The 72,089-nt window shown below is 37.0% G+C and overlaps 1 protein-coding gene and 1 pseudogene across 1 annotated transcript; one reads left to right on the top strand and one right to left on the bottom strand.

Annotated features, from left to right (window-relative positions):
• Positions 1–1,493: 1,493 nt before the first annotated feature.
• Positions 1,494–1,979, top strand: LOC102949674 (annotated as a pseudogene).
• Positions 1,980–27,457: 25,478 nt separating this feature from the next.
• On the bottom strand, positions 27,458–50,027 carry LOC102972914 (complement factor H-related protein 2-like). Its single transcript, XM_015543866.2, has 5 exons — positions 49,970–50,027; positions 47,079–47,273; positions 45,405–45,581; positions 28,272–28,454; positions 27,458–27,814 (listed from the first exon to the last, which is right to left on the bottom strand). The coding sequence occupies exons 1-5, from the start codon at positions 50,025–50,027 to the stop codon at positions 27,606–27,608; spliced, it is 822 nt and encodes a 273-aa protein (XP_015399352.1). The 3' UTR covers positions 27,458–27,605.
• Between the last annotated feature and the right edge of the window lie 22,062 nt (positions 50,028–72,089).

Genomic DNA, 72,089 nt, shown 5'->3' with positions numbered 1-72,089 from the left:
GGCCCCTACCACACACCAGCCCCAGGTCCCCTGGGTACTGACAGAAAGCTGTGGTTTCAAGAGCAGCTAGAATATAGAAGATCCAGCCCTAGAACTCTGCCAGATGGAAAGAGAGTGGTTGGAACTCTGGGTCAGAGGGGCTGGCGAGTACCACCATTTATGTTCCTTCTCCACCTTGGTAGAAAGGATGGAAGCAGCGTCCAGGTGTCTCGGCTGGCCTACCACCTCTTGGGCCTGGAGCCCCCAGCCCACACCTGTCCCAGTCATCTCAGTAAAGTGTCCCTAGTGCAGTGCACACCAGCCTAGCCCTGGGCAGTGTTTACTACAGCTCCAGCCATGTCACCAAGGTGACAGAGAGGTAAAGCATGACAGAACACTCCAGAACCATACCACTTTGGCTCCAGATGACTTGTAGGGCACCTCTGGTGCAGAGCACTCTGGGACCTCCCAGCTTAGGCCTGCCTCTGCTTCCGCTGCCCCACCAGGGCCCCCCTTTTGCTGAGCACCCCAGGACACCCCAGCTTGCACCCATTTCAACTTTATCCATCCTTCCAGGGCACCCTCTGCACAGAGAACCCTAGGACCACCAATCTCATGCCCACATCAGCTGTGGCCATCCCACCAGGACAGGCCCAGGATGGTATACCCCAGGACCCCCATACCAGCCACAGTTCCAGCCAACCAGCCAAAGTCACCAGGCACACATAATCTACATAGGGGTTGACCATACACAAGACCACTTTCTCAAGTTTAAGAGAAGTAGCTGTTCCATCTAATTCAAAGAAGCAAACACAGAAAGTCCAGCAAAATGAAGGGATAGAAGAATGTGCTCCAAATGAAAGAACAAGACAAAGCCTCAGAAATAAAACTAAATGAAATGGAGATAAGCAACATGCCCGAGAAGACATTTAAAGTAATGGTTATAAAGATGCTCACTGGACTGGAGAAAAGAATGGAAGAACTGAGTAAGAGCTTCAACAAAAAGATGGAAAACATAAAGGAACTAATCAGAGTTGAAGACCACGATAATGGAAATAAAAGTACTCTAGAGGGAATCAACAGTACATTAGCAGATGCAGAATAATGGACCAGTGATCTGAAGTCAGAGTAATGAAAACTCCTAAGCTGAACAGTAAAAAGGAAAAAAAAATTTTTTTAATGAGGATAAAGGATCTCTTGGACAACATCAAGTAAACAAACATTTGCATTATAGGGGTCCCAGACAGAGAAAAAGAGGCAGAAAGTGTATTTGAAGAAATAATAGCTGAAAACTTCCCAAATTTGAGGAAGAAAACACATCCAGATTCAGGAAGAACAGAGTTCTAAACGAGATGAATTCAAGAGCCTCCACACCAACATACATAATAATTAAAATGTCAAAAGTTAGGCCATCTTGTGTCCCTGTGTGTACCTGATGCCAACTGGTCCACCCAAGACCCCTGAGTGCCAACCCCGGGTCCTATTTCCACTCCAGCAAGATGAAAGAAACTATCATGAACCAGGAGAAAGTCGCCAAACTGCAAGCAAAGTGTGCATTGGTGGAAAGGGAGCTGCTCACTGAAAGAAGAAGGTGGTTCATAGAATGGCTACAGCAGATGATACAAAAAAAAAAAACAAAAAAAAAAAACTTCAGTTTTCCTTAAAGAAGTTAGGGGTAAACAATATCTCTGGTATTGAAGAATTGAATGTGTTCACAAACCAAGGAGCAGTGATCTACTTTAACAACCCAAAGTTCAGGCAACCCTGGCACTTTCACAATTACAGGCCACGCTGAGACAGAGCAGCTGACAGAAATGCTACCCAGTATCTTAAACCAACTTGGCGTGGACAGTCTGACTAGTCTAAGAAGACTGGCTGAAGTGCTGTGCAAACAACGTGTAGCTAGAAAAGGGCCACTTGCTACAGGAGAGGATGATGATGATGAAGTTCCAGATCTTATGGAGAATTTTGATGAATCTTCCAAGAATGAAGCAAACTGAATTGAGTCAACTTCTAAAGAAGATAAAACTTGGAGTGACTGGGAGCTGCTATTTTGTATTGTGACTGCTTTTTAAAATTTTGTTTATGGCTCTGATAAAATTAATATAGATAGCTAATATTTTTAAACCCAAGCCCCTTGGACATTGCAGCTCTGTTCGGTTTTGACTTACACACAATTCATTCTTTGCAGCTAATTAAGCTGAAGAAGCCTGGAAATAAAGTTTGAAACAAGGTTAATAAAGTTCTTTGCCCAATTAAAAAAAAAGGTCAAAGGTTAAAGATAGAGAATTTTAAAAGCAGTGAGAAGCAAAAAGTTATGTTCAAGGGAAACCCTATAAGGCTGTCCAGCTGATTGTTTTCAGAAGAAACTTTGCAGGCCAGAAGGGGGTGGCATGATATATTCAAAGAGCTGGAAGAAACAAATCTACAACCAAGAACACCCACCGAAGTTACCATTCAGAAGTGAAGGAGAGGTAGAGTTTCCCAGACAAGCAAAAGCTAAAGGAGTTCTTTAAGGAAAAAAGAAAAGGCCATAATTAGAAGAAAATGAGTAAAATTATGTAAAATATGACAACAGACACATAAAACATGGAAGGGTAGTAAAAATGTTCTTTTAGAATGTGTTCAAACTTAAGTGACCATCAATTTAATATAGACTGCTATAAAGTTAGAATGTTATATATAAATCTCACAGTAACCACAAACTCCAAACTTCTAATGGATACACAAAAAAATGAGAAAGAAAACCAAACAGGACACTACAGAAATTAATCAATCACAAGGAAAGAGCAATAAAAGAAAGGAATACAGATCTACACACACACACACACACACACACACAAAAGAAGCCAGAAAACAACACGATAGCAGTAAGTACATATCTATCAATAATGACTTTAAATGTTAATAGTCTAAATGCTCAAATCAAAAGACATAGGGTGATGGAAGGGGGAGTAACAATCAAGTCTCACCTATCTGATGCCTACAAGAGACTCCATCAGACCTAAGACACCTACACAGTGAAACTAAAAGGATGGAAAAAGATATTTCATGCAAATGAAAGGGAAAAAAAACCAAAAAACCAAGGTAGCAATACTTATACCAGACAAAATACACTTTAAAACAAAGACTGAAACAAGAGACAAAGAAGGGCATTACATAATAAGTGATCAATCCAACAAGAAAATATAATAATTGTAAATATGCACTCAACATTGGAGTACCTAAATAGAGTAAATATTAAGAGACATAAAGGGAGAAATTGGTAGTAATACAAAATACTAGGGGATGTTATCATCCCAATTACATCAATGGATATACTGTCCAGGCAGAAATCAATGAGAAACAGTGTGTTTGAGTGACACATTAGACCAGATTGACTTTAAGAGATAGACAAAACATTTTATCCTAAAGCAGTAGAATACACATTCTTTTCCAGTACACATGGAACATCCTCCAGGAAAGATCACATATTAGACCACAAAACAAATCTCAATACATTTAAGAAGATTGAAATTATATCACACATCTTTTCTGACCACAAGAGTATGAAACTTGAAATCAATCACAAGGAAAAAAAATGGAAAAAACACAAATATGTGGAAACAATATGCTACTAAATGACCAAGGGGTCAATGAAAACATTAAAAGAGGAAATAAATACATGGAAATAAATGAAAATGAAAACAACAGTTCAAAATCTTTGGAACACTGCAAAAGCAATTTTAAGAGCAAAGTATACTTATAAAAGGATACAGTCCCACCTCAAGAAACAAGAAAAATCCCAAATAAACCATGTAACCTTATACCTAAAGGAACTAGAAAAAGAACAAATCCTAAGGTTAGTAGAAGGAAGGAGATAATACAGATCAGAGCAAAATAAATGAAATAGACTAGAAAAACAATTTTTAAAAGATCAATGAAAACAGCTGATTCTTTGAAAAGATAGAATTAATAAACCTTTAGCCAGACTCATCAAAAAAAAAGGTGAAAAAAATAAAATCAGAAATGAAGTAGTAATAACCAACACCACAGAAATACAAAGGATTATAAGAGATTGCTATAAAAATTACATGCCAACAAATTGGACAACATAGAAGAACTGAATATTCCTGGAAACATACAATCTACTAAAATTGAATCAGAAAGAAACAAAAAATCTGAATAGATCAATTACTAGTAATGAAATTGAATCAGTAATTGAAAAACTATCACCAAAGTCCATTACCAGGTGGCTTCAAGTGAATTCTACCAAACACTTAAAGAAGATTTAATAACTATTCTTCTCAAAGTATTCAAAAACACATAAAAGGAAAGAAAATCTTCCAAATTCATTCTATAAGACCAGCATTACCCTGATACCAAAACCAGACAAAGACACTACAAAAAAAGAAAACTACAGACCAATATCCCTGATGAACAGACACAAAAATACTCAACAAAATATTAACAAACCACATTCAACAATACATTAAAAGGATCATTAAATACAAACATTTTTTTCACAGAACTAGAATAATCCTAAAATTTGTATGAAGCCACAAAAAACCTTGAATAGCCAAAATAATATTGAAAAAGAAGAAAAAAATGGATATCACAATCCCAGATGTCAAGACCTACTACAAAGCTGTAGTAGTCAAAACAGTATGTTACTGGCACAAAAATAGACACATATATCAATGAAACAGAACAGAGAGCCAAGAAATAAACCCACATTTATATGGTCAATTTATGACAAAGGAGATAAGAATATAAAATGGGGAAAAAACAGTCTCTTCAATAAATGGTGCTGGAAAACAGGACAGCAACATGCAAAATAATTAAACTGGACTGCTTTCTTACACCATGCCTAAAAATAAACTGAAAATGAATTAAAGACCTAACTGTGAGACCTGAAACCATAAAATCCTAGAAATGAACACAGGCACTAATCTGTTTGACATCAGTCTTGGCAACATTTTTGTAGATATGTCTTCTCAGGTAAGGGAAACAAAAGCAAAACAAAAAAAAAAAAAAAGAAAGAAAAAAACAACAAATTATTGGGACTACACAAAAATGAAAAGCTTTTTCACAGTGAAAGAAACCATCAACAAATGAAAAGGCAATATACTAAATAGGAGAAGACATTTGCACGTTATATATCCAATAAAGGGTTAATATCAAAAATATATAAAGAATTCATACAACTCAACACTAAAAAAAAATCTGATTTAAAAATGGGCAGAGGACCTGAATAGACATTTTTGCCAAAAAAGACATACAGATGGCCAACAGATACATGAAAAATGCTAAACGTGTCTAATCATCAGTAAAATGCAAATCAAAACCACAATGAGATATCACCTTATACCTATCAGAATGGTAGAATCAAAAAGAAATGTTAGGATGTGGAGAAAAAGGAACTCTCCTGCACTGTTGGTGGGAACAAAATTGGTGCAGCCACTGTAGGAACCAGTATGGAGATTCCTTAAAATATTAAAGATAAAAAGACCATATGATCCAGTATTTACCCAAAGAGAATAAAAACACTAATTGGAAAAGATATATGCACTCCTATATTTAATGCAGCATTTTTTACACTAGTCAAGATACGGAAGAAACCCAAGTGTCTGTTGGTAGATGCATGAATAAAGAACATGTAGTATATTATTACTCAGCCATAAAAAAAGAATGAAATCTTGCTATTTGTGACAACATGGATGGACCCAGAAGATGTTATACTAAGTGAAATAAGTCAGAGAAATACAAATACCGTATGATTTCACTTATATGTGGAATGTAGAAAGAAAACACATGACTAAGTGAACAAAAAGCAGAAACAGAAGCATAAATGCAGCATACAAAATGATGGTTGCCAGAAAGGGCGGTGGGGAATGGGCAAAAAGAGGAAAGGGGAGTGGGAGACCCAGGCTTCCAGTTATGGAATAAATAAGTCATGGGGATAAAAGGCACAGCATAGGAAGTACAGTCAGTGGCATTGTAATAGCACTGTATGATGACAGATGGTGGCCACACGTGTGGGGAGCATAGCACGACATAGAGAGTTGTCAAAACACTCTTGTACACCTGAAACGAATGTAACACTATGTGTCAATTTAGAAAGTAAGCTGGTACAAAACTAAAATTTGTGGGTTTTGTTGTTGTCTTGCTGTTAAAAGACCAAAGTGTTCTTAGATTACTGGTCTGATTACAATAAGAAATTGTAAGCAGAGATTTTTCTTTAACAGTGTCATCTACCTAGAAAGCAAATGTTCTATGCTTTATCTTTATCAAATGTTTGGTTACTTTTAAAAATCTGAGTCTATTTAATATTAAAAGAGCTAAGAATTTTTATAACAATTTAACTTTCTGTATTTACTTGTGAAGTCTTCGGGTCATAGTGATCTGTGATCCTATCAAGTTTCCACACCTTTTGATGTTTTTTGACAAACTTCTCAAAACTAAGTTCAACAGTGAAGTCTTCTGGGTGGCTCGATCAGTTAAGCGTCCAGATTTGGCTCAGGTCATGATCTCCTGGTCTGTGGCTTCAAGCCCTGCGTCAGGCTCCGTGAGGACAGCTCAGAGCCTGGAGCCTGCTTCGGATCCTTTGTCTCCCTCTCTCTCCCTGCCCCTCCCCTGCTCACACTCTTGCTCTCGTTTGCTCGCTCTCAAAAATAAACATTAAGAAAAATTTTAGATGAAGTCTTTTGACCACAAGCTATCTTTGAAATTTTTCAGCAAGTCCCTGGAACGATTCAAAATACTTACTCTTCTCATAAAAGAGAGATTAAATAAATTAGGTATGTGAAATCACATGGGAAGCAATGTCAAATAAGAGTTGCTAAACCTTCTTAAATTGTTTTGTGTAAATATGGGTTACTAAAATAAGTATTCTATAAATTGAATGAAACTCCTGGAAATCTGATATTATCCATGTTATCACTTATAATTCTAGTTACTATCTTGAAATGCTGTATATTGCAGAAATAACCAAATTTCTTTATTGATTGCATTATAATGAACTTAAATCAGATCTTTGACCATTGCCATTTGTTGAGACTCTTTGTAATTTAGAGAATTCTTCTTTTATTTTGATAAAGAATTATTTTTACAAAAGTGCTTCATTTTGAAAGAGATTCAAAGGAAAGATTCTGAGAGGTACTATAGAATACAGGTCTGTAATAACTTTAAGAGCATACCATTGAATTATGTAAGGATTTATAGAACTCTAATGAAGAAACTGACGGCTTCACACAACTGCTAACAAAAAATCAAAATCAGTTACACAGTACTGAACAAACTGAGGAGGATAATTTTACTTTTTTATGATGTTTTGCTTGAAATATTACTGGATCTTTCATCTTTTCCAAATATACGAAAACCTCTCCTCTTAGGTAATTATAACTTATACTAATTTGGTAATTATACCTTTGTAAGCAGGATTGAAACATTTATCTTTTTCTCCCTACCTGATCCCTCTAGAATCAGAAACTCCCAGGGAGTATTTTTATATCTTCAGGGCAATATATTTATTTGCATGTGTTCAATAAGAATCTAGTCTCTGTGACAGGACACAATTGGTAAGATTGGTTATGTTATCAAGGCTTTGACTTGAATGTCCTATTTGAGAGAGACATGCGTAGACTGAGATATGACCAGACAGCTTTAAGTCAGATTGACTTTCTGAAGCCAATAAAACTCCTTGGAAATATTGGCCTGATATCTTGCTTACAGGGATCCCAGCGGCTTTACCAGATGAATGAAGGTCACTTCCTAGCAGGTGTAGGAAACTCAGGATATTTTGAGAGAACTCAAGAAGACAGGAATTAACCCAAACATCAAGTACTGCCGGTGGAGTATGATGGCAAGTAGTCGACTTGGCCTCTTCGTCTCAAGAGGCTTTTAGAACGTCAGTCTGGGATTCCTTATGAAAAGTCCCAGCCAGGCAGATTTTTAAAGTGCAGATATGATCGATTGCTATTCTTGTTGCACTTGTATAAATAAGCAAGCTAGATTTATTGAAACTGGAGTTAATTTGCAAACAAATTAGTCTTCCTATTGGTAGAAATGAGAGTAATTATAGAGAGAAAAATTACATTTCAATTGAAACTATAATACATACTTTTGGATATCAGATTCTAATTCTGCTCACTATTATTAAGGTTTTGATTTCTACCTGTAAGCTAGACTTGATCCTGAATTACTCTAGTTTCTTCTAAAGTCTGGATACAACTCTTCAAATTAATTTTTCCAATTTTCTCCTATCCTTTTGACTTGAAATCATTGAAAACTAAAACTTCCCTTTTTCTTGAAGCCTTCCAAACTGAATATGAATGACTTTATATAAACTTTAGAGAAATAACCACAACAGCTTCATGTATGAATACTCTTGGTGCTGGCAGCCATTTTGTGGCCACTAACAAAAATCACCAGACATTCAAACAAAAAAAAAAAAAAAAAAAAAAATCTACCAATATGCCATTGCCTGCCTTCACTCCCTATAAAAATACTTTGATCCTGACATCTGGAAATCATCTCAACTGGCTACCCTCATAATTTAGAAATTGACTTATAATGTGTTCCAGTCTTTAGCCAGTGTTTTATTTTGTTTCCATTGAAATGACTCTTATTTAATCAGATTACGTATTACTGATTACTTGAACCACAGGCCTAACTTTGAGAAAACATAAAGAATTTTGTTTATTCTGCCTCCTGAAATGAGTTTAACTGAACTGACCTATTGTCAGGACAAAGAGACGGGTTCAACGAGAGGAACAGTCTACCAATTTTAGTATGCAAAACCTTAGATTTTAGTTTGCAAAACTTCCAGGGAAGTTTCAGAGGAGGAAACCATAGCTAAAGGCCAGCTGCCCACCATCCCCCCAACAAATGTGCCCCTTTGACATACTGATTATTTTGATTTAAAGTTACTAAAAACTGGCTACTGTATGAAGAACACTCTGGCACTCCTTTATCTCCAAACAGCAGGAAATATATCTCCCATGTGAGAGGCACTCTCCCCATACCAGATAAAAGAGACACCCTAACCATCAGAGCTAGGGAATTCAGAACCAAGAAGGCTGTGTAATCAAAATACTTTACTTCTTCAGCCCAAATCCTGTTTAGAATTCTTCACTAAGCTCCAGAATATAAATTTTGTTTGTCCTGTCAATTACAGATTTATGTTTCTTTGAATAAAACATAAGCATGACGTGGTCACGTTTTGGGTCTCAATTTCATCATCAGGCCTCTGTATACACATAAAACTTCAGAGGTTTTTTTCTCCTATTAATCTTTCTTAGATCAGTTAGAAGACTATTGAAGGGTAAAGAAAAAAATTTCCTCCCAAAAACCAATAATCAATGCTCCCAAGTATCTCTTAATGAAAGGTACCCTGACCAGCCTGCCTGGCGGTGCCCTGGCGAGGCAGTTCAGATTCCTCCAGATCTGCCTTTAGGAGGAATATGTACTCCTGACACACTCTTCCAGCTCCCCAGCTATCATGGCCTGCACAGGCCATGCATGCATAGTATGCATCTGTCAGACAGCCTTGGGAATCCCAGGCCCCCCAGACCTGTGGAGAACCATCTGGTCCCCAACCACCTATATCCCCTCCTGGGCAGAGGAGGCATCGCCTTTAAACTGGTGACATTCAGTCTCTATTTGGACTGGCTTCCTGATGAATTCTGGAGTTCAGGAAGGAAAGCTCCCAGGTGTCCCTTATTAGAGGCTACACCTGCCAGTCTGCCTGTCAGGACCCTGGCAAGGCAGTCCAGTTTCCTCCAGCTCTTCCCCAGATGGACTACACACACATTAGGGCTTGAAGTTAGGCAGATGACTTGTACCCCCAAAAGCCTGCTCCTGTGACCAGGCTTCTGCCGAAACTTTCTACAGTCGGTGCCTGGCTACCCTGACCTACATTGCCCACACATACCCTGTTTGCACCCCAACAGCAGGTTTCTACAATAAAACCTATTTAAAACACAGGTGTGAGCAACAGGAGGCCAATAATTAATATGCCTCACTCACTAGCTTTACCGAAATCACCTAAGAGGTGGTTTAGGGGTCGAATTGTTTATATATTAATTTCTGAGGATCCCTGGAGAACTATTGAAGACAGTCCAGACAAAACTTAAAATTAAGGAAATTCCAGATATTGGCCTGATCACCCAACCCAGGGAGTTATATTCTATATTAAAAAGAGCAACTCAGGAAGACATCCCAGTACCCTTTTTAGGAACATTAAGTAACATAGATGCCAATAGGCAGAAAGAAAACGTGCCTGCACAAAAAGTGATCTCCAGAGTAGAAAGAAACCCAGATCCTTTTCCTCCTAAGGAAAAAGACACCTCCTAATCCTAAAGGCACCAATCTACCTGAGGATGAGGATTATTTTAACCCTTTTGACCCCAGTAACTTTAAATAACTAGAAGCCAGGCCCATAAAGGCAGACAAAACTACAACAAATGAGAAAATGGAACCAATCAGATGCACTGAAGAGCAAACTTATACCAGAGAAGAAATGACAAAAGTTAGAATTCCAACAAATTTAAATGGACACAGAAACCCACTGGCTATTAGATTTTTGACCTGAAGAAAAAACATGGTCCTTACAGGAGCAGAGATGTACAACTTGGAGCTGTCACCACTGATGCTAAACTGAATCGACACCTTAGAGCATTTGGACAAAATAATACTATTTTTAAAAGATCTTGGGTAGCAGAAATCTGGAAATTAAGATGGCCTATACCTAATATATTATCCCTTAAAACATTTTTCATGGAAAACAGCAGGGAAAACTACTAACACAACAATGAAATTAGGACTATTAAATATGATTTAAGATAGAGGACAGACATCCTCACTGCTATATGTGGAAACAACAGAAAAACTTTAAAGGTCAGTCTAAAATCTGTGTCCCCACACAATAGAACGGCATCATTTACAGTATTTGCAGGTGCCAGAGACACAAGAGAACTAATTGGCTTGATAAGATCAGCTGAGGAACTGAGTCAAGATACAGGTTATGGCTTTAACACTCGTGTATATAGACAAAAAGGCCAACACCTAACGTAAATAGACCAAATCAGAATAGAAAACATAGACCTAAATCTACAAGGCATTTTTGGCAACCTAAACCATTTAGACTACCACCATTTAATACAACTATAAAAATAGAAACCATTAGAAACCTCAAAACTATATACAGTGGCAAAGAAATGGAAACAAACCTTTTAGAGTAAAATTAACTTATAGAAAATAAACCCAAATATAGGCTTGCTAACTCATTTATTATACACACTAACTCCCATAGAAAACCTAATTCCATTAATAAGCAAACCACTGATAGCCAAAGAAGAGCAAACCCCATGAGTCTCCCAGAGAGACTCAGCAGTCTCTGTCTCTTGGCCCAAGCCAAGAGCCAATGTATGTTACATTGACCGTAACAATAAAAACCCTTTTTGTAAATAAAAGTTCTGTATATACTAGCATGTTGTTAGATACTGCATCTCAAGTAACAATGACACAAGGATATCCTACAAATTTAGAAAACTCTTTAACAATAAAAAGGGACTAGTTGAAGGATTAAGAGGAAAATTAACCCCCAGGACATGGGTACATAGATTCTTAAGAATTGATGACAGGCCACCCATTAAGGCTAAATACCTTATAGATCCCAATTAAGAAAATGTTCTTGGAATGGAGGTAATAGGACATACAAAAAAAAAAAAAAAAATCAAGGAAAACATCCAGTAACTCCTAAATAAACTATTGCACCTACTATTTCACCATATACTAATCCAATCTGGCCTGTTAAAAAGCCAGGTGGATCATATAGATTTACAGAAAATTTTAGGAATTTAAACCAACCCTCTCCCCAGATTGAGGGAACACTCCTGAATATAGGTGCTAACATAAATATTATCAACACTGGATCTGGAACTGATTACTTAATGATAGACTTATCTAACATGTTCTTTGCTATTCCAACTGATGAGGAGAGCCAATTCATGACTGCGTTCACATAGGAAGGCAGAAAATATTAGTTCACTAGGGTACCACAATAGCCCAGTAATGGTCCCCAACCATCTAACACAAGACATCCTGGCCTTTCATGAAAAACACCACATATATACAGATTAGCATTTCCTATATTGAGGACATATTTATGGTGATAACTTGCAAGAATAGACTAGTGTCACAATAGAGTTAAATAAACTCCTTACACTCAGAGGATGGACAATTGACCCAAGTAATGGCCAAGCACCCCACACTACTATAAAATTTCTAGGCTTAAGTTGGTCCTCTACAGGGAGAAAAATACCAAATCCAATCATAAATAAGACAGATTGCAAACCAACTCCTACCACAAAAGAAGCAGCTCAGAACCTGACAGAACTATTTGAATACAGGAAACAGCACGTACTGCCTATAGGGATTAGATTAAGACACATTTATGAAATAACGAGAGTAGGGAATTTAGATGGACAGGCTCAAGAGGCAGCCTTATTTGAAAAATGCTGTCAAAACTTCTTAACATACTGGCACAAATTAATGAGGACTCTAAATATAGAGTGCCTATACTCATAAGAGTTTACAGAATAGTCACTGTGGACTGAAACAATGCAGGACCTAAAATCTTACCAAACTTCATTTTGGAGTAAGAGGTTTCCATGGTCCAAGAACATATACCAACCAACTGAAATGCTCACTCTCTAAGGCCACAAAATACAGAGCCACTACTCAGTGGGTTAGCTGTCTGACTTCAGCTTAGGTCATGATTTCGTGGTCCATGGGTTTGAGCCCCACATCAGGTTTTGTGCTGACATCTCAGAGCCTGGAGCCTGCTTTGAATTCTGTGTGTCTCTCTCTCTCTGCCCCTCCCCACTCACATTCTGTCTCTCTCTGTATCTCAAAAATGAATAAATGTTAAAAATTTTTAATTTTTGTAATGTTTATTCACTTCGGAGAAAGAGAGAGATAGAGTGTAAGTGGGGAGGGGCAGACAGAGAGGGAGACACAGAATCCACAGCAGACTCCAGGCTCCAAGCTGTCAGCACAGAGCGTGACACAGAGCTTGAACTCACGAACTGTGAGATCATGACCTGAGCCAAAGTCAGATGCTTAACAAACTGAGCCACCCAGGTGCCCCCAAATTTTTTAAAAAATACGTAGCCAATAATAGATAACACACTAGTTAACTTAAATTTCAACAGCCTATTCTGGAATGGATAAAGCGGACCCCTGACAAAGAGGGTAAAATACTCCTGACCATCAACTGTTAATGTGGAAATGGTATATTTCTGAGCAGGAAATTTATGGATGAAGGGTCAACCCTTGGTGTGAACTGAGGAAATTTCAGCAAATCCAATAATGGTGCCATAATTTTCAAGGGGTGAGCCTATCCAAGATCAAGCAATTGGGCAATGGAGAGCACCCTGGTCTATGGAACTCAACAATGCATGATTTATAAATGGATCACCTTCATGACACCATCTGAATTATGTGGGCAGCCTGTGGCCTTCAGGACTAATGATGGTCTAACCTGACACAATCAGGCTCAGGAGAATCAACACAATATATTCAATAGTCATAAAATAGGTGATTGAATAATCTGATAATGAAAATCAGAATGAGGTATATCTTTCCTCAGACTCATGGGCAGTAGCTAATGGAACAGCTCTGTGGTCAGGAACATGTTGGGGAAATGACAGGAAAATGGGAAATAAGAACATATGGGGTAAGGACATATGGCAGAACATAGCACTGGCTGACATCTCCATATTTTCCACACATGTCTCTGCACATCACAAGGACAATGCTGAAGTACCCAAATTTAATAACCAAGCAGACAAACTCACTTGGACAGCTAAAGAGGCAAAGATTCCAAAAATCTAAAAGGAGAAGGATTCATTGCTAAGGAAGAAACCAACTCAAAGCATAACCACACACATACAAGAAGGGCAGTGCAACATATAACTGAACATTACCAGTTGATAGGATCATTGCATGGGCAGACCGCCAACCAGGTCATGCTGCACACACAGCTGTAGAACATGGTTAGAGAAAGACACATGTATATACCCACCAAAAAAACTCCAAATTCAAATTAAATGTGAGGATTGCAAAGTATAAAGCTTGTAGGTTATGAAGGATCCAGATAAAGTCAAAGCTGACAGACCCTCCCAAATTATACAAATTGATTATACAGGACACTTGCCTATATCCGAGTATAATTACATGCATGCCCCACTGTAGGGACATGGGCAAGAATAGGAGAACCCTATCCTTGCAGGAAAAAAATGATTTTAAAAGATCCACTCTTGGAGTATTAGAAACCTAGATGCTAGCTAGGTTAGCAACCATCGTAAAATCAGATCAGGGCATAGACTTCACAGGAAAGCAGAGACAAGAATGTGCTAAGGAACAAGGAAGAATATGGAACTTCTACTTACCCTATAACCCAACTGCCTCTGGAAATGTAAAATGGCTTGCTCAAGCTAAGGCTTAGGTAGCTTACTAACAATCTAAATATGAAAGCTTGGGCTAAAACTATCAGGAAGCTGTAAGATATCTAAACCATAACTATAGAAAGGATGGAAAACCTCCTATTGAACTGATGTTGCAGACACCCACAAAGACAAGCATTAGCACTGTCAACCTAGAATTTAAATTAAAAGGAAAATTGATTTTATATATATAATATATATATAAAATATTTAAATATATATTTATATTAAATATATTAAATATATATTAACAATTATTAAATTATTAAATAATATATATTTAATATATTTTATGTATATAAATAAAATCTATAAAATAAAATCTATGTATATAAATAAAATATGTATATATACATATATTTATGTATATAAATAAAATAAAATAGCACCTGACACTAATAAAACCTACTGGGTGACTGAAGGAAAATGCATATTACCTAAAATTAAAGAAAATACTATCATGCCTCTAGAAAAATTTCAGACGTGAAAAACACCATCTTTTATTGTATCAACACCAGATGCCAAATGTTTAGCCAAGCATGATGCAGGGTGATCATGCTTGGAGAAATATTAGCAATAATAGCCGTTATAACTATAGATTTCCTTGAATGGCAAGAACAATATGAAAGAATTAAAAATGTATAGGACACTATCTTTATTTTGCAGACATGAATCCAGGATGCGTCTTTAATCCTATCAAAATTATTAAGTGGGTTAGCGCAGCATGCTACTTCTGACCATAATGTTTTGCCCATTGCTTACTATTGGATACAACTCTCATTGCAGCTATGGATACCCCTTCAACAACTCCAGTAATAGCATTTGCACAAAGTTAGTTCCAGGTTAGATTGCTGCTTTCTGGTCCGATACAATGGCATTGTCTGTGACATCCTCTACTCCCTGCATGGATCACCATTCTGGTCACCTTCTTGCAACTGAGGACTCATAAGTATCACCAACATCACCAGCATCACTAACCCCAATCTCTCCACCCCACTCTCTCCTATCAGCATCATCTAATCCCTGGGAAATCTTCAATCAGTGGAGAAACCAAATACTTAGAGAAGCTGAAGAAGTAGAAACCTCCACTTCAATCTCCACAAGAGTCAAGGAGGATCCTGAACAATACCCTCGTTAGACACTGACTTAGAGGATAAAGATTGGGCTGAACTACTAACTGGCTGTTGGTATTGTAACATCGCATATCGTATCATCTCTTACTGAGTTGAATGAAACATTGGATATGTAGTAGAAACTGTTGAAATAACTCCAATTTAATTCCTGATTTTCTTTGTGATTTAGTATTTCATAAAAGAGGAGATACTGACTACACAGAATGGGCAATTATATCTTTGAATATAAATAGGGCAAAATAGATGATTTACTATAATCCCAATTTACACTATTTAATCAATATTGACCTATTGGAAAATGAATAGATCGATGGACTCTACGTTCAGACTTTAAAAGAACATGGACACATTGTAAGGTATATAGAGGACACATAGGAAACTTAGCATATAACACTTATTATCCTTCATGGTATATGCAAGGCTTCTATCTCACACCACAGATTTATACCCCAAGTATATGGAAACCTAGGTTCATAATAAAATCAAAAATAAACTATTGGGACTACACCAAAATAAAAAGCTTTTGTGAAGGACACCATCAACAAAATGAAAGCCATCAACTGAATGGGAGAAAGTATTTGCAAATTATATATCCAATAGCAGGTTAATATCAAAAATATATAAAGAACTTATATAAGTCAACACCAAGAGAAAAACCCAATGAGATTAAAAATGGGCAGAAGATATGAAGACAGTTCTCTGAAGAAGACATACAGGTGGTCAACAGACACATGAAAAGTTGCTCAACATCACTTATCATCAGGGAAATGCAAATCAAAACTACAATGAGATACCACCTCACACCTGTCAGAATGACTAAAATGAAAAACACAAGAAACGAGTGTTGACAAGGATGTGGAGAAAAAGGAACCCTCATGCACTATTGGTGGGAATGCACACTGGTGAAGCCACTGTGGAAAAGCATGGAGGTTCCTCAAAAAATTAAAAATAGAATTATCTTAGTAATTCCATTATGGGTATTTACCCAAAGAATATGAAAACACTAATTCTAAAAGATACATGCACGATGTTTACTGCAGCATCATATACATTAGCCAAATTATGGAAGCAACCCAAGTGTCCATCAATGGATGAATGGATAAAGAAGGTATGGACTTCTTTTCTTTTTTTTTTTTTTTTCCAACGTTTTTTATTTATTTTTGGGACAGAGAGAGACAGAGCATGAACGGGGGAGGGGCAGAGAGAGAGGGAGACACAGAATCGGAAACAGGCTCCAGGCTCCGAGCCATCAGCCCAGAGCCTGACGCGGGGCTCGAACTCACGGACCGCGAGGTCGTGACCTGGCTGAAGTCGGACGCTTAACCGACTGCGCCACCCAGGCGCCCCTGGACTTCTTTATGGACTATTACTCGATGGACTATTACTCAGCCATTAAGAAGAATGAACTCTTGCCATTTGCAACAATATGGATGGATCTAGAGAGTATAATGCTAAGTGAAATAAATCAGAGAAAGACAAATGTCATGTGATTTCACTCATCTGTGGAATTTAAGAAACAAAACAGAGAAGAAAGGAGACAAGCCAAAAACAGACCCTTAACTATGGAGACAGGAGGTGGGTGGGAGGATGGGTGAAACAGGTAAAGAATATTAAGAGGGCATTTATGATGAGCACTAAGTAATGTATAGAACTGTTGTACACCTGAAACACTAAATTGTACACCTGGAACACTGTTATGTGTCTGACGTAACACAATCCAACCAGAAATGGCTGGACTTCTGGGCAACTAATGGCAAATCCTAATGGCTGTGATTTCTGGGCAACTGTGAAATTAGACTCTTGGCACTTAAAGGAGGGAACATGACATTGGATTATGACACTTTTACAGATCCCCAATATCAAAAGGGAGATTGGAGCCTAGAGAACATAGAAAGCCCCCTTATGATAGAAGGAAAACACATTCCTAGGGATATTTGTTGGAATGAAACAAAAATACCTTTATTATTACTAGACTTTGGCTATACCTATGGTACAAGTACCTGTGGCTATGGCCTTGACACTTCCTCTACCAGTTATATATAATATGGGAAACTAGACCAGGATAATACACTCTAAGGCAAACCTCACCTTAACTTACTGGAGTCAAGGGGGAAATAAGGAACATGAAACATGCTGAGATGTGTAAAATGAAAACAGGTAATGAATGTAAAAACAGAAGGAAAAAGATGTAACTATAGTCAATAGAAGATAAGAGAACTAGGGGTGCCTGGGTGGCTCAGTTGGTTAAGTGTCCGACCTTGGCTCAGGTCATGATCTCACGTGGGTTGGTGGGTTCAGGCCCTGAATCAGACTCTGTGCTGATAGCTTGGAGCCTGGAGCCTGCTTTGGATTCTGTGTCTCCCTCTCTCTCTGCCCCTGCCCCACTCACACACACTCACACACACACACACACACACACACACACACACACACACTCTCTCTCTCTCTCTCTCTCTCCCTCTCTCTCAAAAATAAACATTAAATTTTTTTAAAAAAGAAGAGAACTACTAAAATAACCAGGGAAATATTTCACACTAAATTACTAAGTAGACTACTAAAAGTAAACTAATAAATGCAAATCATACATTAGAAAACTTAAGACAAATATGGCACATTTCGAAGATGAGACTACTAAAGTCAAAATAACTTTGCAGGAATTGAAAAGAATAAAAATGTGCATCCCTAAAATAATGACAGGCTTGAATTCTGATGTTATAGCAATTGACAGTACTATGCAAGCTTGTGCCCCCTGGAGCTTTATAAAAATAATCTCTACTTGGAAATGTGCTTGTCAAGGAAGTTGAGTGGTTTAAGAAAGTTTTTTACTCATTTGGCAGTTGGATATGGTACCATGGTAGAGAGTTCTTTACGTTTCTATTGATAATATTAGGAATATGGTTGCTTAAACTGGTCATTAAACTATGGTGTACAAGAATGTGCACTGAGTAAAAATAACCCCAAAAGATGAATGTGATTAAGTTCATATGTGAATCACAGAGTGGACTGATATTTTTGTGAGCTTAGATTTGTACTGGGCATTAGGCCCTTAGTATTAGTATGGAAGTGATTTGAAATCACCGGGTAGAGGTTGTGTATTGGCTTGATACTATTTCAAATCCACTTGTCATAAACAAAGACCAAGAAACAGTTGGTTAGAAAGTTGTTTTGATATAAGAATGAAGTAAGTGGTGTCAAGATGTTAGTTCATCTGTCCTCACCCATATGAACTCAAGAGCTCAGCTCATGAGGGGCCTTGCTGGAGGCTTATTAATAAAAATGTATGAAGAAGGAACTGTGGCAAGGGGCCACGAGACTGCAAATACAGAGCATTTCTGAGGATGAGAAGAGAGTGCTCGGTCTGCACAAGGCTATGCTTTTCTGATGTAAAATAGCTCTCTGATGGGGCACCTGGGTGGCGCAGTCGGTTAAGCGTCCGACTTCAGCCAGGTCACGATCTCACGGTCCGTGAGTTCGAGCCCCGCGTCGGGCTCTGGGCTGATGGCTCGGAGCCTGGAGCCTGTTTCCGATTCTGTGTCTCCCTCTCTCTCTGCCCCTCCCCAGTTCATGCTCTGTCTCTCTCTGTCCCAAAAATAAAATAAACGTTGAAAAAAAAAAAAATTAAAAAAAAAATAAATAAATAAAAAAATAAAATAAAATAGCTCTCTGAGGACCGTGGGGCAATTAGCTCCTGCCTGGTAAAGACAACACTTCTACCTGCAGTGGCCAGAGCTGTGCAGTCACCCCTCGAGGATGATCATCTTGCCCATCGATACCAGGACTGTCACTGCTAGCAACGTGCTCTAGCGACATGAGACTTGCACTTTTGCACTGGCAGCTGGACATCAGCTCTCAGTTGGCTAAGCCATAATCCCAAGCAACAACTCATATAAATATACACATCAACTAAATTTACACCATTCCTTTCATCTCCCCTTGCCTGGAGCGATCGTGTGATTAACAATGTTTTGGGGTATGTCATTTCTTTAATTACTAATTAACAGAAATTGTTCTGTGTGCTGTTGGCTTGCAAAATTCACACAGTGAACCAACCCAACTACATTGCTGGCAAAGACAAAATCATGGGGTGCCTGAGTGTCCCAGTTGGTGCAACATGCAACTCTTGATCTCAGGGCTGTGGGTTCGAGCCCCACGTTGGGTATACAGATTACTTAAAAACTTTTTAAATCTTAAAAAAAAAAAAAAAAGAAAAAGACAAAAGCAGTCCCTGAGCATTATTTGCCTCCCCAAACAAAACAGCCTACAGGGTGACTATGTGCATTTGCTTAGACTAGGGTTTGGAATCAGCAGATGCCAGGTACTAACAATAACCTGTCCCTGGGACCTGGTCTTGCCTGCCGTTGCCCTATTGGAAGTCTTTGGCTACCCAGATCTGTACACCCATATGAGCCATCCTCACTCTGTCAGCCACCTTGGCCAGCTGGGACCCTCCAGGCCTGTGGAGTTAAAGCCTATCTTCAACCAAACGCATTGCATCAAAGGTAGAGAGAGCCCACTCTGAGGGAACCACTAAAATAAGGGATAGTCAGTCCCCATATTTACTTACTGTCTGCTGAGGTCCCAGGCTTCTGCAGCAATCAAGACTCCCACATGTTTCTTATTAGCATACACCTCAGCCAGCTTCTGGACCCAGCCATAGTAAGGCAATACGGAGTCTTCCAGATCTGCCTTAGGGGGAACATGGGCATTTATATGTGGCATTTATATAGGTTAGGGTTTATAGTTAGGCAGATGCCTGGTATCCCCAATAGGCCCCCCATGACCTGGCTGCAGTAGACACTGACCTGTTCCAGGTCCCTGATACCCTTGCCCTGTGCCTCCCACGTATGCACAGCCCATACCTAGTCATCCAGTCTTTGATTGAGGGGGTCCTTCAGGTCTGCAGAGCTCAGGCTTTTCCCAACCACATGCTTACCTTCTGGGATAGAGAGAGCTCACCCCAAAAATCTTTCTGAAGCTAAAACTTATAACTGATGACGGTCAGTCCCCATTTGGACCTGCTCCTTGATTGGGTCCAGACTTCCCCAGCAATGGAGGCACCCAGGTGCCTATCCCCGGATACCCCGGCCGAACCTGCTGGTCCCGCCCTAGAAAGGCAGCCCAGACTCCTCCAGCTCTACCCTCAGGTGAATATGTTCATTAGTGTAGGTTAGGATTTGGAATGAGTCTGATGCCATGGACTCCAACAATCTGCTCTTAAAATGTGGATTCTCCTGACTTTGCCCAGTTCCAGGATACTGGGTACCCTGAAGTATGCAGCCTGTGCATGAGCACCCCAGCTGTCCTTGGCCTGCCTGGTACTCCAGTCCTGTGGAGCTCAGACAGGTCTCCAACTGCATAGCCTCCAGTGTGAAGGCTGCCCAACCCCCCACCCCCAACTGTTCTGAGGTGGCAGTTTTAAACTGGTGACACTTAGTCCCCATATTGACTTGCTGCCTGAGTGGTCCCAGGCTTCTCTAGGAACCAGAACTTCCAGGTTTCTACAAATGGAGGGATGGCCTGTCCTGCCAGGCACCCTCTATCTGGAAGAGCCATTGAAACACTCCAGCACTGCCTTCGGAGAGAGTATTCCACAATAGGTAGGTGGGCCATGCACATTAGGACTTTGTACTGTATCCCCAATAGCATCCTCCTGTGACATCGTCTTATTCCAGGTCACTGGATACCCTGATCTGCATGGCCCACACATGTGCCGTCCACAACCTGCCACCCAGCATGGGCGAAGGAGGTGTTCCATTCCTATGAAGCTCCAGCCAAACACCCACCACCCTGAGCCCACACCCCCCTCCTGAAAATCTCTGATACTCCAACGTAAGCTGGCAACTCTCAGTCCCCATTTAGACCGGCTGCCTAATGGCGTCCTGGGCTTCTCCAAACATCCGGGCACCCAGGTGTCTCTTACTGAGGGTGCCCCAGCCATCCCACTTACCCCTGCCCTGGCAAGGCAGTAAAGATTCTTCCAGCTCTGCCTTCAGGGAAAATACATGCCTTTGTGGAGGTTAAGCCCTGGAATTAGGCAGATAACAGCCACTCCCAGTAGCTCCCTCCTGTGACCTGACCTTGCCCCTAATTGCCCTGTTTAAGGTCCCTGTCAACTTTGACCTACACGGCTCACAAATGTATAATCCTTACCCTGACGCCTGGCTTTGGTGCTACAGGACCAAAAGCTCTGGACCCCAACCATCTGTATGGCCTCAGCGGGGGAGGGTCCCCACTTTCATACATCTTTCTGTGGCATCAGCTTTAATGTGAACATAGCTGTCTCCATTTGTACTGGCTGCCTGATGAGGCCCCAGGGATCTCCAGGAATAGGGGTTCCAGGTGTCTCTTTTTAAAAGATATACTGGCAAGCCTTCCTGGCCCCTCACTGGCAAGGCAATCCAGATTCCTTCACCTCTGCCTCCAGGGGAATATGTACATTTATGTAAGTTAATCTTTATAATTAGGCAGATGCCGGGTGTCCCCAAAAGCCTTCTCTTGTGACCCGGACTCTCCTGACAACACCTGTTCCAGGTGCCTGGCTACCCTGACCAACTCGTCCCACAGATGGGTAATACTTCAAAAGCTGTCCAAAAGTATGGTCCCCCAAGTCTGTGGATCTATAGCCCACTCCCAACCACCTACATAGCCTCAAGGGTGGAGGGAGCCACCCCCCCCCCAAATTATTCTGAAGCAGCCACCTCAATGGGCCATAGACAGTCCCCATGTAAACTTACTGTCTGCTATTGTCTCAGGCTTTAGCAGCCATCAAGTTTCCCGGATGTCTCTTATTGGAAGATATGCAGGCCAGCCTTCCTGATCCAGCCCCGGAAAGGCAGTTCAGATGACTCCAGTTCTGCCTTCAGTGAAAATATGCTCATTTGTGTAGGTTAGGGCTTGAAATTAGGCAGATGCCTTGTAACCCAAAGGTCCGCCTCCTGTGACCCACTGGCATTGCCGAGTACAGGGACAGCTGGCTAATCTTGACTTGAAAGCCTGTGCGTGCATACTTCATACCCATCAGAGGGCTTCCGACTATAGAGAGATCTCTAGGTCTGTGGAACTCTGCCTGGAATCCAACCACCTCAATGGCCTCAGAGTGGAAGGAGCTCACCCTTCGAAAAGTTTTGAGGTGGCAGCTTTAACGTGGTGACAGTCTGTCCCCACTGGCTGCATGATGGGATGTCAGCCATCTCCAGCAATTAAGACTCCTGGTGTCTCTTATTAGAGGAGACATCCCTCCCAGTCCTGCCCAGCAGTCCAGATTCCTCCAGCCCTGTCTCCAGGGAGAATATGCTTGTTTCTGTGAGTTAAGCCTAGGCATTAAATGCCAGGATACCCAAAGCCCCCTGCTGTGACCTGGCCCTACCCATTTCAGGTCCCTGGACACTGACCTTTGCAGCCTGCATGTGCGTGCGCAGTCCAAATGCTGTCAGCCAGTCCCAGTCCTTGTCTGTCAGGGCCTTGTGGAGCTCAAACAGGTCCCCAAACCCCTCCTAGCCTCCAGCGTAGAGAGAGCCTACTACCTGAAAATCTTTCTGAGGCTTTCAGCTTAAACTGATGATAGTCCCTATTTGGTCTAACTACTGATTAGGGCCTCAGGCTTCTCCATTAATGAATGTTCCCAGGTGTCTGTGCTGGAGGGAACTCCGGCCATCTGACCCAAGCTTACCCAAGCAAGATTCCTCCAACCCTGCCTTCAGTGGGAAGGGAAGTGAAAACTGACATACACCAGGCCCCTCCAAGAGCACCTTCCTGCGACCTGGCCTTGCCCAACTCACCCTGTTCCAGGTCCCTTGTTACCCTGACCTGTGAAGCCTGTATCAGCACCCTATTAGCCACCCTTAGCTGTTGGGGCCCTCGTGGCTGTGGAGCTTAAGCTGGTCCCCAAATACCTGTAGCCTACAGGATAGAGAGAGCTCACCCACCCGCTAAAAATACTTGAGGCTCTATCTTAAACTGTCAGCCCCTTCTTGGTCTGGCTGCCTAATGGGATCCTGGGATTCCCCAGTAATCAAGGCTCCCAGGTGTGTCTTATGAGAGAGCCCCCGGCCATCCCAGCCAGCCTGCCCTGATAAAGCATTCCAGCTTTCTCTAGACCTGCCTTTAGGGAAAGTACCAGCCTTTGAATAGGTTAAGGCCTGGAATTAGGCAGATGCCAGGTACTTCCAGTGGTCTGCTCTTGTGACCTGGCTTCACAGGACCCTTGGTCTGTACCAAATCCCTGGCTACTCTGATCTGACCGGCGCTTGCATACCAAGTACACACACTCCATTTGGAGCTGGGGCCCTTGAGACCGGTAGAGTTAGGGTCCCTGCTCAACAATCTAGCCTCAAGGGTGGAGAGAGCCAACCACCCTAAAATCGCTCTGAGAAGTCCACTGAACTGGGCAACAATTAGCCCCCATTGTAAGACCTAATGCCTGCTGAGGTCCTGGGCTTCTTGCAGCCCAGGGGAAAAAAGAGAGAGCGTGGGAAACCAAGAAACAGACTCTTCACTATAGAGAACAAACTGAGGGTTACCAGAGGGGAGGTGGTGGGGAGGATGGTTGAAATAGGTTGATGGGGGCCAAGGAGTGCACTTGTTGTGATGAGCACCACGTGTTGTATGGAAGTGTTGAATCGTTATATAGTACACCTGAAACTAATATCACGTTGCATGTGAACTGGAATTTAAATAAAAAATATTTTGAAATCCTTACAAAAAAAAAAAAACCATCTCTTGAAAAGATTATTGCCTTTCCTAGTGTCTTTGCTCTTGTAACCAGCTTGGGTTGCTCATAAATATGGACTATGATCAATATTAAAAAGTAGCACAGGTGTTCCACAGTTAATTGTATAAATATAATCAACACTCACCAAAATCTTAGAAAATGACATCGTGAATCTATTAATACTAATACTGTGCTATGAACAAAATTAAGAGTGAGCCCTTTAGTAATTGATTACTTTTTAATGTATGTGATTCCAAAGAAAAAAGGCATTAAATAGCCAATCCTTTTACATGTGAAAGTAAGATTTTTCAAAGGAAATTGTTTTAGGAGATTGAATGCATTTTTTCAATTTTTTTTTTTTAACGTTTATTTATTTCTGAGACAGAGAGAGACAGAGCATGAACGGGGAGGGTCAGAGAGAGGGAGACACAGAATCTGAAACAGGTTCCAGGCTCTGAGCTGTCCGCACAGAGCTGGACGCGGGGCTCGAACCCACGGAGCGCGAGATCATGACCTGAGCCGAAGTCGGCCGCCCAACCGACTGAGCCACCCAGGCGCCCCGAATGCATTTTTTTTATATTATCACAGTTGTTTTAAATTCAGTTAATGTAAAATTAAATGTCCAAAGGAAATATTTAAAATATTATGATTTATATAAAGCTTTTGGTTTGGAATAATTTTAGATTTATGGAAAAGCCACAAAGATAATGAAGATAAAGTCTTTGTTAATTTGAAAGTAAATGAAGGAATTATGATTAGATTTACTACATAAACATCAAAAAAACAACTTTTGTAAAATAAGTGTATTTGCAACAAATTTTTAGTTTCTCTGTGGTGGTTAGATGAGACTTAAATGTGTTAAGTGGGAAATATATGGCTGTCATTTACATAGGTTTTTATTTATTTTTATTTATTTTTATTTTTTTTTTTTTCAATATATGAAATTTATTGTCAAATTGGTTTCCATACAACACCCAGTGCTCATTCCAAAAGGTGCCCTCCTCAATGCCCATCACCTACCCTCCCCTCCCTCCCACCCCCCATCAACCCTCAGTTTGTTCTCAGTTTTTAAGAGTCTCTTATGCTTTGGCTCTCTCCCACTCTAACCTCTTTTTTTTTTTTTTCCTTCCCCTCCCCCATGGGTTTCTGTTAAGTTTCTCAGGATCCACATAAGAGTGAAACCATATGGTATCTGTCTTTCTCTGTATGCTACCCAAAGCTATCTACACATTCAATGCAATCCCAATCAAAATTGCACCAGCATTCTTCTCGAAACTAGAACAAGCAATCCTAAAATTCATATGGAACCACAAAAGGCCCCGAACAGCCAAAGTAATTTTGAAGAAGAAAACCAAAGCAGGAGGCATCACAATCCCAGACTTTAGCCTCTACTACAAAGCTGTCATCATCAAGACAGCATGGTATTGGCACAAAAACAGACACATAGACCAATGGAATAGAATAGAAACCCCAGAACTAGACCCACAAACGTATGGCCAACTAATCTTTGACAAAGCAGGAAAGAACATCCAATGGAAAAAAGACAGTCTCTTTAACAAATGGTGCTGGGAGAACTGGACAGCAACACGCAGAAGGTTGAAACTAGACCACTTTCTCACACCATTCACAAAAATAAACTCAAAATGGATAAAGGACCTGAACGTGAGACAGGAAACCATCAAAACCCTAGAGGAGAAAGCAGGAAAAGACCTCTCTGACCTCAGCCGTAGCAATCTCTTACTCGGCACATCCCCAAAGGCAAGGGAATTAAAAGCAAAAATGAATTACTGGGACCTTATGAAGATACATAGGTTTTTAAAGTAGGTTATGATTACACAGTGATTCATGTGTTAATTCTTAAAAGTTAAGAATGAAACTAGATTTGATGCAATGCAAAGTTACAAGATATCACCTTAAAATGTTTTTATCTTAATTATGTATATCTTTATTTTTATCTTAAAGTTGTATTTTGGAGAAATTTAAAATGTTCAGTCAACTGATTTTAACTAAGTATTATTTGAAATGAACATAAAAATCATAGTTTAAATTTTTTTTAATTTGTTTTAATTTTTTTTTAATTTTTGTTTAACATTTATTTATTTTTGAGAGACAGAGAGAGACAGAGCGTGAGCTGGGGAGGAGCAGAGAGAGAGGGAGACACAGAATCCGAAGCAGGCTCCAGGCTGTGAGCTGTCAGCACAGAGCCTGATGCCGAGCTCGAACTCACAGAGCAGACTGCGAGATCATGACCTAAGCCAAAGTTAGATGTTTAACCGACTGAGCCACCCAGGCAGCCCTAAAAATCATAGTTTAGACTCTTATTGTTGAATGTTTCCAAAGCCGCCTATTACAGCAAAATCATGAAAATGTTTTTCGATCTGAAGATCATCACCGAAGAGGTCTTTATGGTTCTCAATGTGTATTGTCTTACTTTCTACATATCTTTATTTTAAAATAGCATATCTTATAGTTCAAAGGTAATATATGTTAAAGATAGAAAAATTGGAGAATAAATCTTCTAAATTGGAGAATTTAGAGATAATCTGAATTTAATTATAGTTATTATAAATATTGTTATACTTCCTGCCAACCTTTGTTCTATAAACATTTATTCAGTGTTCAAAGCATAGTGTGTGTGTGTGTGTGTGTGTGTGCGTCTATACTTGTTATTGGACTTTTAAAATCTCTGTTAGTGTCATGTTATAATAGTTATGTACCTAATTAGATTCAAATTCCTCTTTATGATTTGTTTGAATTATTACATTTGCTAGAGAGACATCTTGTAGGAGACATGCATTTCATCATTTTTTGGCATATATATCCATTTATCTATAAGCAAAAGTAAATGATAACTACTTACATCTTATTACTAACATAGATATGACATAGGCTTCTATAGGTTTGTGAAGTAATATTATTTTGAAGATGGGTGCATTTTTCCCCATTGCCTCTGAAATGGAGAACCTCAGGCATTCTCAAGAGTTGTGGAGAAATCTTTGAGAAAGTTAGGAGAAAGATGGATAGAAGCAGGCACTGAAGTGATCTCATCTAATTTCTTGCCACAGATATTTCATGAATAGGACACAGCATTTTGGTTCACCAAATTATAATGTAGTGCTTTTAAGAAATGATTCACTTGACTCTCAGATTATAGCAACCACATATTATTTAACACAAATTCTGATTTATGAATAAAAATTGGTTAAGCAATAGTTGAAACAATAACTGAGAAGAATTGGATTCATAATGAAAAATTCAGAATAAATGTACATATTTTAATTTTAGGACTGCATTTTAGCCATTGTTTTTTACACAAGTGGGATATTCCAGTTTCCCTTCCTGACAGGTTATTCGAAATGTGTGATGTGGTGTCTTTTTATGATATCCACTTTTACATACAAATTCAATAATATCTCCTGTTTTAGAATAAAATTTTTTTTCATGTCTCCATCGTAACTGTATGTTATGTTTATCCATGACTTCTTCTGATATCACACATGCATCTGAAAGTATAAAAAAATGAACATAAAACATTAATTAGCATACAAATATTTTCCACAGAATCTCAGACTTTCAAGTAGAATATTCTACATTCATCTAGGGCTTCATTCTCAAACCTTTCCAAGCCAACTCACTGAAAATCCATCATGTAGATTTAAATCATTTTAAACAATTCAGGATATAAAAATGAGGTGCTGTGTTTAATGTGTAATAATTAAATATTACAATCTAAGATACAAAATGTCAGTTATCACAGGAAGAGCTTTGATTAAAGATCTTTTGTTGCTGTTATTGCTTGAACAAGAATTTTTCCAACTTTATTTTCTCACATGTTAATATTTGGTAGTCAGTCATTCAATGGAACGGTTGCTTGTTAATCCATGAAAATTCTACAAATACAAATTCTACAAATACATCATATTCATTACCCAGGATCTATGAGGATGTTAAAATATTTACCCAAGCACTTTGGTGGTTCTGACCACTGTCCATGACTACATATTATATTCTTGTTTCCCTGAAGTTCATAGAAGGACTGGCATTGGTATTCAACTAATGATCCTGGAGCATACGTTGATAATGGGAATGAGGTAATGTCTCCATTGTCGATAGGTGGAGGAGGCCCACATTTTCTTTTAGGGTCTAAAAAAACGTTGTTTGATTTATTGAAAGACCAAAGGAAAACACAGGTTAAAATAAAGCAATAAAAATATAGCTCAGTACGTAATATCAACACTTGTGATTTCTGATGACATAAAGGATTCATTAAAGAAATTTTAATCACTTAAAATGACAGTTCCACTTTTAAGCCCTTCCTTTCACCCCACATGAAAGCATGCATAAAACATTAACAAATATGTCTCCTTTGCATTATTTCAGTATTAAAAAATGCTTTTTTTTAGAGAATGTATGCTAAAAAGCTAGGTAACTTAGATGAAGAAATGTCCTTTTTAAAAAATATATACAACATATTGTAATGTCTATTGGATCTCTAGTCATTTTTTATTGATTTTTTCCATTTTTATTACAAAATAAATATCTATCCCTTTGATAAAATTCAAAGAATTACAAATTTGTATAATGTGAAAGGGAACAGCTGGCTTCCTAGTCTGGACATGATGAGGGAAAAACATTTCTGTGTATTCCTTCTGCTAAGTATGACTAAAAATCCTGAACATATTGTAAAAACCAACATAAGACATTGCCTAGGCCTAGCAAGACAGAGACATTTCTTACAATACCTGAATTATTTCCGAGAAACACCACAGAAGAAACCTAAAACCACCCCTTTCTCCCTCTTGATCAGCGAAGGCCAAGTAAGGAGCCTAGACTTCTACCCACACTCCTAGGGAATAGGATACCCCTCCCCCTTCTCATGGTGTCAGTGGAGGCCAAGTGGGAAGCCTGAACTTGTACCCTGCATGATGGTAGAGAGGACCTAATAAATAAAATATTTCAATAAAATGCAGAATTTTGAAACATAATACCCCAAATGTCCAGAATACAATTGAAAATCATTTGTCAAAGCAAGGACCAGGAGAATCTCAAAAGAGAAAAGAAAATCAACAGAAAACCATACTGATATGACACAGATATTGGAATTGACAATGGTTTTTAAAAATTCAATAAAGCAATAAAAATATAGAGGAATTACAGAACTAAAAATATAACAGAATTCTTTTTTAAACTCACTGGATGGGGGCGCCTGAGTGGCTCCATCGGTTAAGTGTCTGACTTTGGCTCATATCATGACCTCACGGTTCTCGTGAGCTCCAGTCTCACATCTGGCTCTGTGCTGACAGCTCAGAGCCTGGAGCCTGCTTTGGATCTTGTGTCTCCCTCTCTCTCTTCCCCTCCCCCACTCACATTCTGTCTATCTCTCTCTCTCTCCCTCTTTCTCTCTCTCTCTCTCTCAAAAATAAACAATAAACATTAAAATATTTTTTCAATCCAAGCTGTGGTCACCTCCTTTTTATTTTGTACCTCATTTATAGCATTTTTTAGCTCTTCCTGACTGTTTCTTAGTCCCTTGATCTCTGTAGCAATAGATTCTCTGCTGTCCTCTATACTTTTTTCAAGCCCAGTGATTAATTTTATAACTATTATTTTAAATTCATTTTCTGTTATATTGCTTAAATCGTTTTTGATCTGTTCATTAGCTGTCGCTACTTCCTGGAGTTTCTGAGAAACTTAACAGAAGTCCATGGGGGAGGGGAAGAAAAAAAAAAGAGGTTAGAGTGGGAGAGAGCCAAAGCATAAGAGGCTCTTAAAAACTGAGAACAAACTGAGAGTTGATGGGGGGTGGGAAGGAGGGGAAGGTGGGTGATGGATATTGAGGAGGGCACCTTTTGGGATGAGCACTGGGTGTTGTATGGAAACCAATTTGACAATAAATTTCATATTTAAAAAAAATAACAAAAATCCAAACTCAAAAAAAATATTTTTTAAAATAAAATAAAAAGTAAAAAATAAACTCACTGGATGGGCTCAGTAATAGATTGCAGATGCAAGAAGGATAAATAAACTTGAATATACAGCAATACAAATTATTCATTTTGGAAGTAGACTGAAAAGAAGCAAACAAAAAAAATGGACAGAGTTTCAGGGACCTACGGGAAGATAGCAAAGAGTAGATACTGAGAAAAAGAAAGAGGAAGGGATTGGAGATGAAAAAATATTTCAAAAAATAATGGCTGAAAATTTCCCAAATTGGTCATAAGACATAAACGTATATACCAAAAAAGTTGAGAAATCTCCAAATACGTTGAACCCAAAGAAATTTATGCCAAGATACATCATAATCAAACTGCTGAAAACTATTAAGAAAAGGGGAAAAAAATACCAAAAGCAGCTAGATAGAATTTATGCAAACCTTTGGGAGAGAAAGGACTCAAATATCAGTGGGGTTCTCATCTGTGACCATGGACCCAGGAAGAACTGTCAACCCTAAATTCTATACCCAGTGATACTATTCTGTAGGATTTAAGGGAGAAATGAAGACATTCTGAGATAAAGGAAAACAGAATTTGTCTTCAGCAGGCTTGTCCTTGGAAGACTTTGAAATGAAGGGAAGAAGAATTAAGAATTAAGAATTCTTTGGAATTAAAACTTTGGAATGAAAGGAAAACAATGGAATTAGTAAAAATGGGGGAAATATAACAGACTATCTTTCTCCTAATTAGTTGGTTAAACTATGTTTGGTGTTTGTACAAAATTACATCATTTGATATTATTTGATATTTGAGCAAAACTATATCACATGATGATGTATGCATTGGAAATACTTAAGAACTTTAATGTGGGGAGAGTAAGTGGACCTATATGGAAGCAAGGTTTCTACATTTCACTTGATGTGATAAGATGTCAATACCAGGCAGAATGATAAGCTATATATGTGCATCTTAATATCTACAGCAACACTCATAAAACTATACAAAGAGATATGCTCAAAAACAATATAGATATATCAAAATAAAATGAATTAAAATGTTCCAAAAAATCCACAGGGAAGGCAAGAAAACAGGAATTAGAGACACAGGAAACACACACAAAACAAACAAGAAAATGGCTTACATGGTGACCCATCGATCAATAATGACTTTAAGTATAAATGGTTTAAATACTTCAGTTAAAAGACTGAAAATGGTAAAGTGGACATATAAACAAGACCCAACTGTATAGCATCTAAAAGAAACTCACTTCAAACATGGTAACATAGGTGGGCTCAAAGTAAAAGACTGGAAAATATATGTGGCAGGTAAAGGTTGATTTGAAAAACTACAAGTGGCTAATATAATATCTCCTTAGTTGGCTCCCTTTATTTCCTGAACTCTAAATATTAGTGTGTCCTATGACCAAGTTCTCAGACTTCTTTTTAGGTATACAGTAATTCCCTGGATAAGCTCAGCTAGTAATCTATCTTGAAATATAATCCACATGTTGAAGAAGCCCAAATTTATATCACATTCTATGATCACACACCAGCTTCCTATTTCATGTCTCAAAGTGGAATTTCTTGGGCTGTCAAATGTACTTAAAGTATCTTTAACACACTTATTCCTCAGGAAATAACTCTCTTAATACTTATGATAGGAGAATTTTCCATGATTCCAACTGTTCTTTTAATCTGGACATTTTATAAAACAAATATACTATATTACTTAGTTCAGTCTGAAAAAAAACCTGGATATTAAGTACCATCATTTTATTTGTATTTTAAAGATATTCCATAAGAACTACTACACTACATATTTATAGCAACATATTTTATCTTTAATATGTTCTCTAAACTTTGGAGATGAAATAATAAATAATAAATATGGAATGATATAATCTTCTCTTTGAGTTTAGTAAAATAAATATTATAAATTATATAAACCTTAAATGAATTTATAAACCACAAGAAAATTATTTTAAAAAGATTATTTGACATCAGAGTTTGGTTTATAGTCATCCTGTTGTTGAATTGTAATTTTGGCCCTTAGTAAAATAGATAAAAGTAGTCAATTCCTTAAAGACTAAATCAAGAATTTATTTACTTTAATTAAGACTTGGACATATTTCATTTGAGGCAACATGTATGGACCTAAAGGGTATTACGCTATGTGAAATAAATCAGACTAAGAAAGACAATTACAATACTATTACACTCATAACCAGAATCTAAAAAAAAAAAAAAAAAAAAAAAGATTAACAAACAAAAAGCAGAATCAGAACTATAAACAAAGAGGACAAACTGATGGTTGCCAGAGGGGAGAGGAGTGGGAGGTTGGGTAAAAAGGATAAAGGAGAGAGGGAAATACATACATGCCTCCAGTTATGGAATAAGTAAGTCACGGGAATAAAAGGCAAAGCATAAGGAATACAGTCAATGACACTGTGAAAATAATGTAATGTGACAGATGATAGCTATACTTGTGAACATAGCATAATGTATAATCTTGTTAAATCACTTAGTTGTACTCCTAAAACTAATGTAACATTGTGTGTCAAGTATACATACATACATATATATAAAGTAGACTTTCTGTAGAAACTGACAAGGTGATGTTAAAACTCAAAGAAAATGGAAAACAGCTAGAAAAGCAAAAACAGTTTTAAAAATTAATGTTAGTTTTCTACTGCTGCTACAAAAGAAACCCATATATTCAGAGGATTAAACAATACTAACTTATTGGGCACCGCTGGGGAGGCCATTATTCTGCCTTCCACAATTAAGAACAAATTGGAGGACTCACACCACAGTAATCAAGGGAGGGCATAAAGATATGAGGATAAATATAAATATTAGTGCGAAAGACTAAAAGTACAGAAATTGACACAAACACACTTCTCCTATATTCAGTGGACTTTTGACAAATATGACAAGATATTCAGTGAGTAAAATGATACCACTCCCAGCAAAGTGGGTAAAACAACTGAAAATCTGTATGAGAAAAAAAGAAAAAAAGATGAACCCTATTCCATACACAAAATACCTGGAAATCAATCACAGACATGAATGTAAAAGTACATATGTAAACTTTCTGGAAAAAAAAAAAGTATGATAAATCTTTGCAACTTTGAAGTTGGAAAAAATGTCCTATGTAGATCACAAAATAAAAAAATTAAAAAATTGATCAACTTGTATTTCATTGAAAGTTAAGGCATATGTTCCTGTAAATAAACTATTTTAAACTCAAAAGATAAGACATAAAATGTGAAAAAAATGTTTCCAAATTACATACTTGATTAAACTAGTCAGGAAGAAATTAAAAAATGCTATAACCAAGATGCTAAACTGACGGAATGTAATGAACACAAGGATGGAAGAAACAGAAACAAATAAGTGATATAGAAGATAAAACTGTAGAAAATAATGAAACTGAAAAGAGGGGAAGAAAAATATTAGATCATGAATGTAGACTTAGGGAACTCAGCAATTCCATAAAGCATAATAATATTCATATCATAAGAGTCCTGAAGGAAGAGAGGATAAAAGGGACATAAAGTTAATTTGAGCAAATTATACCTGAAAATTTCCCTATTCTGAGGAAGGAAAAAGAGATCCAAATCCAGGAGGCACAGAACTCCCATCAAAATCAACAAAAGCAGGATAACATCAAGACATATTGTAGTAAAATTTGCAAAATACAGAGATAAGGAAAGAAATCTGAAATCAGCAAGGGAAAAGAAATTCCTAACCTACAAGGGAAGACAAATAAAGTCAACAGCAGATCTCTCCAAAGAAATTTGGCAGGCCACAAAGGAATGTCATGATATATTCAACATGCTGAATGGGAAAAATGCACAGCCAAGAACACTTTGTCCAGCAAAGCTGTTATTCAGAATAGAAAGAGAGATAAAGAGTTTCCCAGACAAACAAAAACTAAAGAAATTCATGACCACTAAACCAGCCCTGCAAGAAATATTAAAGGAGACTCTTTGAGTGGGAAAGAAAGACCACAAGCAACAAAGATAGAAAGGAACAGACAAAATCTCCGGAAACATCAACTTCATAGGTAACACAATGACACTCATATCTCATATGAATGACACATTCATATCTATCGATAATCACTCTGAAGGTAAATGCACTAAATGCTCCAACCAAAAGAAATAGGGTACCAGAATGGATAAAAAACAAGACCCATCAATATGCTGCCTACAAGAGACTCATTTTAGACCTAAACACACCTGCAGATAGAACAATCTATCATGCTAATGGAAGAAAGCCAGAGAAGAAAGCCAGAGAAGCCTTACTTATATCAGACAAACTAGATTTTGAACCAAAGACTGTAACAAGAGATGAAGAAGGGCACTAATCATAACAAAAATCATAACAAATAATCATAACATCTATCCAAAAAGATGATCTAACAATTGTAGTTGTTTATACCCTCAACTTGAAAGCACCCAAGTATATAAATCAATTCATCACAAACATAAAGAAACTCATTGATAATAATACAATAATAGTAGGGGACTTTAACACCCTACTAATAGAAATGGACAGATCATTTAAGCAGAAAATCAATGAGGAAACAATGACTTTGAATGACACACTGGTCCAGATGGACTTAACAGATTTATTCAAAACATTTCATCCTAAAGCAGCAGAATACACATTCTGCTCAAGTGTACATAGAACATTCTCCAGAATAGGTTACATATTGGGTCACAAATCAGCCCTCAACAAGTACAAAAAGATTGAGATCATTCTATACATATCTTCAGAACACAACACTATGAAACTTGAAATCAACCACAAGAAAAAAATTGGAAAGACCACAAATACATGGAGGTTAAAGAACATCCTACTAAACATGAATGGGTTAACCAGGAAATTAAAGAAGAAATTAAAAAATACATGAAGCAAATGAAAATGAAACCATGATAGTCCAGAACCTTTGGGATACACCAAAAGTGGTCATCAGAAGGAAGCAAGAAATAAGAAAAGTCTCAAATACAAAACCTAACCTTACACCTAAAGGAGCTAGAAAAAGAACAGCAAATAAAGAGTAAAGGAGCAGAAAAAGGGAAATAATAAAGATTAGAGCAGAAATAAATGATCATAGGAACAAACAAACAAAAAAACAGTAGAACGGATCAATGAAACTAGGAGCTCGTTCTTTGAAATAATTAGTAAAACTGATAAACCCATAGCCAGGCTTATCAAGAAGAAAAGAGAAAGGACCCAAATAAATAAAATCATGAATGAAGGAGGAGAGATGACAACCAACACCACACAAATATTAATAGTTAGAATAGTATGAAAACTTATGTTTCAACAAATTGAGCAATCTGGAAGAAATGGATAAATCGTTAGAAACATATAAATTACCAAAACTGAAACAGGAAGAAATACAAAATTTGAAAGACCCATAACCAGCAAAGAAATTGAATCAGTAATCAACAATCTCCAAACAAACATAAAGTCCAGATGACTTCACAGGATAATTCTACCAGACATTCAAAGAGTTAATACCTATTCTTCTCAAATTGTTCCAAAAAATAGAAATAGAAAGACAACTTCCAAACTCATTCTACAAGGCCAGCATTATCTTGATTCCAAAACCAGACAAAGACCCCACTAAAAAGGAGAATTACAGGCCAATATCCCTGATGAGCATGGATGCAAATATTCTCAACGAGATACCAGCAAATAGAATGCAACAGAACATTAAAATAATAACTCACCATGATCATGTGGGATTTATTCCTGGACTGCAGGGCTGGTTCAATATTCACAAATCAATCAGTGTGATATACCACATTAATAAAAGAAAGGATAATAACCATATGATCCTCTCAATGGATGCAGAAAAAGCATTTGACAAAATACAGCAAGATGGAGGAAAATATAGCATTCATTCTTGATAAAAACCCTCAACAAAACAGCGATAGAGGGAATGTACCTCAACATCATAAAGGCTGTATATGAAAGCTAATATCATCATCAATAGGGAAAAACTTAGAGCTTTTCCTCTAAGGTCAAGAACAAGACAGTGCTGTCTACTCTCACCATTGTCATTTAACACACTACTGGGAGTCTTAGCTTCATCAATCAGACAACGAAAAGAAATAAAAGGCAACCAAATTAGCAAGGAACAAGTCAAACTTTTACTATTTGCAGGTGACATGATATTCTATATACAAAACCTGCAAGACTCCAACAAAAAATTTCTAGAACTGATACACAAACTCAGCAACATCCCAGGATACAAAATCAACATACAGAAATCTGTCGTATAATAAAGCAGCAGAAAGGGAAATCAAGGAATTGATCACATTTACAATTGCACCAAACACCATAAGGTACCTAGGAATAAACCTAACCAAAGAGGTAATAAAAGTTCTATACTCTGAAAACTATAGAACATTTATGAAAGAAATTTAAAAGGACACAAATAAATGGAAAAGCATTCCATGCTCATAGATTGGAAGAACAAACATTGTTAAAATGTCCAAACTACCCAAAGCAACTACACATTTAATGCAATCCCTATCAAAATACCAGAGGATTTTTCACAGAACTACAGCAAACAACCCTAAAATTTGTATGGAACCACAAAAGACCCTGAATACCAAAGCAATCTCGAAAAAAAAAAAAGAAAAGCTGGAGACATCACCTTTCTGGATTTCAAGCTATAGTCATCAAGCTGTATCATCAAGACAGTGTGGTACTAGAACAAAAACAACACATAGATCAATGGAATAGAATAGAAAACCCAGAAATGGACCCACAATTCTATGGTCAAATAATCTTCAACAAAGCGAGAAGTAATATCTAATGGAAAAAAGATAGTCTTTTCAACACATGTTGTTGGGAAAACTGGACAGCAACATGCAGAAGAATGAAACTGGACCACTTTCTTACACTGTACACAAAAATAAATTCAAAATGGATGAAAGACCTAAATGGGAGACAGGAAATCATCAAAATGTTAGAGGAGAACACAGGCAGCAACTTTTAACTTTCCATGTCTGGAAACTAAAGCAAAAATGAACTATTGGGACTTCAAGATAACGTTTCTATATAGCAAAGGAAATAATCAACAAAACTAAAAGGCAACCGACAAAATGGGAGAAGATATTTGCAAATGACATATCAGATAAGGATTAGTACCCAAAATCTATAAAGAACTTATCAAACTCAACACCCAAAAAAACAAATAATCCAGTTAAGAAATAGGCAGAAGACACGAATAGACATTTTTCCAAAGAAGACATCCAGATGGCCCACAGACACATGAAAAGATGCTCAACACCGCTCATCATTGGGGAAACACAAATCAAAACCTCAATGAGATATCACTCCATATCTGTCAAAATGGCTAAAATTAACAACACAGGAAACAACAGATGTTGGCAGCAGATGTGAAGAAAGAGGAACCCTCTTACGCTGTTGGTGGGAATACAAACAGTATGGAGGTTCCTCAAAACATTAAAAATAGAACTACCCTACAACCTAGCAATTGCACTATGAGTTATTTACCCAAAGGATACAAAATACTGATTCAAAGAGGCACATGTACCCCAATATTTATAGCAGCATTATCAACAATAGCTGAATTATGAAAAGAGCCCAAACATCCATCAACTGATGAATAAAGAGGAGGTTTTATATATATATATATATATATATATATATATATATATACACACACACACACACACAATGTATATACACAATGTGTGTGTGTGTATGTATATATATATATATATATATATATATATATATATACATACACAATGCAATATTACTCAGTCATCAAAAATAATGAAATCTTGCCATTTGCAAGGATGTGGATAGAGCTAGACAGTATTATGCTATGCAAAATAAGTCAATCAGAAAAAACAAATATCATATGATTTCATTCATATGTGGAATTTGAAAAACAATACAGATGAACATAGGGCAAGGAAAAAAAGAGAGAAGGAGGCAAATCATAAGAGACTCTTAACAATAGAGAACAAACTGAGGGTTGCTAGAGGGGAGACAGGTAGAAATTGGGCTAAATGAGTGATGGGTACGAAGGAGGGCATTTGTGATGAGCACTGGGTGTTATACGTAATTGATGAATCACTAAATTCTACTCCTGAAACCAATATTACACTCTATGTTAACTAACTAGAATTTAAATAAAGACTTCAAAAAAAATGGCCAGTCTGGATTTCATCAAAGGCTAAAAATCTGTTCCTGAAAATAAACTGTTAGAAACACAAAAGATAAGCCACAGAATGCGAGAAGATATTTGCAAATTACATATCTGATAAAGGAATTATATCCCAACTATTTAAAGAACTATTACAAGTGAATTATAGGATAAACTATCCAATTAAAATTGGGGGGAAATTCAACATTTCACAAAAGAATATATACCAATGGCCAGCAGGAGTGCCTGGATGGCTCAGTCGGTTAGGTGTCCAACTCTTGGCTTCGGCTCAGGTCATAATCTCACAGTTTGTGGGTTCAAGCCTGGCATCGGGCTCTATGCTGACAGCTCAGAGCCTGGAGCCTGCTTCAGATTCTGTCTCCCCCTCTCTCTGCCCCTCCCCTCCCCCCCCCTCTCTCTCTCTCAAAAACAAAATAAATAAATACATAAATAAACATTTAAAAACTTTTTAAAAAAATAGGTCAACCATAATTGCCAAAACCTAAAGTGTTTCATGGAAACATTCCAAAATTGTCTCTAGCTTGATTGGGATTGTGGCTATATACATGTAAACATTTGTCAAATCATTAGCCTGCACACACATATGTGTCAATCATATTGTATATAATTCATACCTGAAGAAAGATGATTTTTAAAATGAGCATGTGGAAACTAAACATATAGTTGTCAAAAAATGTTTAAGTGATGTAATGACTAGAAGAAAAAAGCCAAAGCAATCTGTCTAAATAAAAAGTGAACATACATGGAATTATGAGAAAAATCAAGCCAAATAACAAGAAGCTCCAGACAGAACAGAAAGAAACTAAGACATAAAAACGAAAATAGCATAAGGAATGAGTGACATCAGCAAGATGGACGAAAAGAGATTCCTCATAAATCCCTCTTCCCAGTAATTACAATATGGCATCTATCTACAGGCAAAGTGTCTTTTTTGGGAGATATGGGATCCAGGTAGGAGACTGTGAAACCCTGGTGCAGTCTAAGAACAAGGAGAGCTGTTTGAAAAGATAGCCTTCACCCAGGCAGCCAACTTACCAACCATCACCCCAGCTGGAATTGCAGAAACAGCTCCATAACCCTGAGAACTGGGCTACAGACCCATTTGACTTTGACCCTGTAACCAGCACCACCTGCCAAGGGACTTGGGAGGAGTCTCACCCACTCATGTGTAGAGTAATAGGTACACAGACTTTGGCCCTGGCTCTGGACCCTGAAGCAGCCTGAAGCAGCCAGCTCCTCTCAGTCAGTCTAGGAACCCCTAGAGAATGCCAATTTCAACAATTACCCCTAGATAAGAGAGCCTTTGTAGAAGTCCAGGAGTCAGGCAGAGAAGTTCCAGCACATCGTTGCAGCAAAAGATCCAAGATCCAAGATTGGTTGTTTTGAAGTGGGTCAGTTTGGCTTTGCCATGATAAAGGAGTAAGTGTAAAGGGAGAGCCTCAGAACTTTATGCATTCAAATATAATTTCCCTGCTCTCATCACATAATAGTAAACAATAACCCTGCCACAATTCAATTCAGTATCCCCAGCCTGTGTACATAATCCACTTCTATGTCTGTTAGTTCAATGACATGAGACGCCCGAGATAACAGATTTACCATCAACTTCCAGTAAAAGGAAATATTGATTTGTCCCTGGTGAAGGCATTGTATCTTATGACCTACCTTCTAAACCAGCAGAGTACAAACTTGCAAGCCCAGAGAAAGAATGTTAGTGATTAAACATCTTAACGGATGCAGATAAGGTGATAATCGAATACAATACAACAAATATTTGGTCAAAAAAGAAAATATAATAAATGAAATTCTTATAAACACAAATAGAAGAAAATTTCTTTAAGCAAACAAAAAAGAGCTGTGAGATATTATGCTACCAATATGCACAATTCCAATTTATTTGCCACATGTTAATAGTTGTGATATGATTTATAACAAATATATAGTCTTTGACCCCACATCTGGCATAGAGCTCCTAATGTTAAGCCAATTCCTAAATGATTGGAATTTCCTAAGTGATGAGTGTGATAAAGGTATCTTTAGTTATGTAAATGAGGTGTCTTTTGTAAATACCAAGGATGGGGGCTGGTTGCCCAAGGAGTCAGCCCTGTCTTTAGAGAGTTGGAACTAGCAGTCCTATCATCCTGACCCCCAAGGAGGGGAAAGGGGCTGCAGGTTGAATCAATTGCCAATAGCCAATGATTTAATCAACCCTGCCTATGTAATGAAGCCTCCATAATAATCCCAATGGACAGGGTTTTGAGAGCTTCTGGGATGGAGAGCACATGGAGGTGCCAGGAGGGTGGTGAACTCAGAGAGGGCGTGGGAGCTCCACACCCCTTACCACATATCTCACCCTGTGCATCTCTCATCTGGCTATTCGTGTAATAGCTTTTTGTAATAAACTAGTAACCTGGTAAACAAAATGGGTTTTGTTCTGTTGTTTTTTTTTTTTAATTCTGTGAGCTGTTCTAGTAAATTAATTGAATCAGAGAAGGTCATAGGAACCTCTGATTTATAGCTATTTGGTTAGAAGTGAGAGACTAAGAGAAAAATTACCAGGTGTACTCACAACTGCAAAGAAAAGACCTCCCCCCCACCCCTCCACCCCCATTCCCGGAACCAGCCAGGGCGTGCCCAGTTGTGGTCTGACCTAAAGGCGGGAACCAATCAAGTTCTGCTGAGTGGTTTGAAAAAAAGGCGGAACCAATCAAGTTCTGCTGAATGTTCAAATTTAAATGTCAACCAATAACAGCTCTGTAACCTCGAAAAATCCCTAACTTGTTTGTGCCTGTCTATAAAAGAAGCTGTAAGATCCTCGCTCGGGGCCTCTTAGCGTCACCGGCAACGAGTACACGGAGGACCGGGTTCAAACCTGCAATAAACGACCCTTGCCGCTTGGCTTTGACTCTGGACTCTGGTGATTTGTTTTCGGGGGGTCTCTCGAATCGGGGCATATCAGAAGCACAGCAGACACACTGAACTAGCAATTGGCTTGTGAAGGGAATGGGGGCAGTCTTGTAGGACTGAGCCCTTAATCTGTGGGATTTTATGCTATCTCCAGGTAGGTAGTGTCAGAATTGAGTTGAATAGTAGGACACCTTCCTGGTGTCAGATAATTGCTTGGTGGTGTGGAAAAAAAATACACATCATAATAGGAAAGATTATCATACCAGTTGAATAGCAAATTTGAGTTAGGATTACAATAAGACTTATCTTCAGTGGACGTAAGGTAAAAGGCATATATGATAACTGAAAATACCAGCTTTACAATTTGCTTTTGCACAGTTAAAATAAAGCTAGTTTTCTCGTCTCCCTTTGTTTCCTTTCTATATACCATCCACTCCTGACTGATGAGGGAGCATAACGCAAGCTGAGGGCAAAGTACAAGCTACCACCACCACTGCCACCCCCACCCCACCCCCACCCCACCCCCACCCCACCCCCACCCCACCCCCAGCCAAGTAGAATATGAGTGATATTCCTCGGACACTCCTGGCTACCCGAGAACAAAGGAAAGGGGGTTAAGTGCTTGCCGTGTGACGTGGGAAACTAAGGCAAATGAAAAATTAAATTCCTTTACTGCCTACAGCCTATTCACAAGTCCTTGAAACAGGCAGAGTGACCTCGCTCTGGGAGCCCAGCTGCCTTGACGATGACACTTTGCTAGGGGCAAAAGGGAATCTTGGCTTAACATTATCCTGACCCCCCAGGAACCTATAAGTCTACTTTAAAATATAAAAATTCCTTTGGAAACTTCCTTTATCTCAACTCCCCCAAGGTATATTCTGGCAACCATACTCCAAGCTTATGGCCTCCTGATATACATCTGAAGGGTCTCATGACTGAGGTTTTACTAAAAGGTAATAAAAAGCATTTTCCTGACAACACCTAGCCCCTCAAGGTCTTGGAAACCTTGCTTCCAAAATAACTTAGAGACTTACTCTATCCCTAACCCCCTCCCAACCTGACGGTATATAATCAATTACCCATCACAACCCCAGTGCAGCTCTTTCTGCCCAAGGGTCCTGTACTGGTGCTTTCATAAAATCACCTTTTTGCACCAAAGATGTCTTCAAGAATTCTTTCTTGGCCGTCAGCTCCAAACCCTAGCATCACGCCAAAACCCCATCACTGACAACTGACCTTGTCAGAGTACTCAAACTGTGCCACCTTTGAAAAGTATTATCATAAACCATACTTTGATTTGCTTCTTTTAATATATTGCTATATTATGTGAAATTACTAGGGATTATATACAAAATATCCTATATATCTAAGAAGCAGCACAATATGTAATATCAACACTTGTGTGATTCTGAGGAAGGAAAGAATTCATTGGTGAAATTTTAATCGTATCCTTCGAGACTGAAGGAGAAATGAAGACATTCTCCAATAAACAAAAGCTAAGGGAATTTGTTACAAGTAGACATGACCTCCAAGAAATGCTGAGGGCTGAAGTATAAGGACATCGGACAGTAACCTGAAGCTAAATGAAGACATAGAGGACAATGGTAAAGGTCACTATTGGGCAACTATAGGTAATAAAAATAAACATAAAAGCCATTTTTATTATATTTATGCTTTTAAATTCTTTTTCTTGGGGCACCTAGCTGGCTCAGTTGGCTGAGTGTCCAAGTCTTGATTTTTGCCTCCGGTCATGATCTCACAGTTGTGGGATCAAGCCCCACATCAGGCTCTGTGCTGAGCCTAGAGTCACCATGCTATCCATTAGATCTCCAGAACCGATTCATCTCCTAACTGGAAGTTTGTACACCTTGACCAACATCTCCCCATTTCCCTCAACCCTCCGTCCCTGGCAGCCACCATTCTTTCTGTCTCTATGAGTTTGGCTTTTTTAGATTCTACCTATGCACGAGATCATAGAGTATTTGTGTTTCTCTATTTAACTTAGTTCACATAGCACAATGCCCTCAAGGTCCATGCATATTGTTGCAAATGGCAGGATTTCCTTCTTTTTTGTGGATGAATAATGCTCCATTATATGTCACATTTTCTTTATTCATTCATCCATGAGTGGAAATTTACATAACTCCTACCTCTTGAAAATTATATATACTGTTGGTATGAACGTGGGGGTGCAGACATCTCTTCAAGATCATAACTTCATTTCCTTCGGATATATACCCAGTAGTGGAATTACTGGATCATATGGTATTTCTACATTTAATTTTTTGAGGAAACTCCATACTCTTTTCCATAGCAGCTATACTAATTTACATTCCCAACAGTACATAAGTTTCCCTTTCTCCACATCTTCGCCAACATTTGTTATCTCTTGTGTTTTTGATAATTATCATTCCACCAAGAATGAGATTTCATTGTGGTTTTATTTAAAGAATTTTTCTGTGTGTGAACAAATTGTCAGACCCACCTTGTATACATATTGTTTATTTCCATAAAAAGATATATATTTTTTTCTCCCCTGGAGTTTAAGATTCTTCTCATTTTTTTTGTTTTCCATTTATTTAAAAGTATAGTTGACATATTATAATAGTCAGCCTGTATCAGACAGTCCAATTCTCTCTTTTTCTACATTGCAAATAACATAAACTAAAGCCCCAGAAAAATACTTCTTTTCTCCATTTTATCGTACCCCAGAACATGCCACATCTAGATTCTCCTAACTGGCCCTCCTCCTTTCTCTTCTTAATCACTCCAGATTCATTTTCAAATTAGCAATCATAATGATCTTGTTTTAAACTCATTTTGTGTCATTTGCCTGGTTAAAATCTCCCAGAGGCTTCTAATTGCACACAGACTAAAATCTGCAATATATATTATAGCCTATAACTTCTAAATTAATTAATCCAATACTTTGCCTCATCATGGGCCAGCCACATTGGCCTCCTTGCTTTGCTTCAATGAGTCCAAATCTTTTGATGCCTTAATGCTATTTAAGCTCTCCAGATGCCATCCTGAAGGTTGGAAAAGATTCGAAAACTATCATACGTAAAATGTGCCCTTCCTCAAGTCACTATTAATATTATATTTTATAATGTACATGACTTTTAATCTTTAACTTTCTATTTTTTTTCTTTTTAAAATTATTATTATTATTACTCTTGGCTTTCCACTTGACATAATAGTCTATGAATAAAGAGATACTGACTCTTGTAGAGTATTGATCTCCAACAGTTTTGGTAGTGCTTGGCATATAAATGTTCACAATAAATATTGATTAGATGAATTAATGATGAATGGGAAAATAAGTAAGGCTATAATAGACACTGTTCCCTTAGAGTCTTTGACAATGCTTTAGGAATCTTATTATTTCTGAGACCCTTATTCACATTCAGCAACTGTTTTGTTTCCATTAAAAGTATGAGAAACTCCAACTCAACTTCAGCTCCAATATATTCCTATTTTTGACATGTTTTTTTATGAAGGAGATTTCTATGTTGTACCCTGGAAACCTAAATTTCAGAAGTACAAAGTTCTAACAATGTGGAAAGTATCAGTACATTGGTGCTTCTCTTTAAATGATGTAAATTTAGCATTTGCCAAAAAAGATAAATGCCAACTAGCATTTAACAGTAAGATTTCCTAGCAATAAGATTTTGCAAATGTGGAATTCTAACTATTACACCTTGCAAAATCGATTATTCTCATGTTATGTCAACTGATTTTGCATAATTTCATTATAAACATTAAATTTGTGTCACTAAAACATTAAAGTATCTTTCGAAAATTTTCATTATGCTCTTGACCCATGTTACCTAATATTGCCTACATTGAATTCATGTAAAGACAAAATGATTTTCTAGGATTATCCAGAGACTTTCATATCTACTCAGACACAACAGAAACCCTAAAACTAAAAAGGCAAAAATAGCAACAACAGCAACACTGCATATGTTTCATGATGTTACTTCTTTCTAAAATAAAAAAGAATACAGGATCCCAGAAGACCTACCTGTCGAACTGCATTTAGGAGGGATGGACCAGCCACTCTCTGTACATGTGATGTTGTTCTGATTATTTAAAAGGCGATAACCTGTATCACAGACAATTTCTGCAGTGTCACCTTCCTGGTGTGTTTGTCCTGAAGAGGCAGAATGACCATTTTCCACCCAAGGGAAAAAGCACTGTCCTAAAGACCCAAAAGATAACTAATATAAATCTTGCAATGAAGGAATATTATATTTTGCAAGCTTCAAAAGAGAAACCACACACAAAAATTCGTTTCTTAAAAATGAGTTCACGCAAGTTAAAAATATTAATATGTAACGTCATCAATCATCATGTGTATATATAAAACACTCTACACTTGTAAAATTCCTTTAGATATCAGAAAAGTTAGTTTTGGTTTCTCATTTGATTGTCTAAATTGCTTCCTGAAGGAGGAGATGACTTTTATCTCCTGTGCCTTTTTTGCTTTTCTCTTTGATGACTCTGTCTTCTTCAAGACTCTGCTTTTCTCTGTACTCATTGAGAGAGGAAGGCAGATGTAATTTTAAAAAACAAAGATGTGAGGGGTGCCTGGGTGGCTCAGTCCAACTTCAGTTCAGGTCATGATCTTGTGGTTTGTTAATAGGCCCTGTGTGGGGCTCTGTGTGGACAGCTCAGAGCCTGGAGCCTGCCTCAGATTCTGTGTCTCCCTCTGTCTCTGTGCCTCTCCCGCTTACATTCTGTCTCTGTCTCTCTCTCAAAAATAAGTAAATGTTAAATAATTTTTTTAAAAAGATGTGATTAACAAAAAGCACAGAATTAAGGGTAATAGTAAACAAAATTCTTCCTGGATATTCAAAGAAACAGCACATTTTGAATCTGATATTACACATAAAAAGAAACTCTCTTGAGAAAACCTACAGTCATACAATTACCAATGAGTGTGTTTAAATACTAGCAGTTAACAGTATTGACCACCGGTATATAAAATGAAAAGATTTATAAATGGCTTTTATGATGTTTAAGTATGTTCCTTCTATCCCGACTTTCTCGAGGGTTTTTATTAAGAAAGGATGCTGAATTTTGTCAAATGCTTTTTCTGCATCGATTGACAAGATCATATGGTTCTTATCTTTTCTTTTATTAATGTGATGTATCACATTGATTGATTTGCGAATGTTGAACCAGCCCTGAGAAACTTAACAGAAGACCATGGGGGAGAGCAAGGAAAAAAAAAGAGGTTAGAGAGGGAGGGAGCCAAAACATAAGAGTCTTAAAAACAGAACAAACTGAGGGTTGATGGGGGGTGGGAGGGAGGGGAGGGTGGGTGATGGGTATTGAGGAGGGCACCTGTTGGGATGAGCACCGGGTGTTGTATGGAAACCAATTTGACAATAAATTTCATATTTAAAAAAAATTAAATTAAATTAAATTAAATTAAATTAAATTAAATTAAATTGAAATGAAAAGGTTTAGACAAAAGTTTGTATCTTGTTTTTTTTTCTGATTTGATTTCCACAAACAGTTTCTTATAAAAGGAGGAAAGACTACCTTGTCTTTGCTGATTGGTTCCTCCAGCCCCTGATTCTGTGATTGTCTAATTGTTCTGTGATTCTGTGATCTACCCCTGGCATCCACTTCTCCACTCACTGAACACACTAAATAATTCATCCAGATAATAACCAGGGTATTTACTCACTGATACACTTTGGTGTTGGTGACCATCCTTCCTCTGTGCAGGTTATTTTAGTCCAGAGTGATTGTGAAGGAGATGCAAAGCTGTGATCACACGAGTAGTAGAAATACTTTCCCAGAGCAACTGGGAAGTTGTGTTTATATCTGTCTTCATCATATATGTTTCCATGTTTTATTTCTGGAAAACCACAAATTCTTCCTTAAGAAAAAAAAATAGTATCATACATGAATGAGTAATTCTATTTTAAAAATCACATTGATGACTTTATGATTCTATTTAAATTAATCGTTCCACTTGTATTTGTGATTCAAGAGCTGGGGCAATCTATAACTAAGAATACAAAGGTATTTGAGGTGTTTGTGTTGTTTGAGTTCTTCAGAAGTATTTCCAAGATTAAGATCACACGAAAAAGTAAACACTGAGAAAAAGAATAAAAGTAGGTCTATCCACTAAGCTTCCCAGGTCTAAGAACTTTGCTTCTGTTGGGATGCTCAAACTCTTTGCAGTTCTCCACTCATTTCCGGTGTCTCTTCTTCCTGTGTCTCATGCATACCTCCCCTCAGAAACCTTAGCCATTTCCACCTCTCTTCTTCTACTCTAGGCAACACATTATACATAGGATATATAAACATGTATGCATATAAAACTATAATTATAAACTGGGTGTCCTAAATAACAGAAATTTATTTTCTTGTAATTCTAGAAGCTAGAAGTCCGAGATCTAGTATCAGCAGGAATGGTTTCTTCTGTGGCATCTCTCCCTGGTTTGTAGATGGTCTCCTTTCCCTGTGTCTTCACATCTTCTTCTCTTTGTGTCCTAATTTCCTAATTTGCTCCTGTTATATGAACACCAGTTTTATTGGGTGAGGGCCCACCCTAATGACCTTGATTTAACTTAACTTCCCCTTTAAAGATCCTGTCTCTGTATACTGTCACTCTTAAGTCCTGGGAGTTAGGATTTCAGCATCGGAATCTTGCAGAAACACAACGCTACCCGTGCCACTAAACACACAAAGATGTATTCTATGAAACAGTCTGCTTCCACTAAACAGGTTCATGTCTCCTTTGAGAAACATTGGTACAACCCAAATTTACAGGGCATTCATCTTAAAGGTACTTTCAGAAAAGAGTTACTGAGTGAGGATAGTTTTAAACTGGACAGGACCCTTTGTTGTATTATTCTTATTTCTGTTGCTAGGAAAGGAAGTTGCCCGAATATAGTCTTAAATAGCATCTAAAACTCAGTGTGGGGCAAATTACAAAAATAAATTCTAGTAAATTCAGGAGTAAAACATAGTGATTTATGTCCTACTCACAAATGCTGTAATGAAGTACCCTAAAGCACATTAGAGATTTCATTTACAATAATCTGGAAATAAGAGGCTTTGCTTTTAAAAGAAATCAGAGACTTTAAAAAGATATCATAATGAAAAATTTATAAAGATGTTAAGGAAGGAGAAAAATGTAGTTATACAAATAAAAATCTTAAAGATTTTATACATGCAAGAGAAAGCTATTAGAACTAATACACAAAAAGAAATTGCTCTCTAAAGACAAGCTTAAAAAGCTACCAATTATATTTGTTATGTCATAAGATATAATTTTTAATACATAAGGATTGCATTCAGAGATATAATCTAGAAAATATATTACTCCAAAGGTGAAAACAAATCAGTGCTACAGTTAATGCTCTGAAAATTTTTATTTATTTACTCAATACTTACCAGTGGACTCAGAAATGTAAATTAAAATTTATTGTCTTAATGCTAATTTTGTTGAAATATTAAATTGATTATAATTGCTTACCACAGCTTTATTAAGGTATAATTGAAATATGGTAAACTGCATATATTTGAAATGTCTGATTTAATAAGTTCTTTCGCATGAGTGAATTGGGATAACGGTTTTCTCCAAATAAAACATCAATTACTTTATTTTACTAAACTACTAGCTTAGGACAAATACTTATTCTGTTCTGTAAAGACAGATATTTTTAGGTTTTAAGTAGTTTTTAAAAATTAAATATCCACATATTGTGAATAATAGCACAGGCTTTCCTACTTGTTCAAATCCAAAATATTTTAGAATGACTTTATCCCAACCAAAAAGTGTCGTTTTGTATTGAGAGAAATTACTATTAAGTGTTGATTGTTACTGATTAATTCATATTTTAAGTGAACCTCAATAGTTGAAAAATATGACAAATATTTTACTTCCCCTAAATTTAAGCAGTTTTGACATATGAATTCATAAAACTATCATCAAATACAAGATTATGAAGATATCCATTGCTCCCAAAGGTTTTCTTGCATTAAAACAAGAAACCTTGGGCCGTCTGTGTGGCTCAGTCAGTTAAGTGTCTGACTCTTGATTTTAGCTCAGATCATGATCCCACGGTTTGTGAGTTCAAGTCCTGCATAGGGCTCTGCACTGACAGTGTGGAGTTTGCTTGGGATTGTCTATCTCCCTCTCTCTCTGCCCCTCTCCTGCTTGTGGCCTCTCTTTCTCAAAATAAATAAACTAAAATAAATAAATAAATAAATAAATAAATAAATAAATAAAATAAAAAAAGAAACCTCCATATATTTATTTTGAAGTCAGCACCTCACTTTTCTTGTGACATATTGCCTAAAGTTGTGTGAGCATACTCACATATCTCCACATTGAGAGTCCTTTTTCTGACAAACTTAGGAAAAAGAAAACAGAATTTATTTTATTTTCCCCTTAGATAAACACGAGGTAATTTTCCTATAAAGTTATATCCCATTATGGTGTCATAATACAGACTATTTTAACTAGTAAATTCATTAAAAAATACAGACACATGAAACTAGATACGATATGAAGTCACATTTAAGAAGGAAATCGAGTGTTCAGATGTCTTTTCAACTTACCTTGTCCATGAGCACAGGAAACCCACAAGGTGAGAATGATACTGATTAGTAACAGCATGTTAGTTATTCCCAATGGTGTATCAATACAAATATTCCAGTTGTGCTCTTTGTGGTTTTAAATCTGTTCTGTTAGCAGTTACTGTGACCCTGAATTTAAGTGCACTACCATGAAGCTCGTCAGTTGAGGTTACTTAGTAAATATCAAAGTTCAACGAAGTTTGCAAAGTCTCTCAATTCCTATTAGTGGTTTCACAATAATTTCTTGAATTCATTTCCTGATATGTACTTGTACGACTTTATTTAGGGACAGTAACAGGTTGGACCCAAAAGTGAGAAAACACTAAACTTTAAATAAACACCTATTGAAAATTGGTAAGGCTCTTTCTCAACCAGATGAATCATATGCAAAATAACTGAGTCTCTGTCATTGTATTTTTCTCTTGTCCTTTACTTACCCTCATTATGTAATTAATTAGGTGTCTATGAAAACCAGTGTGCATTTGGACCCTATTCCATTTTCTATATTTTCTTATGCTTAAGGGAATATAATATTCCATTATCTATATTTTCTTATGCTTAAGGGAACACTGCTTGACTTTTAAAGTCACATTAGATTACACTACTGAGTACAAGAGTATCAGCATCTTCTCGGCATTTAAATATCCTTTAACCAACATGCTTTGAGGCACCTTTTATTTTAGGGTACAATATATTCAGAGGCATGCAGTGATATCCCTTTTGTTTTAGGAACATAACTCAAATGCCCTCACAGCTGTCCTTTCATTGATTTATTAATTGCATTTGTTCTGATTTTTTAGATATACATACATATTTACATATATATAGCTAATTATATTTGCCATCTTCAAAGATACAATTACTTAATATAAGAGCATTGTTTTCAAGCAGATAATTAATATGGAAAATATAATATTACTATAAAGGAGGAGAAAATAAATCAGTCATCACTGTCATAGAGTTAACGCATTGAAATTTATTTATTTCCTTACTATAACTACATGGTTTTAAATATTAAATAATTTAGTAATATATACAACGAATACTTCCAGAATACAAAAATAGCTTATATTAAAGTGAACCTCGGGGTGTCTGGGTGGCTCAGTCAGTTAAGCGTCCGACTCTTGGTTTCGGCTCAGGTCATGATCTTGCCGTTCGTGAATTTGAGCCCCACATCGGGCTCCATGCTGACACTGTGGAGCCTGCTTGGAAGTTTGTCTCCCTCTCTCTTTCTGCCCCTCCCCTGCTCACTCTCTGTCTCTCTCTCAAAAATAAACAAATAAACTTAAAAAATAATAAAGTGAACCTCCTACAAATAACAGATATAAACTCAACACAAATTACAAAAATGAACTGCTTGAGTGAGTTAATGCAAGCAGAAAATGAAAAGTGTTCAATCTTTGAAAAAATGGAATTAAACTGTGAGATCCATCTTTATGTATTTTATGAATTTACAACACACCTACATCCACATGGTGCGTGGATGACAGAACTCAGGCAGAAAGCAGGAGTCTTACCCATGGGACAATTTAGGGATCTGCGTATGGGCCTGGAAGAACCTCTGCCAGGTGAGAAGAGAAATGTATGGAGCTTCATCAGGGAAACCCCCCAATAATCTCCATATGTCCCCTTAAATTATCCCCTAATCAATATGAGCCTGCATGGGGCAAAACCCCAAGCAGCCCCGTGGGAAGAAACTACTGACTGAAAGGCTGAAAACTTTAAACACTTCAGGTAGTAATCAGTGTAGAAGAGAACGGGTTTGGAGTTCAAGGCCAGCATAGCTTATTAAAGTTGTCACATTTTACTTGAACCAGACAGATATGTCTTAGGAGTAAATACCATGTCCCAGGAGTTGACTAAGGGCTATATTCTTGTATTAAGGCAACACTGAAATAGATCAACTCTAAAAAAACCCTTAAAACTAAGACCTCACAGGATCACAGTATTCTACCAGGAACATAACTTCTGTCTTGTATTCCTTTATAAGACAGTCAGCCAGATATGATGGCCATAAGAAGAGACAGAGGATAGATTTAGGAAAAAATAAAGTTTATTATATTCACAAGTCCTAGAGGCAGAGTCAGAAGATAGGGATGAGGGGAAGGTTTGGGGGCCAGAAGTGGTATGGCTCTGGATTGGTTAGTTTGTAGATCAAAGACAGTCTCCTGTCTGGGCTCTTTGATATCTCTAAGATTTAGTAGTCTCTCTTCAGTCAGAGGTTTTGTAAGATATCAAACCATCATAATATACAGAAGACGAAAAAATTTACAATAGAACTTCTACTAGAAGAAAAATCTGTATTATTCAGAGGTAAACACCAGAATCCATAAATCTCTACAATGTTTTCTGGTGATGTTCATTGTGCAATAAAAACTTACTGGACATGCAGAGAAGCAGAAAATATGAACCATAGTCAGAAGAAAAGAGCTACCAAAAGAAACAGACCTAAACACAAACAGTATGCTAGAATAAATAAGATAAACACAACTTTTCAATGACTATGAAATAGAAGTTAAAGAATTTACAGGAAAAGTTATATATAATTGTTTAAGAGATGTTGACTTTCAGAATAGAGGCAGACAGTGTCTAAGTACCAAATATGAATCCTAGCATTAATGCTAGATATAATCTTCATAAAAACTGTAGAAAAATAATAACAATGAGAAATGTAAAAGAAGAAATAAACGGACTTGAAAGTAGATTAATAAAAGTTACCTGAAATAAATATCTTAAAAATAAAAATGAGAATGAAAAATTAAAGACTCAGTGATCTGTGGGGCAGTATCATGTGATCAAACAAGAAGAGAGAAAGTTCAGGGCAGAAGACCAATTTGAAAAATTATGGATAGCATTCTTCCAAATGTTATTAAAGACATGAAGCCATGGAACCAAGAAGCTCAGCTAACATCAAGAATGACAAATACACAGAAAACCATAATTAAAAAAACAACAAAGCTGTTAAAAATCAACATTAAAAAGAAAGCTTTGAAAGCACCTAGAAAAAAAATGGAGAAAGAACATACATCATACATAGACAATGCCAATCCAGAGATGAGCTAATACTGTCAGCAGACTTCTCATCAAAAACTAAGGGCTGGAAAACTAAAGAATTACATCTTTAAAATATTAAACACACAAAATAATAAGGCGTTAAACATACCACGTACATGCACGCACACACACTGTCAAGTAAGAATACAATACCCATCAAAAAGATTCTTCAAAACCAAAAGTGAAATAAATACATTTTCAGATTATTTCAGAGAATTTGTTACAAATGATCCACGCTACAAGTAAGATGAAAAGAAATTGTTCCAGAGAAATAAAACTGATACTAGCTGGATATGTGGATCCCAGAAAAGAGCCTAGACCCTGAAAGTGATCATGCTAAGGATGCCACCTGATTTGATGCAATATGAAGTAACAAGATATCACCTTAAAATATTTTTACCTTAATTATTTATATCCTTATTTTCATCTTAAAGTTTTCATATTTTTAGATACTTAAAATGTTTATAGTCAACTGATTTTAAGTAATTATATTGTTTGAAATGCATGAACATAAAAATCACATTGCAGACCCTTGTCTTTGAAGGTTTCCAAAACCTTCTATACCAGCAGAATCGTGAAAATGTTTTTAGATTTTAAGATCATTACCAAAAAGGTCTTCATCGTTTTCAACATGTGTTATCTTAGTTTTTAATATATCTTTATTCTAAAATAATAAATTCTTGTGATCCAAAGGTGATATATGCTAAAGGCAGAAAAAATGGAGAATACTGTTAAGTATTAAGCAGTTAAATACCAGCTCTGACCATTAGTATTTCTAACTATAGTTATTGTAAATATTCAATCATACTTCTGACCTTTGTCTCATAAACATTTATCCAATGTTCAAAGCATAGCGTATGTATGTGTGTAAGTTTATACTTGATATTGGATTTTTTGTCACTTTTCATGTCCTGTAATGATAGTTATGTACCCAATTATGATTGGTTTTAATCTTTATGTGTGCTAGATTGTCATCTTGTAAGAGATTATTCATTTCATCATTTTTTGTGTATAGATATCTATAGACAAATAAGCAAAAGTTAGGTGATAGCTACTTACATCTTATTGCTAACACAGGAATGACATAATTAGGTTTTTATGTGTTTTTGAAGTGATATTATTTTGCAAAGGGAGAAAAGCATTTTCTCCCATTTTCTCTGAAACAAGAGTCTCAGGAAGCCTCAGAAGTTATGGAGGGAGCTTTGAGAAAGTTAGGAGAAAGATGGATAGAAGCAGGCACTGAAGTGATTGAATCTAGTTTCTCACCGTAGATATTTTATGAATAGGACACATAGTATTTTGGTTTGCCAAGTTTTAATGTGGTGCTTTTAAGAAGTGATTCATTTGTCTCTTAGATTATAATTATACTATCTATATATTTGAAACACATATTCTGATTTATGAATAAAAATGAGTTAATCCTTGAAAAAATAAACTGAGAATTGATTAATCATGAAAAATGCTGAATAAATGTACCTATTTTAATTTTAGGACTGCATTTTAACCACTGTTTTAAAAAAAAAATTTTTTTTAACGTTTATTCATTCTTGAGACAGAGAGAGACAGAGCATGAACAGGGGAGGGGCAGAGAGAGAGGGAGACACAGAATCGGAAGCAGGCTCCAGGCTCTGAGCCGTCAGCCCAGACCCCGATGCAGGGCTCGAACTCACGGACCGCGAGATCGTGACCTGAGCCGAAGTCGGACGCTCAACCAACTGAGCCACCCAGGCGCCCTTAACCACTGTTTTATACACAAACACGATACATCAGTCTCCCTTCTCAACAGGTTGCTCGGAATGTATGAAGTGGTGTGTGTCTACAATAGCCAGTTTTACATGCAAATTCAACAGAATCCCCTGGTTTATCATAAATTTGTTTCTTAAAACTCCATCGTAACTGTATGCTATGTTTTTTCAAGATTTATTCTGCTCATACACCTGAAAGTGCAAAAAATGAACATGAAACATTAAGTAGTAAATAAGTATTTTCCACAGAATTTCAGACTTTCAGGTGCAATCTTCCATGCTGGCTCAGGGCTTCACTCTCAAAGTCTTTTCTAAACCAACTGATTGAAAATCCATCATGTAGACTTAAATTATTTTAAGCAATTAATGAATTAATGATGTAAAAATGAGGTACCATGTTTAATGTGTGATAATTAAATGTTCTAGCCAAAGATTCACAGTGTCAATTATCACACGAAGAGCTTTCATTAAAGAATATTTTGTTGCTGGGCGCCTGGGTGGCTCAGTCGGTTAAGCATCTAACTTCGGCTCAGGTCACGATCCCACAGTTTGTGAGTTCAAGTCCTATACTGGGTGAGCTTGAGCCCCATTTCAGGTGAGTCTGCTTCTCTCTCTCTCTCTCTGCTCTCACTCACTTGCTCCCTCTCTCTCTCTCTCTCTGTCTCAAAAAAAAAATTTTTGTTGTTGTTGCTTGAACAGGAATTTTCGAGACTTTATTTACTCACATATTAATATTTAGTAGTCAAGCGTTCAACAGAATGATTGCTAGTTAACACATGAAAATTCTATTATAAATAGATATTCTACAAGAATATTAAAATACTTACCTAAGCATTTTGGTGGTTCTGACCACTGTCCATAAGTACATATTATGTTCCTGTTTCCTTGAAGTTCATAGAAGGACTGGCATTGGTACTCAACTGATGATCCTGGAGCGTATGCTGGTAATGTGAATGAGGTAATGTCTACATCGTCAATGGGTGGAGGGGGTCCACAGTTTCCTTTAGAGTTTTAAAAAAAATTATTTCATTTCTTGAAAGACTAAAGAAAAACAGGTTACAATAAAGCAATAAAAATATAGCACCACACTTAATATCAAGACTTGTGATTTCTGCTGACATAAATGATTCCTTGAAGAAATTTTAATCACTTAAACTAAGAATCACACTTTTAAGCCCTTCTTTTTATCCCACATGAAAGCGCACAGAAAGCATTAACAAACATATCCGTTTTGCAATATTGTGATATTCATATCACAGTTTTTCTTGGTGAATATTTGCTGGATAGATGGCTAGCTAATATAAACAAAAAAGTTTTCTTGTTATACACAACATACTACAGTGTCCACTGGATCTCTAGTCATATTTTTCATTGATTTTCATTTTTATTACAAAGGAAACACCACCTTTGATAAAACTCAAGGAATTACACATTTGTATAATGCGAAAGGGCATTGCTAGCTTCCTGTTCTGGACAAGATGAAGTAGAAACATTTCTGCTTATTCCTTCTGCTAAGTAAAAATCCTGAATATATTTCAAAATCCAACATAAGAGACTGTGAAAGATGTAGACAAGAAATCAATCTTTCAAGGACTTCAGAATTCAAGGAATCACACTGCAGTGAGTTGTTTGGTTTTTCATTTTGCCTTCTATGTATCCTAGGCTGGGCACTGAAGAAGAGTGTAACCCAGAAATGATATCAAGTTCAGGCATAAAAAAGGTTCCAAGAATTTCCTTCGTCCCTTTAGACAATGGTTCAGGAAAGGAGCGACCTAGCAAGGGAAGCATTTTTTACAAGACTTAAATTACTTCAGAAAAACTTCATAGAAGAAACCTAAGACCACCCCTCTCCCCACCTTGCTCCAAAGACCAAGTGAAGAGCGCGGACTTGCACCCTGCCTGGTGGCGATGGGGACCTGATAAACAAAAGATTTCAATAAAATCCAAAGTCTTAAAACATAATACCCAAAATATATACAGGTATATATTTGAAAATCATTCATCATACCAAGGAGCAGAAAAATCTCAAAAGGGAAAAGGAAATCAACACAAAACCACAATGAGTTGATAAGGATATTGGAATTATTTGACAATGGTTTTAAAAAATCCAATGTGAACATAGAACTGAATAATGTAATAATAAAATTTCTTAAAAACTTATTGGATGGGCTCAATTATAGATATCAGATGACTGTAGGATGCACAAACTTAAATAAAGAACACAGATTACTCACTTTGAAAATATACTGAGAACAACAACATAAAGTGAACAGAGCTTTAGGGACCTGTGGGAAGATAGCAAAAGACTGGATACCCAGAAAGAGAAAAGAGGTTGGAGATGAAAGAAAACAACTTCCAAAAATAATGACTGAAAAGTTCCCAAATTGGACATAAGGCACAAACCTACACATTAAAAAAGCTGGACAAGATAAACAAAGAAATTCATGCCAAGATACATCATAATCAAACTGCTAAAAACTGGTAAGAAAAGGGAAAAAAATCAAAAGCAGTGAAATACCACCTCATATCTGTCAGAATGGCTAAAATCAACAACACAAGAAACAACAGGTTTTGGCGAGGATGCAGAGAAAGGGGAACACTCTTGCACCGTTGGTGGGAATGCAAACTGGCGCAGCCACTCTGAAGAACAGTATGGAGGTTCCTCAAGAAACTAAAAAAAGAACTACCTTCGATCCAGCAATTGCACTATTAGGTATTTACTCAAAGGATGCAAAAATTCAAATTCAAAGGGTACATGCACCCCAGTGTTTATATAGCAGCATTATCAACAATAGCCAAACTATGGAGAGAGCCCAAATGTCCATTGACGAATAGACAAAGAAGATATAGTATGTACACACACACACACACACACACACACACTCTGGAATATCACTCAGCCACCAAAAAGAATATTATTTGCAATGATGTGGATGGAGCTAGAATGTATTACGCTAAGCAAAATAAGTCAATCAGAAAAAAAAATAAGTCAATCACAGAAAGATAGGATTTCACTCATATGTGGAATTTAAGAAGCAAAACAGATGAACATATGGGAAGGGGGGAAGAGAGAGAGGGAAACAAACCACAAGAGATTCTTAATGATAGAGAACAAACTGTGTTGCCAGAGGGGGGTAGGGGGGATGGGCTAGATGGGGGATGGGTACTAAGGAGGGCACTTGTTGGGAAGAGCACTGGGTGTTGTATGTAAGTGATGAATCACTGACTTTACTCCTGAAACCAATATTGCACTATATGTTAACTAACTAAAATTAAGAGAGAGAAAAAGGAGAACAGCAAATAGAAAAAAGAGGTAAATAAAAAGAAATGATTACATAGGAGGAGCTACTATCATATCACAGAGAAAGTGCACAAATGCTTCCTAAAACCACCATTCTGATGTGTATCCAGCTGCCAACCTGAGCAAGAACATGAAATTTAAAACGTCTATTTATTTATGAAAGAGTTCTTCAATGATTCTCAAACCAATAATGAATAATAAAAGGAAAAGCATTGAGAATTAACCATTAAGAAAAGTACCATAAATTGTATATCAGAAGGGGCATTATAGGAAAACAAGAAATGTTTTTTTAAAAACCTCCTGGAAAAGCAAGCATGAAAACTTACATAAATAGTTAAGAATGTGAATAGGTAAACTTATATGAATAAGTAGGTTTAGTCTCACTACATATCTAGTTTTAATTTTTTAAATGCCAGAATTAAAAGTGATTCTATTATGAACCAATCAAATTAACAAAAGTAGGATTGAGTTCATCATGCAAAAATTGTTTGCTAAAATACATAAATATATAAATGATTTTAAATATTTAGGTATAAATGATTTTATATATTTAGAAATCTATAGGATTTTGTCTCATGACTTTGATGCCAATTTATTATGTTTAATGAATCGTATTGAAAATAGATTTTAGTTTGCGTACTGCCCTCAACTACACATTGAGGTGGAGAACTCCATTTTCCCATGTGACAAGTTATCTCATCTTCTGCAGATATCCTGTAACCATCTTCACAAATATAACTTAATTTAGTGCCATGTGCATAAAGCCTGGGTTTAAATGTTTCTTTAATGAGTCCCATTTTCTACATGAGGTGGTTGAGAACATGGAATTTTTTCTATGTGAAGAATAGAGATCAAAGAGTCAAGCACAAATATAATGTTTTACATTGAAAAATACAAACAAACACTGCCTGGGGATTTTAAAATATGGATAATTTGAACAAATTAAATTATTTAAAACTGAAACTCTTTGAAACTTGCAAGGATATATGTCTCCCTAATATCTATGCTACTATCCTCCTGTTCAATATGCCCCTTCATTCTTGTCTTGTTCATCATAAGGAGTGAAACAGGCAAAAACAGAAATCTTATCCCAGATTTACAGAAGGTTTTTGTAAGGTTTTGTCTGTGTTCATTTCACAGAGTGAAAGAACGGGGATTGATTTGTATACTTAGATTGTAATTTACTGTATCAAGATAAAGTTTAACATAGAGAAAGGCATAGAGAAAGGTTTAACATAGAGAATGAACATATTCAGGGCACCTGGGTGGCTCAGTCGGTTAAGCGTCTGACTTCAGCTCAGGTCATGATCTCGCGGTCCGTGAGTTCGAGCCACGCGATGGGCTCTGGGCTGATGGCTCAGAGCCTGGAGCCTGCTTGCGATTCTGTGTCTCCCTCTCTCTCTGCCCCTCCCCCGTTCATGCTCTGTCTCTCTGTCTCAAAAATAAATAAACGTTAAAAAAAAAAAAAGAGAATGAACATATTCTTGTTCATTTATACAAAGCACAGGGGAGTGTTAACCTCATTCAAAGAACATCATAAAGCAAGTTATGTGCTACTGACCAACACAGCGTGGTGTTGACTGCCATCTTCCATCTTTACACACAATTTCTGCTGCATTGTGAATTACAGAATTTTCTTGACACAGAACAGATATTTTTTCTCCATCACGGTACTTCACTGTAGTTGTCATATCTCGAGCATTGGGAATCTGAGGTGGAGGTGGGCATGACTGCATTTGTAGCTCTAAAAATATTAAAATTAGATTTCTTGATTAAAAATCATAACTTAAATGTATCAAGAGGTTAATTTAGCAGAGAACTCAAAATGATGTATCATAAATGGTCAAATAATAATGGCATGTTCTGGGTTTAAATATGGTATACTCTTTGATACTTCAGTGTATCACATTTGGCTTATTCTCATGGTTTTCTTTGTTGTTTCTTTTATTCTTTCTGTGATCATAATTTATATAAAACCTCTTCTAATTATTTCTAACCATTAAGATGTTCTGAGTTACTCAGTATCAGGCACTAAATAAAGGTTTTCTGAGTATATCCCAGGAAGTCTTCTAAATCCTTTCAATTGTCCACATTTTACATTTAATTCAGGGAAACATTTGAGTAAACTTTATTTGTGCTACTAATGTCAGATTTTCTATTTCTAAGCTGACATGAGTAGTGTATATTTCATCACAATTTTTTTTCTTATATTTAAGTATTTGGCATATTTTTTTTCAGTGTATTCTCTTCTATGTCTGATATTTAGTCACTTTTAGTCCTAATGATTCAAACTTGTACTTCCTCTTGATAAGTCTTGCCATAGGTTGAATTTAGCTGAATTTTAGCATGATACTCATCTAATTGTATACATTACATATGTGTAGTTCTTTATATAACAATCATACCACAATAAAGCTGTTTTAAAAAGAAAAATGATTAGAAAACATAAATATTTGGAAATTAAACAACAAACTTCTGAATAACTGACAGGTCAAAGAAGAAATCAGAAGAATATTAGAAAGAAAATATTTTATATAGAATTTAATGAAAATACTATGTATACAAAAATTTTTGAGACACAGCTAAAGTAGTGCTTAGAAAGAAAAATGCAGTTTTAAAGTTTATATTTTAAAAGTAGGATGGTTTAAGTCCATACTTTAATTTTCTACTTTAAGAAATAATAAGTGTAATAATATTACACATGTACCTTCAGAACAATAGAGGATTACAGAACACTTCTTAACTTGATTTCTCAGTCTATAGTATCCCTAACAACAAAACCTGGCAGAGACATTACAAGCAAAAGTAACTGTAAGTTAATATCCCCCATGAACATAGATGTAAAAAAAAAAAACCTTAAAACTATATCAGTAAATTTAGTACATGAAAATACATCACTACCGAGTTGACTTAAGAAATGAAAGATTTAGGGGGCACCTGGGTGGCTCAGTTGGTTAAGTGTCTGACTTCGACTCAGGTCACGATATCACAGTTTGTGAGTTTGAGCCCTATGTTGAACTCTGTGCTGACAGCTCAGAGCCTGGAGGCTGCTTTGGATTCTGTCTCCCTCTCTCTCTGCCTCTCCCCTGCTCACTCTATCCCTCTCTCTCTCAAAAATAAACAAACATTAAAATGAATAAATAAATAAATAAATTATTCAACATTAAAAAACTTATACATGCAATTCACTGTAATAACAGAATTAAGAAAGCCATATTATCACATCTATAGTATATCAAAAGCACTTGAAACATCAGTGGTTGATGATAAAATTGACTCAGCCAAGTAGGAATAGAAAAAAAATTCCTTTGATCCAATAAAGGATATCTATAAAAATCCTAAACTGACATTATAATTATGGTAAAATGTTAAATGCCCTCTCCCAGTGGTCAGGAATAAGACAAAGATGTTTCTTCCTTTAAAAAGTTTACTTAAGGGGCGCCTGGGTGGCTCAGTCAGTTGAGTGACCAACTTCAGCTCAGGTCATGATCTCACAGCTCGTGAGTTCGAGCCCCGCATCAGGCTCTGTGCTGACCGTGCGGAGCCTGGAGCCTGCTTCAGATTCTGTGTCTTCCTCTCTCTCTGCCCCTAACCCACTCGCATTCTGTCTCTGTCTCTCTCAAAAATACATAAAACATTTAAAAAGTTTATTTAAGGTCCTAGTCAATGCAACAAGATAAGAAAATAAAAAGTAAAAATAAGAACAGACTCAGACAGATTTAAAATCTTGTATTTGTAATGACATAACTGCTCATAGAAAATTGTAACAGATCTAAATAAAAAAAAAGAAAATTATAACAGATCAACAAAATGATACATAAAATAAGGCAACTTAATATAGTTTCAAACTATAAAATCAATATACAAAAGTCAAGTGCATTTCTTTATACTTGCAGTAAAACTGGAAAATATAATTTTGAAAAACTGCATTTATAGCATAAAAATATAAAACAGGAATAATTTTTTTACAGCTGTAAAACTTCTACACTTAAAACATTATTGGGAAAATAGAAGCATAAAAAATAATTGAAGATAGGGGCACCAGGATGGTACCAGTTGGTTGAGTGTCTGACTCTTGATTTCAGCTCAGGTCATGATCTCAGGGGGTTGCGGGATCGAGCCCCGCGTCCAGTTCCACACTGAACATGGAGCCTGCTTAACATTCTCTTTCTCTCTCTCTCTCTCTCTTTCTCTATCCCCTCTGCTCCTCTCCCCCACTCGTGCTCTTTCTCTCTTTCAAAAAAAAAAAACACATACAGGTTTTTTTAACTCATTTTTCCTTTTACAAACTTTATGTTGAGGTAACTGATAACTGCTCTTGAAGACAAAAAGGTTTTTTTTAAATATGAAATTTATTGTCAAATTGGTTTCCATACAACACCCAGTGCTCATCCCAACAGGTGCCCTCCTCAATGCCCCTCACCCACCCTCCCCTCCCTCCCACCCCCCATCAATCCTCAGTTTATACTCAGTTTTTAAGAGTCTCTCATGGTTCGGCTCCCTCCCTCTCTAACCTTTTTTTTTTTTTTCCTTCCCCTCCCCCATGGTCTTCTGTTAAGTTTCTCAGGATCCACATAGGAGTGAAAACATATGGTATCTTTCTCTGCATTTTTTTAACTGAAGTATAGTTGACAATGTTATATTAGTTTCAGATGCACAACATAGTCGTTCAACAATTACAGACTTTTTTATCCTAAAAAAAAGAGAGAATACCTGAAGTGAAAGTACTTACCATAACATGTAGGTGTATCAGACCAGCCATTGTTACCACATACTATGGAACTGTGTTGCCTCCAAGTCTGCTTTCATATCCATCATAGCACTCAAATTCTAACTCGTCATTGAGCTTAAATGACGTGCCACCACTTTTGAGTCTGGCATTCTCAAATCCTGGCATATCACAAGATTCTAATTCATAACAGAATTGAAGATTTTACTGATAATGTTAGTTAATGAACAACCTAACTTAATAATCCCATCCCTAGAACAAAAAGCTTTATCAATTAATATGTACTAATGAATTAAACACTAAGTAAAAGTAATCCAAAAAGATCGGTGATGAATTGCCTTAAAATAATTACCAAAAGTGAAAACAGTGTTACTACAAAGCTTTTTCTCATCACTAAAACGCTTTGAAAATTTATTTTAGGAACATTTTTCTCAATTCAATTATATTTATGTATTCATAGCATGCTGGTAATAAAAGAGGCCATTACAGCATATAGTATTTTTTTCTAGGACACCAGAATAGCATCTTAAGAATTAAGATGCCAAACTTCTTAGCAGTTGCAATACATATACCAGAGAAAAATGGATAATTAAATAAAAAGATTGATGTATTTGTATTATGTAAGACATTTTCCCTTCCATAATAAGAAATCTTGTAATGGAAAATTGATTACAATGAAATCAAATCTCTCTCCTAATACCTACATAAAGTTCAAATTTGAGTTCTGGAAGGAGTCAGCAGAGTTGTCAAGATCAGAAACATATTTATTTGTTAAAACTTAAATGTTTCTTGAAATACCTATGTGCAATTGTTGCTTGCCTTTTTGCTTTTTCTAGTCTATAAATGTTGTTGGAAATGCATGGAAAAAAAGAGCAGTTACATGAGCAATCTGTACTTCAGAAAGCTTAACAAAGGATCAGGAAGATGAACTATGTAAGGATAGGGTTATTTTGCAGGTGGAATGAAACTGTTCTATGGTTATCTCCAGGGATAGCTAGGATTCTAGTGCTAACCCTTTGGCCAAGATAAGCATGTGGTACCCAGTGATTTATAATGTGCGGTTTAAGTATGAAACTCCCCTGGAGACACACTGTACAAGCTTGTCTAAATTTTGTAGGAATATATAGATTTATGGTTTATACCTGGTTTAATCAGTTACAGAGACTAGTTTAAGTAAGTAAGCATAATGGTATGAGACCTCTTTGTAAATTTGTGTACTAGCCTACCTGAAAACGAGATACCTTACATGCATCTTGGTGATTTGGAGCCCAAAGATGAAAAACATCCGGAAAAAATGGTACGGAATGGCTGTGCTTGTAAGTGTTCAAACTTCTCTACAATTGCCTTTGTTTCTCTCTCCTGTTGTACTACGGTCTTTAACCTTTACAAACCCTAATGTAAATCTATTCTGTGGAGTCCTGCTAATCTTCTTAATCATCAAATACTGTATAATTGATGTAATAACCTATAGAACCTACAAAAATATTACCAAACTAATAGTAAGTTAAGGAAGACGATGCTAAATGGTCAATACATTAAATGAAATTGTATTTTGATACAATAGTAATGGGAAGTGGAAAATCAAAACTTTATAATTTGTAATAGTATTAAAAGAAAAAAACACCTGTGCCACAAAAGGAAAGATTTAACAAAACACGTGCATGACTTGTATTCAGAAATTATATAACCTCCCTGAGAAAACTTGAAGGAGGCCTAAATAATTGGAGCGATAAACCAAGATCTTAAATTGGAGGAAAAAATATTTTTACAATCAACTATCCCCAGAATAATATACAGATTCAACCCAATTCCAATGAAAATCCTAGTAGACTTTCCGTAGAAATTAACAAGGTAATACCAAAACTCAAAGAAAATGGAAAACAGCTAAAAAAAAAAGCCAGAAAAAAAACATTAAAAATTAATGTATGAATTGTCTACTGCAACTACAAAGAAAATCCACATACTTACATCAGGTTTAAACAGTACTAATTTATTTCTTAAATTTTTGTCGGTTCAAAATGTGACAGGTGGATCACTGGACTAAATCAAGGTGTTGCAGAGCTGTGTTCCTCTCTTGGGGCTCCGAGGGAGAATCAGTTTCCTTGTCTTTTCCAGCTTCTAGAGGCTTCCTGAATTGATTGGTTCATGGTCTCTTTCTCCATCTTCAAAGCCAGCAACTGTCTCTCTCTGATCCTTCTTACTCATCTTGTTTCTCTATCTTTCTCCGTCTCTGCCTCTCTCAATCCCACCCTTCTTTCCATATGGTATTACGTTGAGCCCATTTAGAAAATCAAGAATAAAGTTTCCATTGCAAGGCCTTTAACATTAGTAATATCTGAAAAGTTCCTTTCTCTAAGTAAGGTACCATAATCACAGGTACCAGGGATCAGACATGGGCATCATTGGGGAGGCCATTATTCTACCCCCCAAAATTAAGAACAGATGGGAGGACTCACACTACAGTAATCAAGGGAAGGCATAATGATATAAGGATAAATATATAAATTTGTGGGAAATGATAAAAAGTCCAGAAATAGACACACACGCGCGCGCACACACACACACGCACACTTACCTATATTCAGTGGATTTTTGACAAAACTGACAAGTTATTCAGGAAGTAAAAGGATATCATTTCCAGCAAATTGTGCTAAACAACTAAAAATCCATATGAGGAAAAAAGATGAACCCTATTGCATACACAAAATAGCTAGAAATCAATCATAGACATGAATGTAAAAGTACATATGTAAACTTTGGAGAGAAAAAAAGTATGACAAATCTTTGCGACTTTGAAGTTGGAAAAAATGTCCTATATAGAGCACAAAATAAATAATAAAAAATTGACCAATTTGGACTTCATCAAAAGTTAAGGCATATGTTCCTGGAAATAAACTGTTAGAAACTTAAAAGATAAGACACAAATGGAAGAAAATATTTGCAAATCATATACTTGATAAAGGAATTGTTTCCCAAATATCAAACTACCTACTTAAATTTGGGAAAAATTCAATTTCACAGAAGGAGACCTAATAATGGCCAATAAGCAGATGAAAAGGTGTTCACTATCATAAGTCAAACAGCAACGTAAAATTAAAGCAAAATGACATCCCACAATATGCACAACATAATGGTTAAAATTTTGAACCTGATGATCCTGTTTGTTAATAAAGATGAGAATCAACTGGAATTCTCAAACATTGCTGGTGGGGATGCAAAATGCCAGTTAACTTGAAATTCAGTAAGGCAGATTCTTACAGATTTAATCATGTACATAACCCAGCAATTCCCTTTTGGATATTTATGCAACAAATAGTAAATATATGCACATTCAAAGACTTAAATTCAAATGTTTATAAATAGCTCAATCATAATTGCCAAAACCTGGAAACACTCCAAAAATCCATCAATATTGGAATGGATAAACACATTTTATATCGATATAATGCTACACAACTCTATTATGAAAACAAATGAGCTACTGATGCAAGAAACCACACAGAAGAATGTCACAGACATTATGCTAAAATAAAGCAGCCAGATAGGAGAATCCATTTCTATAAAGCCATTGATATGCAACTGTGGAAAGGAAACACTACTCTATAGTAACAAAAAGAATATTGGTTGCCTGGTGTGGTGTTGCTGGGGGAAGCTGAATGGCAAGAGAAGAACAGAACTGGCTCAGAAGATGAAAACTGTCTCTAGCTTGACTTGGTTTGTGATTACATAGATGTACACATTTGTCAAAGCACTGGCCTACTCACTAATATGTATGATTTTTATTGTATATAATTCATACTTATATGGAGATGATTTTTAAATAGACACTTTGCCAAAGAAGATATCCAGACGGCAAAAACACACGTGAAAAGATGCTCAACACCGCTCAGCATCAGGGAATTACAAATCAAAACCACATTGAGATACCAACTCACACCCATCAGAATGGCTAAAATTAACAACTCAGGAAACAACATGTTGGTGAGGATGTGGAGAAAGGGGAACCCTATTGCAATGTTGGTGGGAATGCCACTCTAGAAAATAGTTTGGAGGTTCCTCAAAAAATTAAAAATAGAACTGATCTATGACCCAGCAAGTACACTACTAGGAATTTATCCAAAGGATACAAAAATGCTGATTCGAAGGGGCACATGCACCCCAATGTTTATAGGAGCACTATCAGCAATACCCAAATTATGGCAAGAGCCCAAATGTCCATCAACTGATGAATGGATTAAGAAGATGTGGTATATATATATATACACATACATACATACATACAATGGAATACTACTCAGCGATGCAAAAGAATGAAGTTTTGCCATTTGCAACAATGTGTATGGAACTGGAGGGTATTATGATAGGTGAAATAAGTCAGTCAAAGACAAATATCGTATGATTTCACTCATATGTGGAATTTGAGAAAGTTAACAGATGAACATAGGAGAAGGGAAGGAAAAATAAGATAAAAACAGAGAGGGAGGCAAACCGTAAGAGATTCCTAAACAGAGAACAAATCATAAGAGACTCTTAAATACAGAGAACAAGCTGAGGGTTGATGGTGGGGATGGGGGGGGTGTTATATGAGTGATGGACATTAAGGAGGGCACTTGTTGGGATGAGCACTGGGTGTTATATGGAAGGGGTGAGTCATTGGGTCCTACCCCTGAAGCCAAGATTACACTGCATGTTAACTAATTTGAGAAAATAATAATAATAATAAAAAATAAATGAGCACTTGGAAACTAAACATACAGTTGTCAAAAAATTTTCAAGTGATTAAGTTACTAGGAAAAAAAAATCTGCCTAAATAAAAAATAAAAAGTGAAAATAAATGGAATTACGAGAAAAATACTATGTTACAAAGGAAATCAAGCTGAATAATAAGAAACTCCAGACAGAAAGAACAGAAAATATTAAGAAATAAAAACAAAACTAGTGAGACAGGGAAACTGAAGAACTCCATAAAAATCTGCTGTTTGTTCCTTTTCCTGCTTCTATTCTTGGTAGTACCTGCACCCCCACCCCACTTTACACATACCTTGTAATGCAAAAAAAAAAAAAAAAAAAATTCCTTGTAAGAGACAAGGAATTAATGATTTCTCTAGAATAGATAACATCTAAGGAAAGACCAGGTGAGAATGACCTGATGAAGCTATCATATGCATATTCAAGACCACTGGTGCTAGATATCTCCAAGGCCCTCTGGCTGCAAGGAATAATGCCTTCCTCCCCACCCCACCCCCCTATCCCCCCATCTTTGTACTAGCCAGTTCCTGGATACATGAGGGGACACTTCACCAGACCACCATCCTCAATAAAAAACCGTAGACCCCAAAGACGAGATTCAGGCTCCTTTCCTTTCTGACTCTCCCACATGCTGTCTGTATCTGCTCTCTCTATATCTTCAGTAAATTCTGCTTTCACCTCCTGCTGGCTTGTGTTTGATTTCCATCCTACACAAAGCCAACGATCTTGACTGGTCCTGCAGGACCCCCTCTGGGTCACCGGACCTGGCCTGCCAGCATCAATAGCACAAGGAATGAGTGACATCAGCAAAATGGTGGATAAAATATTTCTCACAATATCCTCCCCTAACCACTAGCTGGCATCTAGTTACAGACAAAAGTGCCTTTGGGGGAGATGTGGGATCCAGGAAGGACATTGTGAAACCCCAGAGAAGTCCAAGAACAAGAGGGCTGTTTTGAGAAAACAGGTCTGCACCCAGGGGCTGACTTGCCAATTGTGGTCCTGGCTAGAAACACAGAAACAGCTGCACAATCCTAAGGACTGGGCTACAGCCCCATCTGGCTTTGACTCTGTAACCAGCACCACCTGCCAAGGGACCTGGAAGGAGTCTCACCCACCCATGTGCATAGTAATAGGCACACAGACCTCAGCCCTGGCTCTGGACCCTGAAGCAGCCTGTGAACCAGCACCAGCCCCTCTCAGTCACAGTCTAGAAGCCACTGGAGAATGCCAATTTAAACAATTACGCATAGATAAGAGAGCCTTTGTAGAAGTCCAGCAGTCCAGCAGAGAATTTCCAGTACGTCGATGCAGCAAAAGATCCAAGACTAGTCGCTTTGAAGAGGGTCAGTTTGGCTTTACAACTGATACCTCTCCCTCAGGGGTCTAGAGAGAGCTTCTTGGTGCATGATTCTTCTCCCCCCCCTCTCCTCCCCGCAGGTTAAAGTGAGGGTATGTGAATGAGTCCAAGGCTTCCCAGCTGTGTGAGAGACTGCCAAGGAGGCCCATTTCTCTCTTGCTGCATCCAGAGTACTGATCCATGAGCCTTGCGGTTTGGAGCAGTGAGCAGCTGAGAGGACAGCAGCCAGTGCTTGGAATGAAATATGTCAAAGGCACCTAGTGATTTTTTTTTTCTATTCTTTTACTTTGAGCCAAACTATCTTTTCAAGTTTGAAGTGAATTTCTTGTAGATGGCATATAGCCGGATGTTGTTTATGTGTCCACCCTGCCATTGTCAGTCTTTTAATTAAAGTATTTAGACCATTGACATTTAAAGTCATTATTTTTATATTAAATGGCTACATCAGCCATTTTATTATTTGGTGTGTGTGTGTGTGTGTGTGTGTGTGTGTGTTTCCTGTTTCTCATTCCTATTTCCTTTCCTTGTCTTCCCTGTGGGTTTCTTCAACATTTTAAAATAATTTTGGTATATCTATATTGTTGACTATATCTCTTTGTATGTTTTAGCAGTAGTAATCTAAGCATTAATATAGACATATAAAGCTTATCACTTCCTGGTACTGACACATTACCACTTCACGTAAAACGTGGAAGTCTTACTTCCTTTTGGCTTTCCCCACATCTTCAACTTTGCATACAACAAGTATGTCTTTCTTCTATATGACTTATTGCATTAGTCATATTCAGTCAGGGAACAGAAACCAATCCATCTATTTCTACAAGTGAAAATTAAATACAGATAATTAGTTGCAAAGGTGTAGAAAGGTCTACAAGACCAAATGGGAAAACGAAGAAGCCGGGGGACATGAAGAGCAATAAGTATAATATCAAAAAGCAAAAGACACTATTGCTTTCAAGATGGCACCTAAAGCTTGCACCTGTTGCTTTGTTGTTGGAAAGAGTTTTACAGTTACTTCTGGCTCTAGTGAAGATCAGGAACAAATTAGCAGAACTTCCGAAAATGGCATTCCCTCTGGATCACCCAATTGCTACTTGAATTATATTGTACAAATACCTTGTCTCTAACTACTGTTGGGAACTGCCTGTCTGGGAGAGCCAGAATATTCTTCCTTGTTTCTGATTTCCCACTACTACTTCTATGGGCAAAATTCATTGAAAACTGACAAACAAAGAAGAGTGGGAAATGTACTTTATGCTCTAAGTCTTAAGAATACACAGCTTTGGGGCGCCTGGGTGGCGCAGGCGGTTAAGCGTCCGACTTTAGCCAGGTCACAATCTCGCGGCCCATGAGTTCGAGCCCCGCGTCAGGCTCTGGGCTGATGGCTCGGAGCCTGGAGCCTGTTTCCGATTCTGTGTCTCCCTCTCTCTCTGCCCCTCCCCCGTTCATGCTCTGTCTCTCTCTGTCCCAAAAATAAATAAAAAACGTTGAAAAAAAAAATACACAGCTTTGTATAGAAATTTGGGTGTGGTGCTAAATGACATCAATTAAATAACCAACACAGTCCACCACAATAACGATAATGATAGTTCCACATGACAAGATTACCTTTGCTTTCCTATAATGAAGATGACTTTGTTCTCTTCTATAAATGGGAATCAAAACTTCCAAGAGTCATCCTATTGATATTTGGTAATGTTGTTACCTTACTTTAGTCACAATCCCACAGAGGTATTCTGTATCTTAAAAGCTAAATCATTTCCTTTCACAAAGGCATAAGGTCAAGGAAGAGAAAACAGTTAAAAAATATACAAATTCACCTAGAAGAATCAAAACAGAAAGTATAGTGCTGCAGTCCTCATTTAAGTTATTGATCATTAGGCTGTGGTTGATATTATAAATGTTTTTCTACACCCCATGTTTCCTTCCTCTGCAGCCAGCATCTAAACTAGTCCAGATCCTCTACCTGATGGGGCTAACCAAAACTTCATTTCCAAATTGTCAGAGACCATAGCAACCTCACATTTAGTAGGTTGTGGATGTCTTCCATTAACCTTTATTGATGCACAGAGAAGTGTAAAGAAGCCTCAGTGTTTTCCGCATTCAAATATAATTTCCCTGTTCTCATCACGTAGTGGTAAACAATAACCATGTCACAATTCAACTCAATATCCCCGGCCTGTGTACATAATCCACTTCTATGCCTGTTAGTTCAGTGACTTGAGAGGCCCAAGATAACAGATTTACCATCAACTTCCAGTAAAAGGAAATATTGATTTGTCCCTAGTGAAAGCATTGTCTCTTACGACCTGCCTTCTAAACTAGCAGAGTACCAAGTTGTAAGCTTGGAGAATGTTATTAGTGATTAAACATCTTAACAGATGCAGATAAAGTGATAATCGAATACAATTCAACACAAACTCTTGGTCAAAAAAGAAAATACAATAAAATTCTTGCAACACTAATAGAAGGAAATGTCCTTAAGCAAACAAAACAGAGCTGTTGAGATACCGTGCTGCCAATATGCTACAATCCCAATTTACTCACAACAGTGTTAACAGTTGTGATATTGTGAAATATATATTTAGTCTTTTTTTCCCATTTCTGGTACAGAGCTCCTAAAATGCTTGGAATTTCCTAAGTGATGAGTGTGATAAAAAGTATCTTTAGTTATGCTAATGAGGTGACTTTTAGAAAACACCAAGATAGGGGCTGGTTGCCAGAGGAACCAGCCCTGATTTTAGGGAGTTGGACTGTTCAGTCCCCTGACCTCCAGAGGTTAGATCTATTGCCAATGGCCAATGGCTTAAGCCTTACAAGAAATGATGAAAGGAGTTCCTCAACTTAAAGTGCCTTTCATGTTAACATGAAAACATAAAAATAAAACACACTACTAGGTAAGTATGGTCAGATTCAAAATACTCTAAACTGTAATATGGTGGTGTGTTAACCACTTAATTCTAATGTAAAGCTGAAGGACCAAAGAAATAAAAATAGGTATACCTGCAATACTTAATGATACAGAATATAAAAAGAAATTTTGACATGAAAAACATATAATATTGGGATGAGTAAAGGGTAGAATTTTTATACACAATAGAAGCTAAATTGTCATTAGTATAAAATACAGTGTTATATCTATAAGATATTTGAAGCAGGCCTCA

This window comes from Panthera tigris, chromosome F3 (assembly GCF_018350195.1).
Source record: "Panthera tigris isolate Pti1 chromosome F3, P.tigris_Pti1_mat1.1, whole genome shotgun sequence".
Lineage (NCBI taxonomy): Eukaryota > Metazoa > Chordata > Mammalia > Carnivora > Felidae > Panthera > Panthera tigris.
This window is presented reverse-complemented; position numbering and strand designations above follow the sequence as displayed.

Excerpts from the sequence above, each read along its gene's own strand:
- LOC102972914 (XM_015543866.2), bottom strand. The coding sequence starts at position 50,027 with ATGCTGTTACTAATCAGTATCATTCTCACCTTGTGGGTTTCCTGTGCT. Across the intron at positions 47,274-49,969 it reads TTCCTGTGCTCATGGACAAG|GAAGAATTTGTGGTTTTCCA; the intron begins GTAAGTTGAAAA and ends TTTTTTCTTAAG. Across the intron at positions 28,455-45,404 it reads TCCTAAATGCAGTTCGACAG|ACCCTAAAAGAAAATGTGGG; the intron begins GTAGGTCTTCTG and ends ACGTTTTTTTAG.